At 43.6% G+C, this 72,089-nt stretch overlaps 1 protein-coding gene across 2 annotated transcripts; it reads right to left on the bottom strand.

Moving 5' to 3' along the window:
* Positions 1-12,918: 12,918 nt before the first annotated feature.
* LOC138638703 (aminopeptidase NAALADL1-like) lies at positions 12,919-69,445 on the bottom strand. 2 transcript variants are annotated; one of them, XR_011312534.1, is made up of 20 exons: positions 69,177-69,426; positions 59,538-59,710; positions 58,868-58,989; positions 58,569-58,688; positions 57,981-58,170; positions 56,552-56,645; positions 53,931-54,029; positions 52,492-52,577; positions 51,430-51,549; positions 51,260-51,345; positions 47,131-47,194; positions 43,557-43,624; positions 40,562-40,650; positions 40,206-40,296; positions 30,750-30,831; positions 29,753-29,923; positions 20,145-20,232; positions 19,715-19,807; positions 13,643-14,258; positions 13,319-13,423 (listed from the first exon to the last, which is right to left on the bottom strand). XR_011312534.1 is itself a non-coding variant. In XM_069728215.1 (19 exons), the coding sequence occupies exons 1-19, from the start codon at positions 69,371-69,373 to the stop codon at positions 14,075-14,077; spliced, it is 2,217 nt and encodes a 738-aa protein (XP_069584316.1). In that variant the 5' UTR covers positions 69,374-69,445; the 3' UTR covers positions 12,919-14,074. The 2 variants fall into 2 exon arrangements, 1 of the variants encoding a protein (XP_069584316.1); XM_069728215.1 differs by having other exon boundaries at positions 12,919-14,258; positions 69,177-69,445.
* Positions 69,446-72,089: the final 2,644 nt, after the last annotated feature.

The following is a 72,089-nucleotide window of genomic DNA, read 5'->3' as shown; positions in this document are numbered from 1 at the left end:
AAGTGTAATCCTATAGCTTCTGATATGTACACAGCGACTTGTAGAAGGGGATTACTGTTATCCAGAAACTGTGCCCCCAAAATATTGTCTAATGACGTGAATAATCCAAGTGTTATTATGAATGAATATAGTATATATGGAATGTAATATGTAGGGGATATAACCTGATCAGAACCCAACTCCACAGTATTCTCCTCCCCCATCTGTAGAGCAGCACAATGCTGTTAGGGGGTACTTTCTCCTGGAATCACCAAACCCAGACTCCTCCATCAGAGGCAGATAGAGAAGTGCAATCTATCACTGCACAGAACACGTCTCTTCCAGAGTCCAGTGGTGGCGGCTTTACACCACTGCATCCGACGCTCAGCATTGTACTTGGTGATGTACGGCTGCCTGCAGCTGCTCAGCCATGAAGCTCCTGTAAAGCTGCAGTAGCATCGTTCGCAGTGAAGAAGCAGTGACCCACAAATTCAAACACAAAAGTCTCTTTTAATGTGTTTCTTCACAGCATTAAAGTCCACTTCACATAAATGCATATAACTTCAGTGATCAGTTTACACCAGTTCAAAGTAATGCATATCACATGGCTTTAGATTTGCGGTCCCTAAACAGGCCAGACTTCCCTTGTCCAGTTTCCCTGGGCGACCGCGCGCCATCTCACAGTCTCTATACGTCTCCGTACACACAGCCTCATATGTTGCAGACACTACTCACGCCAGCCCTCCTCTGACTAGTTCTCGTGGGTGTCCTGCATCGCTGTATCACAGTCTCTAACAGACTCATTACTCACACAGTCGTACACAGTTCAGGATATCCTCCGGATAGCAGCCGGGCACCATATCCACCTGTTTGCAATCGTTGCACATGCTAGTCGTCTTTTGGGCACAGGACATCCACCTCCGGGCACAGGACATCCACCTCCGGGCACAGGACTATCCACATCCGACTCCTACGGGCACAGGACATCCACCTCCGGGCACAGGACTGTCCACATCCGAGACCAGTACCATGGACGACTTGCATCTCTGTGTACGCTGCGGGTGCCAGGCTATCAGCTGCCCTGGGAGCTGGCTCTGCTGGCCTCCATGCACTCTGCAGACCAGCACACACCAGACTGACACTGATGTGCACCTCACACATGTGGCCTCTCCTGGCCAGGCACCCGACACACCCATACCCCTTACTGCAGGGCTTTTAAACACACACAAACCTGTGGCCTTCAGCCACCTGGAAAACCCAGACCGGAAATCCGTGACACTCATGCACACCTATGGACTTCATCCGTCTACATGCACATTCTGGGGAGAACAAACAGCGCCCCCTAGCTGTATCAGAGGCCACAACCTCACACTCCCTACAGGGGAGCAGTGTTTGTGCTCATGTTACTATTAGAGGAGGGTTAGAGTTCTTGCGGTTCCTTACACTTACCAGTAATACCACTGGAATATTTCAATGATTCAGAGGAGTGTCTCAATATATCCCAAGGTGTCGGCATGCAGTGTCTTGAAAAAGTATTCATACCTCGTGAACTTTTCCACATTTTTTCACATTGCACGCACAAACCTAAATGTATTTTACTGAACTTATGTTACATACCAAATTAAGTAGCAAGTATTTGTGAAGTTTAAAGGAAATTATACATGGCTTTCTAAATATTTAAAATATATAAATCTGAAAATTGTGAGGTGCATTTTTAATCAACCTGCCTTAAGTAAATACTTTGTCGGACCACCTTTCGCTGCAATTACTGCGGACAGTCTTTTGGAGTCTGTCTCTACCAGCTTTGCACATCTAGAGGTGACATTTTTGCCCCTTTTTCTTTGCACACTAGCTCAGTGAGATTGGATGGATACGTCTGTGAATAGCAATTTTCACATCTTGTCACAGATGATCGATGGGATTTCGGTCTGGACTGTGTGAGGCAGTGACCAGTGTCACAGGTAGGGGTCGCTATTAGTGATGAGCGAGTATACTCGTTGCTCGGGTTTTCACGAGCACACTCGTGTGTCCTCCGAGTATTTATGACTGCTTGGAGATTTAGTTTTCATCAAGGAAGCTGAATGATTTACAGCTACTAGCCAGGCTGAGTACATGTGGGGGTTGCCTGGTTGCTAGGGAATCCAGACATGTAATCAAGCAGGCTAGTAGCTGTAAATCATTCAGCTGCTGTGATGAATACGAAATCTCCGAACAGTCGTAAATACTCAGAGGTCACCCGAGCGTGCTAGGGAAAACCCGAGCAACAAGTACAGTTAGGTCCATATATATTTGGACAGAGACAACATTTTTCTAATTTTGGTTATAGACATTACCACATTGAATTTTAAACAAAACAATTCAGATGCAGTTGAAGTTCAGACTTTCAGCTTTCATTTGAGGGTCTCCACATTAAAATTGGATGAAGGGTTTAGGAGTTTCAGCTCCTTAACATGTGCAACCCTGTTGGTAAAGGGACCAAAAGTAATTGGACAGATTAAATAATTTTAAATAAAATGTTCATTTCTAGTACCTGGTTGAAAACCCTTTGTTGGTAATGACTGCCTGAAGTCTTGAACTCATGGACATCACCAGACGCTGTGTTTCCTCCTTTTTGATGCTCTGCCAGGCCTACACTGCGGTGGTTTTCAGTTGCTGTTTGTTTTTGGGCCTTTCTGTCTGAAGTTTAGTCTTTAACAAGTGAAATGCTGCTCAATTGGGTTGAGATCAGGTGACTGACTTGGCCATTCAAGAATATTCCACTTCTTTGCTTTAATAAACTCCTGGGTTGCTTTGGCTTCATGTTTTTGGTCATTGTCCATCTGTAGTATGAAACGACGACCAATCAGTTTGCTACATTTGGCTGGATCTGAGCACACAGTATGGCGGCTCTGAAGACCTCAGAATTCATTCGGCTGCTTCTGTCCTGTGTCACATCATCAATAAACACTAGTGACCCAGTGCCACTGGCAGCCATGCATGCCCGCGCCATCACACTGCCTCCGCCGTGTTTTACAGATGATGTGGTATGCTTTGGATCATGAGCTGTACCACGCCTTCGCCATTCTTTTCTCTTTCCATCATTCTGGTAGAGGTTGATCTTGGTTTCATCTGTCCAAAGAATGTTCTTCCAGAACTGTGCGGCTTTTTTAGATGTTTTTTAGCAAAGTCCAGTCTAGTCTTTTTATTCTTGGAGCTTATGAGTGGCTTGCACCGTGCAGTGAACCCTCTGTAGTTACTTTCATGCAGTCTTCTCTATATGGTAGATTTGGATATTGATACAGTTAGGGCCAGAAATATTTGGACAGTGACACAATTTTCGCGAGTTGGGCTCTGCATGCCACCACATTGGATTTGAAATGAAACCTCTACAACAGAATTCAAGTGCAGATTGTAACGTTTAATTTGAAGGGTTGAACAAAAATATCTGATAGAAAATGTAGGAATTGTACACATTTCTTTACAAACACTCCACATTTTAGGAGGTCAAAAGTAATTGGACAAATAAACATAACCCAAACAAAATATTTTTATTTTCAATATTTTGTTGCAAATCCTTTGGAGGCAATCACTGCCTTAAGTCTGGAACCCATGGACATCACCAAACGCTTGGTTTCCTCCTTCTTAATGCTTTGCCAGGCCTTTACAGCCGCAGCCTTCAGGTCTTGCTTGTTTGTGGGTCTTTCCGTCTTAAGTCTGGATTTGAGCAAGTGAAATGCATGCTCAATTGGGTTTAGATCTGGAGATTGACTTGGCCATTGCAGAATGTTCCACTTTTTGGCACTCATGAACTCCTGGGTAGCTTTGGCTGTATGCTTGGGGTCATTGTCCATCTGTACTATGAAGCGCCGTCCAATCAACTTTGCAGCATTTGGCTGAATCTGGGCTGAAAGTATATCCCGGTACACTTCAGAATTCATCCGGCTACTCTTGTCTGCTCTTATGTCATCAATAAACACAAGTGACCCAGTGCCATTGAAAGCCATGCATGCCCATGCCATCACGTTGCCTCCACCATGTTTTACAGAGGATGTGGTGTGCCTTGGATCATGTGCCGTTCCATTTCTTCTCCAAACTTTTTTCTTCCCATCATTCTGGTACAGGTTGATCTTTGTCTCATCTGTCCATAGAATACTTTTCCAGAACTGAGCTGGCTTCTTGAGGTGTTTTTCTGCAAATTTAACTCTGGCCTGTCTATTTTTGGTATTGATGAATGGTTTGCATCTAGATGTGAACCCTTTGTATTTACTGTCATGGAGTCTTCTCTTTACTGTTGACTTAGAGACAGATACACCTACTTCACTGAGAGTGTTCTGGACTTCAGTTGATGTTGTGAACGGGTTCTTCTTCACCAAATTAAGTATGCGGCGATCATCCACCACTGTTGTCATCCGTGGACGCCCAGGCCTTTTTGAGTTCCCAAGCTCACCAGTCAATTCCTTTTTTCTCAGAATGTACCCAACTGTTGATTTTGCTACTCCAAGCATGTCTGCTATCTCTCTGATGGATTTTTTTCTTTTTTTTCAGCCTCAGGATGTTCTGCTTCACCTCAATTGAGAGTTCCTTTGACCGCATGTTGTCTGCTCACAGCAACAGCTTCCAAATGCAAAACCACACACCTGGAATCCACCCCTGACCTTTTAACTACTTCATTGATTACAGGTTAACGAGGGAGACGCCTTCAGAGTTAATTGCAGCCCTTAGAGTCCATTGTCCAATTACTTTTGGTCCCTTGAAAAAGAGGACGCTATGCATTACAGAGCTATGATTCCTAAACCCTTTCTCCGATTTGGATGTGGAAACTATCATATTGCAGCTGGGAGTGTGCACTTTCAGCCCATATTATATATATAATTGTATTTCTGAACATGTTTTTGTAAACAGCTAAAATAACAAAACTTGTGTCACTGTCCAAATATTTCTGGCCCTAACTGTACGTCTACCTCCTGGAGAGTGTGGTTCACTTGGTTGGCTGTTGTGAAGGGGTGATTATTCTTCACCATGGAGATTATTTTGCGATCATCCACCACTGTTGTCTTCTGTGGGCGCCCAGGTCTTTTTGCATTGATGAGTTCACCAGTGCTTTCTTTCTTTCTCAGGATGTACCAAACTGTAGATTTTGCCACTCCTAATATTGTAGCAATTTCTCAGATGGGTTTTTTCTGTTTTCGCAGCTTAAGGATGGCTTGTCTCACCTGCATGGAGAGCTCCTTTGACCGCATATTTACTTCACAGCAAAACCTTCCAAATGCAGCACCACACCTCAAATCAACTCCAGGCCTTTTATCTGCTTATTTGAGAATGACATAATGAAGGGATTGCCCACACCTGTCCATGAAATAGCGTTGGAGTCAATTGTCCAATTACTTTTGGTCCCTTTAAAAACAGGGTGGCACATGTTAAGAAGGTGAAACTCCTAAACCCTTCATCCAATTGTAATGTGGATACCCTCAAATGAAATCTGAAAGTCTGATCTTCAACTGCATCTGAATTGTTTTGTTTAAAATTCATTTTGGTAATTTCTATAACCAAAATTAGAAAAATGTTGTCTCTGTCCAAATATATATGGACCTAACTGTATATTCTCTCATCACTAATCGCTATGTGTTCTCCCCAGGATGTACACGGAGGCGTATTGAGGCCATGGGTATGCATTGCAGTCACAGGCGTAGCTGTGATTGCAATTGTGAGGCAATGACCGATGTCACAGGTGGGGGTTGCTGTGTGTTCTCCCCAGGATGTGCACGGAGGCGTATGAAGGCCATGAGAGTGCATTGCAGTCACAGGCGTAGCTTTGATTGCAATGCAGACTAAAAATAAGTGTTAGTCTTGGGCATGTTAGTGTCCAAGGCAGAGTTGGGAAAACCTGCTCTGGGTTTTTGTGTTTGGAAACAGACAGCAGGATGGTAGCCGTGCAGTTCGTTTCATTCCAGGCCCGGGATTTTCATGTGGCTGAAGGCCACAGATCCCAGTTAAAATCCCTGCAGTAAAGGGTTTGGGTGTGTCAGGGTCAGTCAGTATCAGTCTGGTGTATGCTAGAGGGCAGAGCAATCGGCTCTGCAGAGCTCCTGTGTGAGGCAACACAGGAAAGTGGAACCAAGCAGCCAGGGGAGCTGAGATGCCTGTCACCCACAGCATGCACAGCAGTGCAGTCACCCACTGTAACTGGTCAGAGGAGGACTGGCGTGTTTAATGACTGTAAACTGAAAGATAACGTGTACTGTGTAACGCTGTGAGTAAAAAGAAATTAACATGGTGGTGCAGTCAACCACAGCAACCGATCAGAGGTGATCTGGTGGGGTTATCGGAAGATATGTTCCCGGCAGTGACTTGGAGGATACCAGGTACTATGTAGTGCTGTGAGTTGGACATTAATGGTACATACTTGTATGAATTGGATATTAATGCTGTGAAGTAACTGCAAGAGACTGGGTTGGAACTTTGCTGGGTCACTGCCTCCTCACTGCATATGTGGGCTACCGCGGCACTACAACTGTGACTAGGCTGTGTTCACACACACATGAATATTCTTTGATGTAAACCATCCATTGTAGCTCTGGCAGGATGTTTAGGGTTGTTGTCCAGCTTGAAGTTGAACCTACGCCCCAGTCTCAAGTCTTTTGATCTTCCCATCAACTCTCACCAGCTTCCCTGTCCCTGCTATAGAAAAGCCTCCCCCCAGCATGATGGTGCCACCACCTTGTTTGCCGGTAGGAATGGTGTTTTCTGCCACACATAGCGTTTTGCATTTATCCCCAAAAAACGTTTAATTTGGTCTCATCTGACCAGAACACCTTCTTCCACATGCTCGCTGTATTCTCTACATAGCTTTTTGCAAAATGTAAACAGGACATTTTATGTCTTGCTGTCAAAAATGGCTTTCATCTTGCCACTCTTCCAAAAAAGTTGGTGTAAAGTAGTGTAACCTCCAAGCTCTGTGTCATTGTAATGTAGTCTAACTACCAGCTTAGAGACTGAATTTGTGTAATCGACATGATCAGTGCCTCATATTAAATAACATGTAACCTTTATGTTTGTACTCTACACTCCCCTCGTTTTGAGTAAACATTTTAAAAGTTAACCCTACTGTATCTGTGGTCCTTCATTACACCTTCCTCGAGCTGGGAGACGTATCTGGGGTTAAAGAGCCACATATACGTTTTGCTCTTCTTACACTTACAACAGATGATTATGGAGATGAGATTAATGTTCTCTTCATCATTCAGGCATAAAAGAGAAAGCTGGAGTCTGAAGAGGTAAATAGGCCATCAATGAAGAATATTAACCCCTTTATGACTGGCTGTGACATACACTTTCATCACAGGTCATGTGTGAGCTATATAGTGCAGGCTTAGGAGCTGAGCCCGCTCCACACTGGGCAGACACTGGCTATGTTTCACAACTGTCATCCCCCTCTCACCAATCAATTACTGTAGCTGCTTCGATCACTGCTGTTTAACCATTTAAAATGCTACTGTTACTGCTACTAATTAAAACAACCTTTGAAGCAGAGATGTGGACAGGTGATGCATATCTTCTGGGGAAAAGAAAGTAAGCTGTGAGATCAGTGGAGAAGTACAGAGGCTGCATTTGTTCCAAAGAAGAAGCATCCTGGGTTCAAAGAATTTGGCTTAGAATGTTCCAGCCTTTGTGTCCCCATTGTCCAGATATGAACATTGAGGATTTATTTGAATCCAATATTTATGGGATGTAGATTTTTGGCATCATAGCGAAGGGATGGACGTGATGCATTCATTCACATCACCGTGGGTCCACTAGAACCCCTCCAATTTAATAATGGTCCAATAAATGGTGTAAACAAGGCCATGTTGATCTCTATGTAACTATAAAATTATGATAAGAAATATGATGTCAATATCTACCACCTAGAACCTTCTGGGGTGAAGATATTCTGTAAGTTGGGGATCTCATAAAATTCGAACAGACCCAGCACATCCCACAATCCGCCTCCACATGAGCTCATCAAGGGGCGGAGTGTGGGCATAACTCTGAGCTAATAAAAAGCAGTATTTGGGTCTGAGTTATTTGTCGAACCTTGGAAGACATAGTTCACTGTGGTTCTGTCCATTCTCCCAATCGGAGTGCTTCCCTCTGCTAAGCTCTGAGCCGTGACCATGTTTAGTAATTCTCTTTCGTCATTCCTTTTTATTTTATGCAATTGAATATATAGTATTGTTTTTTTTCCAGTTTATAGCATCTCGTATATTTTTCCTAAACACTGTCTATCTTTCTGGATTAGATATATAAATTTAATAACTCTGTTCCTCTTGTTCTGTAAACCGCACCCTTGAAGCCATACGTCACCTATAAGGGGTGTCTAATTGGCTTGTACAGTATAAACAATTGGTGATGGCAGTTAATATTTCTTTTGTTATTGAGGAGCTGGCAGTGATCAAACTGGGGGTATATATATATACAGTACAGACCAAAAGTTTGGACACACCTTCTCATTTAAAGATTTTTCTGTATTTTCATGACTATGAAAATTGTACATTCACACTGAAGGCTTCAAAACTATGAATTAACACATGTGGAATTATATACTTAACAAAAAAGTGTGAAACAACTGAAATTATGTCTTATATTCTAGGATATTCAAAGTAGCCACCTTTTGCTTTGATGACTGCTTTGCACACTCTTGGCATTCTCTTGATAAGCTTCAAGAGGTAGTCACCGGGAATGGTCTTCCAACAATCTTGAAGGAGTTCCCAGAGATACTTAGCACTTGTTGGCCCTTCTGCCTTCACTCTGCGGTCCAGCTCACCCCAAACCATCTCGATTGGGTTCAGGTCTGGTGACTGTGGAGGCCAGGTCATCTGGCGTAGCACCCCATCACTCTCCTTCTTGGTCAAATAGCCCTTACACAGCCTGGTGGTGTGTTTGGGGTCACTGTCCTGTTGAAAAATAAATGATGGTCCAACTAAACGCAAACCGGATGGAATAGCATGCCGCTGCTAGATGATGTGGTAGCCATGCTGGTTCAGTATGCCTTCAATTTTGAATAAATCCTCAACAGTGTCACCAGCAAAGCACCCCCACACCATCACACCTCTTCCTCTATGCTTCACGGTGGGAACCAGGCATGTAGAATCCATCCGTTCACCTTTTCTGCATCACACAAAGACACGGTGGTTGGAACCAAAGATCTCAAATTTGGACTCATCAGACCAAAGCACAGATTTCCACTGGTCACTGGTCTAATGTCCATTCCTTGTGTTCTTTAGCCCAAACAAGTCTCTTCTGCTTGTTGCCTGTCCTTAGCAGTGGATTCCTAGCAGCTATTTTACCATGAAGTCCTGCTGCACAAAGTCTCCTCTTAACAATTGTTGTAGAGATGTGTCTGCTGCTAGAACTCTGTGTGGCATTGACCTGGTCTCTAATCTGAGCTGCTGTTAACCTGCGATTTCTGAGGCTGGTGACTCGGATAAACTTATCCTCAGAAGCAGAGGTGACTCTTGGTCTTCCTTTATGGGGCGGTCCTCATGTGAGTCAGTTTCTTTGTAGCGCTCGATGGTTTTTGCCACTGCACTTGGGGACACTTTCAAAGTTTTCCCAATTTTTCGGACTGACTGACCTTCATTTCTTAAAGTAATGATGGCCACTCCTTTTTCCTTACTTAGCTGCTTTTGTCTTGCCATAATACAAATTCTAACAGTCTATTCAGTAGGACTATCAGCTGTGTATCCACCAGACTTCTGCTCAACACAACTGATGGTCCCAACCCTATTTATAAGGCAACTAGATGGTAGCCCGATTCTAACGCATCGGGTATTCTAGAATATGTATGTAGTTTATTTATGAAGATTTTAGAATAATATATTGAATACACAGGATTTGCGGACTGCGCATGTTGCTGATTGTTCGCGGCCGGCCACGTAGTATATAGCACAGCCACGTAGTATATAACAGCCCACGTAGTAAACAGCACAGCTACATAGTAAATAGCACAGCCACGTAGTATATAACACAGCCCACGGAGTATATAGCACAGCCACGCAGTATACAGCACAGCCCACGGAGTGTATAACAACCCACATAGCATATAACACAGCCACGTAGTTTATAACAGCCCACGTAGCATATAACACAGCTCACGTAGTATATAACAGCCCATGCACGTAGTGTATAACACAGGCCACGTAGTGTATAACACAGGCCACGTAGTGTATAACACAGCCCACAAAGTATATAGCACAGCCACGTAGTACATTGCACAGCCCACGTAGTATATAGCACAGCCCACGCAGTACATTGCACAGCCCATGCAGTACATTGCACAGCCCACGCAGTACGTTGCGCAGCCCACGCAGTATATAGCACAGCCCACGCAGTATATAGCACAGCCCACGCAGTATATAGCAGTATATAGCACAGCCCACACAGTATATTGTACAGCCCACATAGTATATTGCACAGCCCACGTAGTACATAGCAATGTGGGCATCATATCCCTGTTAAAAAATATAATTAAAATAAAAAATAGTTTAATACTCACCTTCCGTCGGCCCCCGGATCCAAGCAAAGCGTTTACCGATGCTCCTTACGCGCTCCGGTCTCAAGAGTGCATTGTGGTCTCGCGAGATGATGACGTGGCGGTCTCACGAGATGATGACGTAGCTACATCATCATCTCGCGAGACCGCAATGCATGGACCGGCCACCGGAGCGTCGCGAGGAGCGGGAAAGGCCTGGGCTGGATCCGGAAGGTGAGTATATAATAATTTTTTATTATTTGTAACATTAAATGCCGCCCAATGTCGCTGATTGGTCGCGCCGGCTGGGCGTGAGCAATCAGCGAAGCAGGATTTAAATCCCGCGCCAATGTCGTTGATTGGTCGCACCGGCTGGGCGTGACCAATCAGCGAAGCGGAATTTAAATCCTGCACCAATGGCGCTGATTGGTCATGCGGGATTTAAATCCCGCGCCAATGTCTGGGGGGGTAGTATAGAGGGGGCACAGGGCACAGGGTAGTAGGGAGTGGCCGGACTGTGCCCGTCGCTCCCAAGAGTGCATTGCGGTCTCGCTAAGTCATCATCTCGCAAGACCGCAATGCATGGGCCGGTCACCGGAGCGTCGCGAGGAGCGGGAAAGGCCTGGGCTGGATCCGGAAGGTGAGTATATAATGATTTTTTATTTTTTTTTATTATTTTTAACATTAGATCTTTTTACTATTGATGCTGCATAGGCCGCATCAATAGTAAAAAGTTGGTCACACAGGGTTAATAGCAGCGTTAAAGAAGTGTATTACACCGCAGCATAACACGGTCCGATAACGCTGCCATTAACCCTGTGTGAGCGCTGACTGGAGGGGAGTATGGAGCGGGCACTGACTGTGGGGAGGAAGGAGTGGACATTTTTCCGCAGGACTGTGCCCGTCGCTGATTGGTCGTGGCTGTTTTGCTGCGACCAATCAGCGACTTGGGATTTCTGTTACAGACAGACAGAAAGACGGACAGACAGACAGAAAGACGGAAGTGACCCTTAGACAATTATATAGTAGATGTGGTTATTATTTTTTTTACATATTTAAATTGTTTGCATACATAATGCACTTTTTTTTGCAATTTTATCGCAAATAACATTATTGTTATTAACGTTATTGCAATAACGCATCGGGTATTCTAGAATATGCATGTCCCCGTAGTATATGGACAAGACAATGATGATTCCAGAATTCGCGGCAGACTGTGCCCGTCGCTGATTGGTCGAGGCAACCTTTATGACATCATTGTCGCCATGCTGTGCCCGTCGCTGATTGGTCAAGGCCCGGCGGCCTCGACCAATCAGAGACGCGGGATTTCCAGGACAGACAGACAGACGGAAAAACCCTTAGACAATTATATATATATAGATAAATCCCACCTATTAAACCTGACAGGGCACACCTGTGAAGTGAAAACCATTCCCGGTGACTACCTCTTGAAGCTTATCAAGAGAATGCCAAGAGTGTGCAAAGCAGTCATCAAAGCAAAAGGTGGCTAGTTTGAGGAACCTAGAATATAAGACATAATTTCAGTTGTTTCACCCTTTTTTGTTAAGTATATAATTCCACATGTGTTAATTCATAGTTTTGATACCTTCAGTGTGAATGTACAATTTTCATAGCCACGAAAATACAGAAAAATCTTTAAATGAGAAGGTGTGTCCAAACTGTTGGTCTGTACTGTATATATATTTATGTATATATATATATATATATATGTATATATATATATATATTATATATATATATATATATATATATATATATATATATATATATATATATACAGTGTATATATATACCATGCTTTGGAATCAGAGGTGTATACCCCACACGCTCACTATGAGTTCCCCAATAACTGGCCAAGGAGTGGAAGCAGTCTCGTCCATCACTCATTTGACCTCCTTCTTTTTTGATTCATTATCACGTCCTGGACTGGGACGGCTCTGTGCGGCTTCATCTGATACAGCAAGGTGCTCCTGGACTTGGGGAGCTGACTTCCCTTTTTCCCTTCCCCTCTCTTTTTTTTTGTAAGTGGTGAAAAAAATCCAAAGTTTGTTTTAAAAAAAAATAAAAAATTGCGCCATTTTCTGTAGCGTCTCCATCTTTTGTGATCTCGGATTGGGTGAGGGCTTATTTTTTGCTTGCTGAGCTGACGTTTTTATTGATACCATTTTGATGCAGATACGTTCTTTTGATCGCTCGTTATTGCATTTTAATGCAAAGTTGCAGCAACCAAAAAAACGTAAACGTAACGTTTTGACTTCTCACTACGCCGGTTACCGATTGGATTAATTTTTTTTATATATTGATAGATCGGGCGATTCTGAAAGCAGCGATACCAAATATGTGTGTTTTTAATTTTCTTTTTATTATTTTATTTTGAATGGAGGGTGATTTAAACTTTTATATTTTTTGTATTTTTTTTATATATTTTTAAAAACATTTTTTATTTACTTTTCACTTGCTTCAATAGTTTCCATGAGAGATTAGAAGCTGCGATCATGCAATCGCTTGTGCTACGTGTTGCAGAAATGCTCACTTGCTATGAGCGCCAACCGCTGGGCTGCTGAATGTCACAGACAGAGATGAATAATAAATATAAATATATTAGTATAACATAGAAGGTTATGCAAACAATCAGCTTAATGATGTAGAAAAACATTGGAAATCCATCATCATGTTCTGAAAAGTTCAACTGAAAATTCAGATTATGTTAGTGCGTCATCTAGTGGCTAAAAGAATGTAATGCAAAATCCACAGAAAATACTAACATCAACGTACAGAATAAAAACATCAGAAAATTCCACAATTTTGGATCCTTTTTTTTTATTTTTTGGGCAAGCACAAAAAATTCCTTTGAGATAAAGTGAATTGACTTTGACTATTTGTACAATTGTATTATTTCTAGTGGTGAGCGAACTTTCTGGGATAAGGTGTTATCTGAGCATGCTCAGGTGCTAACCAAGGACTTCGGCGTGATCGAAAAATATATTCGAGTCCCCGCAGCTGCATGTGTCAAGGTTATTCGACAGCCACAACACATGTAGGGATTGCCTGCTTGATGGACATGGGATGAGACATGGAGCCGCAGGGACCCGAACATAATATTTGAGCACGCCAAAGTCACTCGGTTAGCACTGGAGCATGCCTAGATAACACCTTATCTGAGCACAGTCACTCATCACTAACAAATATGCCTCTATTATGGTCTATTGGGTTATCACATGTCCGTGGTTATAGCAGGACCCAAAGATCCGCACCACAACATGGAGACATGTCTGGTTTTGATTGGTTTGGCCCTTTGAAGAGCATCGACCAGCACTTAGACGCCATCAATGTGTTGGGCGATTTTCATGTTTGTTTACTAAAAGTTTGAGAAAAATCACCGACGTTTAATGGGGTCTCCTGACCCCAGAGTTTTATAAACAAAGGATTCAGACCAGTCGAAAAGGTCAGAGCCGGGAATAGGGGAGTAGTCACTTTTAATAGTTTGTAACCTCCTTCCAGGCCATTTTGGTGAATTTTGGTGATGTCTTCCCCTTAACAATCACAGCGGGGGGTCTCCGGTTGTTTAGTAATTGAGCTTCTCCCTTATATTTTGGTGACCGTCTCTAATGTGGATGCCGCATTGTCCACAGCCTGGATGGCGATGGTGAGCTGGTGGTGCACAAGATCCCACTCATGTTCGACGTCACTTTCAATGGCCGTCTGATAGGCATCTGCCAGGCCTGGGAAGGTGGCCACGGTGGAACTACGGGTGGCCCAGAGAACATGGCTACAGAGGAAAGGAAAGAATAGATACTCTATAACTATCAGGGAAAGTGAGGATTTGTGGTGATAGTGACACATAGACCGTATCAAAGGTCATCAACAACATGTGTCATCTGTCCACAGGATCGGTGATAAACGTATGATCCTTGGGGCCCCAACTGCTAGGACCCTCACCAATTCCAAGACAGACGGCACCATGTACCCCTTTCTGAATCGAGCAGTAATGCACATATGCCATTCACTGTCTATGGGCGCAGCGGTTACATATGCAGAGTACCCCACCCACAGAAGTGAATGGACCGGTATGAATTTGATACGAATCTCCCAAAACAATTTCAGCTGAATTCTTTATAGGGCTGGGAAGGGGTTAAAAAAAAGAATAAAATATACTCACCTGCTTCAAGTCTGCCCACCACCTGTCGCAGTTCACTATGGATCGGCCTTCACTCTTTGGGTCAGTCTAAGGTCCACATTTTACGTTGCTTACTAGGCCCCACGTGGTCACATGGGGTTCAATGAATATCAAGCAAATGCGATTTCCCATGCTGTTACGTGGGACGTGATAGACATCATGTGAGACCTAATCAGTGCTGCAAGATCCAAGCCAATGACTAAGAGTGAAGAATGGTCCAAGACCAATCTGAAACAGCAGAGAACTGGGTGAAGAACTGCTGCAGCAGGACAGGTGAGGGGTGGGCCTAGGACAGGTGAGGGGTGGGCCTAGGACCGGTGAGGGGTGGGCCTAGGAGAGGTGAGGGGTGGGTCTAGGAGAGGTGAGGGGTGGGCCTAGGACAGGTGAGGGGTGGGCCTAGGACCGGTGAGGGGTGGGCCTAGGAGAGGTGAGGGGTGGGTCTAGGAGAGGTGAGGGGTGGGCCTAGGACAGGTGAGGGGTGGGCCTAGGACAGGTGAGGGGTGGGCCTAGGACCGGTGAGGGGTGGGCCTAGGAGAGGTGAGGGGTGGGCCTAGCACCGGTGGGGGTGGGCCTAGGATCGGTGGGGGTGGGCCTAGGACAGGTGAGGGGTGGACCTAGGACAGGTGAGGGGTGGGCCTAGGACAGGTGAGGGGTGGACCTAGGACCGGTGGGGGTGGGCCTAGGACAGGTGAGGGGTGGGCCTAGGACAGGTGAGGGGTGGGCCTAGGACAGGTGAGGGGTGGGCCTAGGACAGGTGAGGGGTGGGCCTAGGACAGGTGAGGGGTGGGCCTAGGACAGGTGAGGGGTGGGCCTAGGACAGGTGAGGGGTGGGCCTAGGACAGGTGAGGGGTGGGCCTAGGACCGGTGGGGGTGGGCCTAGGACAGATGGGGTGTGCACCTAGGGTGGGCCTAGCACAGGTGAGGGCCTACGACTGATTAGAGGTGAGCCTAGGACAGGAGAGGGGAGGGCCTAGGAATGGTGAGGGGAGGGCCTAGGAATGGTGAGGGGAGGGCCTAGGACAGCTGAGGGGAGGACCTAGGAATGGTGAGGGGAGGGCCTAGGAATGGTGAGGAGTGGGCCTAGGACAGGTGAGGGGTGGGCCTAGGACAGGTGAGGGGTGGGCCTAGGACCGGTGGGGGTGGGCCTAGGACAGGTGAGGGGTGGGCCTAGGACAGGTGAGGGGTGGGCCTAGGACCGGTGGGGGTGGGCCTAGGACAGATGGGGTGTGCACCTAGGGTGGGCCTAGCACAGGTGAGGGCCTACGACTGGTTAGAGGTGAGCCTAGGACAGGAGAGGGGAGGGCCTAGGAATGGTGAGGGTAAGGCCTAGGACAGGTGACGGAAGGGCCTAGGAATGGTGAGGGGTGGGCCTAGGACAGGTGAGGGGTGAGCCTAGGACAAGTGAGGGGAGGGCCTAGGACAGGTGAGGGGAGGGCCCAGGACAGGTGAGGGGTGGGCCCAGGACAGGTGAGGGGTGGGCCTAGGACAGGTGAGGGGTGGGCCTAGGAATGGTGAGGGGAGGGCCTAGGAATGGTGAGGGGAGGGCCTAGGACAGCTGAGGGGAGGGCCTAGGAATGGTGAGGGGAGGGCCTAGGACAGGTGAGGGGTGAGCCTAGGAATGGTGAGGGGAGGGCCTAGGAATGGTGAGGGGAGGGCCTAGGACAGGTGAGGGGAGGGCCTAGGACAGGTGAGGGGAGGGTCCAGGACAGGTGAGGGGTGGGCCTAGGACAGGTGAGGGGAGGGCCTAGGAATGGTGAGGGGAGGGCCTAGGACAGCTGAGGGGAGGGCCTAGGAATGGTGAGGGGAGGGCCTAGGACAGGTGAGGGGTGAGCCTAGGAATGGTGAGGGGAGGGCCTAGGAATGGTGAGGGGAGGGCCTAGGACAGGTGAGGGGAGGGTCCAGGACAGGTGAGGGGTGGGCCTAGGACAGGTGAGGGGAGGGCCTAGGAATGGTGAGGGGAGGGCCTAGGAATGGTGAGGGGAGGGCCTAGGAATGGTGAGGAGTGGGCCTAGGACAGGTGAGGGGTGGGCCTAGGACAGGTGAGGGGTGGGCCTAGGACCGGTGGGGGTGGGCCTAGGACAGGTGAGGGGTGGGCCTAGGACCGGTGGGGGTGGGCCTAGGACAGATGGGGTGTGCACCTAGGGTGGGCCTAGCACAGGTGAGGGCCTACGACTGGTTAGAGGTGAGCCTAGGACAGGAGAGGGGAGGGCCTAGGAATGGTGAGGGTAAGGCCTAGGACAGGTGACGGAAGGGCCTAGGAATGGTGAGGGGTGGGCCTAGGACAGGTGAGGGGTGAGCCTAGGACAAGTGAGGGGAGGGCCTAGGACAGGTGAGGGGAGGGCCCAGGACAGGTGAGGGGTGGGCCCAGGACAGGTGAGGGGTGGGCCTAGGACAGGTGAGGGGTGGGCCTAGGAATGGTGAGGGGAGGGCCTAGGAATGGTGAGGGGAGGGCCTAGGACAGCTGAGGGGAGGGCCTAGGAATGGTGAGGGGAGGGCCTAGGACAGGTGAGGGGTGAGCCTAGGAATGGTGAGGGGAGGGCCTAGGAATGGTGAGGGGAGGGCCTAGGACAGGTGAGGGGAGGGGCTAGGACAGGTGAGGGGAGGGTCCAGGACAGGTGAGGGGTGGGCCTAGGACAGGTGAGGGGAGGGCCTAGGAATGGTGAGGGGAGGGCCTAGGACAGCTGAGGGGAGGGCCTAGGAATGGTGAGGGGAGGGCATAGGACAGGTGAGGGGTGAGCCTAGGAATGGTGAGGGGAGGGCCTAGGAATGGTGAGGGGAGGGCCTAGGACAGGTGAGGGGAGGGTCCAGGACAGGTGAGGGGAGGGTCCAGCACAGGTGAGGGCCTACGACTGGTTAGAGGTGAGCCTAGGACAGGAGAGGGGAGGGCCTAGGAATGGTGAGGGGAGGGCCTAGGACAGGTGAGGGGAGGGTCCAGGACAGGTGAGGGGAGGGTCCAGGACAGGTGAGGGGTGGGCCTAGGACAGGTGAGGGGTGGGCCTAGGAATGGTGAGGGGAGGGCCTAGGAATGGTGAGGGGAGGGCCTAGGACAGGTGAGGGGAGGGCCTAGGACAGCTGAGGGGAGGGCCTAGGAATGGTGAGGGGAGGGCCTAGGAATGGTGAGGGGAGGGCCTAGGACAGGAGACGGAAGGGCCTAGGAATGGTGAGGGGTGGGCCTAGGACAGGTGAAGGGTGAGCCTAGGAATGGTGAGGGGAGGGCCTAGGAATGGTGAGGGGAGGGCCTAGGACAGGTGAGGGGTGGGCCTAGGACAGGTGGGGGCGGGCCTAGGACAGGTGAGGGGAGGGCCTAGGACAGGTGAGGGGTGGGCCTAGGACAGGTGAGGTGAGGGGAGGGCCTAGGACAGGTGAGGGGTGGGCCTAGGACCGGTGGGGGTGGGCCTAGGACAGGTGAGGGGTGGGCCTAGGACAGATGGGGTGTGCACCTAGGGTGGGCCTAGCACAGGTGAGGGCCTACGACTGGTTAGAGGTGAGCCTAGGACAGGAGAGGGGAGGGCCTAGGAATGGTGAGGGGAGGGCCTAGGACAGGAGACAGAAGGGCCTAGGAATGGTGAGGGGTGGGCCTAGGACAGGTGAAGGGTGAGCCTAGGAATGGTGAGGGGAGGGCCTAGGACAGGTGAGGGGAGGGCCTAGGACAGGTGAGGGGAGGGCCTAGGACAGGTGAGGGGAGGGCCTAGGAATGGTGAGGGGTGGGCCTAGGACAGGTGAAGGGTGAGCCTAGGAATGGTGAGGGGAGGGCCTAGGACAGGTGAGGGGAGGGCCTAGGACAGGTGAGGGGAGGGCCTAGGACAGGTGAGGGGTGAGCCTAGGAATGGTGAGGGGAGGGGCCTAGGAATGGTGAGGGGAGGGCCTAGGAATGGTGAGGGGAGGGCCTAGGACAGGTGAGGGGAGGGCTTAGGACAGGTGAGGGGAGGGCCTAGGAATGGTGAGGGGAGGGCCTAGGACAGGTGAGGGGAGGGCCCAGGACAGGTGAGGGGTGGGCCTAGGACAGGTGAAGGGAGGGCCTAGGAATGGTGAGGGGAGGGCCTAGGAATGGTGAGGGGAGGGCCTAGGACAGGTGAGGGGCGGGCCTAGGACAGCTGAGGGGAGGGCCTAGGAATGGTGAGGGGAGGGCCTAGGAATGGTGAGGGGAGGGCCTAGGAATGGTGAGGGGAGGGCCTAGGACAGGAGACGGAAAGGCCTAGGAATGGTGAGGGGTGGGCCTAGGACAGGTGAAGGGTGAGCCTAGGAATGGTGAGGGGAGGGCCTAGGAATGGTGAGGGGAGGGCCTAGGACAGGTGAGGGGTGGGCCTAGGACAGGTGGGGGCGGGCCTAGGACAGGTGAGGGGAGGGCCTAGGACAGGTGAGGGGTGGGCCTAGGACAGGTGAGGTGAGGGGAGGGCCTAGGACAGGTGAGGGGTGGGCCTAGGACAGGTGAGGGGAGGGACTAGGAATGGTGAGGGGAGGGTCTAGGAATGGTGAGGGGAGGGCCTAGGACAGGTGAGGGGAGGGCTTAGGACAGGTGAGGGGAGGGCCTAGGAATGGTGAGGGGAGGGTCTAGGACAGGTGAGGGGAGGGCCTAGGACAGGTTAATTTAATTCTGTTTCTTTTATTTTGAACCCCCCATTTGTTATGCTTCGACTCAAAGTCTGTCATGACCCCAAAACATAATTAACGCCTTTTTGAGGCAGATTGAATCTAAACTAAAATTATTCGACCCAAATCAAATCTGCCTGAAACAAATTTTGGGAGAGTAATTCATCTCTAGTGATCACACATGTGCAATATTCACTCGTCATGGGTAGGAACTGGTGGTCACAGGCGATCTTTGTTTCCTATGCTGCAGCGATCACAAGCAGCACAGCCACGTGACCCAACCAATCACTGACCTCAGCAGCTGTGCCTTCATGTAAGGCCATTGATTGGCTGCAGCGGCCATGTGGCTGTGCAGCTTGTGATCGCTGCAGCATAATAACAGAGAGCACAGAAGATCATTGGGGCGCCGCTGATTTAACAGTATGGTTTTTACTTAATCCCTTGAAATCCATTTGTACCTCAAATACAGTTTGTCTGGAAAAGCAAAATTGTTAATGAAGGATCTATCCAAGAGCATCAGCTGGTCGTTTATCATCCGTATCTTCAAAGGTCTGGAAATACAGAGACAGAAAGCAATGAGCTGGACCAAAGGTATAAAAATGTTCATCAACATTCCAGTCCAATAGTCATCCTTAAAGGGCATGGACAGACTATCGGTGTCTGACCCCCGGGACCCCGGCCTAACAGCTGGCAGCTTCCGCATGGTCTCAGCAGCTCATCCACACCCGCAGCTGTGCCCGGTACCGCAGACAATTCAAGGAGATGTGACTGATCTGCAGTACCCGACACAGCCACAGTGTATATAGAGCGCTGCTGCTAAGGTTGGAGGAATCTGAGCTTTTAGTAAGCGGCCTCTTAAGTAGAGAATTTGGTTCACACAACACTTACGTCTTCTCTGAGTCCGATAGCGTCTTAATGACTTCTTCCAAAGAGTCAGCTGCTGCCTTGTATCGATTAATTGCCCATTTTAATGGCTCTGTAAAGACAGACACTTAAGCTCAGTAATATACACAGCCATTCAGAATCCTTCAAGGAGCCATTTGGTTCATGTGAAACAAATAGTGGTGGCCATAACGGAAACGTAATTGGTCATTTTTGACCCACTGTTTAGCCAATCAATGCAGACTCATAGTATAGACGGAACGCTCATCAATAAGACATTCATCACTGATTTATGTACCCCATTACAAATCATTTACCCCTTGAAGATGCAGTGAGGCCATGTGCATACGTTCAGTATTTTTCGCGTTTTTTTCGCTTTTTTTCGCTATAAAAACGTGATAAAAACGGAAAAAAAAACGCTTACATATGCCTCCTATTAATTACAGTGTATTCCGCATTTCTAGTGCAAATGTTGCTTTTTTTCCGCGAAAAAAATCGCATTGCGGAAAAAAAGCAACATGTTCATTAAAAATGCGGAATTGCGGGGATTCTGAACACCTAGGAATGCATTGATCTGCTTACTTTCCGCATGGGGCTGTGCACACCATGCGGGAAGTAAGCAGATTATGTGCGGTTGGTACCCGGGGTGGAGGACAGGAGACTTTCCTCCACGGACTGGGCACCAAATAATTGGTAAAAAAAAAAGAATTAAAATAAAAAATAGTGATATACTCACCCTCGATGTCTTCCCGCCTCTCAGCGGTGCATGCTGCCGCTTCTGTTCCTATAGATGGTCTGTGTGAAGGACCTGCGATGACGTCGCGGTCCTGTGATTGGTCGCGTGACCGCGACATCATCGAAGGTCCTGCACACACACACCATCTATAGGAATGGACGCCGCTGAGATCGGCTGTCTGCAGGGTGAGTATAACCATTTTTTTTATTTTTTTTATTATTTTTAAACATTCTATCTTTTACTATAGATGCGGCATAGGCTGCATCTATAGTAAAAAGTTGGTCACACTTGTCAAACACTATGTTTGACAAGTGTGACCAACCTGTCAGTCAGTTTTCCAAGCGATGCTACAGATCGCTTGGAAAACTTTAGCATTCTGCAAGCTAATTACGCTTGCAAAATGCTAAAAAAAAAAAACGCAAAAAAAAAAACAAAAAAAAAAATTCTGCAAGAAATCCTGACGTGTGCACATACCCTGAACGTTACCAGGTGTATATATACACTGCTCAAAAAATAAAGGAAGCACTAAAATCCCACATCCTAGATATCATTGAATGAAATATTCCTGTTGTAAAGCTTTATTCATTATGTAGTGGAATGTGTTGAGAACAATAAAACCTAGAAATGATCCAACTTCAGTGGAAATGCCTCAAGACAAGGAAATGATGCTCAGTAGTGTGTGTGGCCTCCATGTGCCTGTATGATCTCCCTACAACACCTGGGCATGCTCCTAATGAGGCGGAGGATGGTCTCCTGAGGGATCTCCTCCCAGACCTGGACTAAAACATCTGCCAACTCCTGGACAGTTTGTGGTGCAACGTGCCTTTGGTGGATGGTGCGAGACATGATGCCCCAGATATGTTCAATCGGATTTAGGTCTGGGGAACGGGCGGGCCAGTCCATTGTTTCAATGCCTTCATCTTGCAGGAACTGCTGACACACTCCAGTCATGAGGTCTGGCATTGTCCTGCATTAGGAGGAACCCAAGGCCAACCGCACCAGTATATGTTCTCACAAGGGGTCTGAGGATCTCATCTCGGTACCTAATGACAGTCAGGCTACCTCTGGTGAGCACATGGAGGGCTGTGCGGCCCTCCAAAGAAATACCACCCACACCATTACTGACTCACTGCCAAACCGGTCATGCTGAAGGATGTTGCAGGCAGCAGATTGCTCTCCACGGTGTCTCCAGACTCTGTCACGTCTGTCACATGTGCTCAGTGTGAACCTGCTGTCATCTGTAAAGAGCACAGGGTGGAATCGGTTTCTAACCGTTTGTGCAGACACATGCACATTTGTAGCCTGCTGGAGGCCATTTTGCAGGGCTCTGGCAGTGCTCCTTCTGTTCCTCCTTGCACAAAGGCTGAGGTAGTGGTCCTGCTGCTGGGTTGTTGCCCTCCTATGGCCCTCTCCATGTCTCCTGGTGTACTGGCCAATCTACTGGTAGCGCCTCCAGCCTCTGGACATTATGCTGACAAACACAGCAAACATTCTTGCCACAGCTCACATTGATGTGCCATCCTGGATGAGCTGCACTACCTGAGCCACTTGTGTGGGTTGCAGAGTTCGTCTCATGCTACCACGAGTGTGAAAGCACTACCAACATTCTAAAGTGACCAAAACATCAGCCAGAAAGCATTAGTACTGAGATATGGTCTGTGGCCGCTACCTACAGAACCACTCCTTTATTGAGGATGTCTTGATAATTGCCAATAATTTCCATCTGTTGTCTATTCTATTTGCACAACAGCATGTGAAATTAAATGTCAGACAGTGTTGCTTCCTAAGTGGACAGTTTTGATTTCACAGAAGTTTGATTTACTTGGAGTTGTATATTCTGTTGTTTAAGCGTTCCCTTTATTTTTTTGAGCAGTATATATATTTAGATAGAATATACAGGTATATACCTGTGTGTGTTGTAAGATAGCGCTTACTGCATGTGTTGGGGGACACTTGCTTAGCAATGGGATTAAGACACATGGGCACTTTTTTTTCACAAAACAGTCTATTTGGTTTATTTACACGTCATAAAAAACCGCATAACGTAAAGTCCAGTACATTACATCTACGGAACATCATAAGCACCAACAGTCTGTTCCAATAGCAGATACTTCATAGCATACGGCTTTAATCACTTTTCAGACACTACACCCGCCAGTTCTCCTCTGACTAGTTCCTGGGGGTGCACGTACGCCGTATCAATGTCTCTAGAGACTGCAACTGAATGTCGTGCTGTGTGAATAAACACACCTGACCTCACTTCGACCAGATACCGTGGGAGACCACACAGTTGATAGTAACTGACCCTCATCAGTGCACACAGTCCCCCATACTCTGTGTTACCTTCCAGTAGCTCCTGCTCCACACGCTGACTCCTCGTCAGTCCTCACTCCCGGGGAAACTGCCTTACTGGGATCACCGTCCCGGACCATGCCTTGCTCACCAGGCCACCCAACAGTTCCAGACCCAAGGACGGTAGCTTCCCCAACACAGAAGCAGTCACAGGCTCTGCAGGACCATGGCCTCACCATGTGCTTTTTAGGAATCTGATCCTACTCCTGGGATCTTCCAACACAGGCCACTCAGGTAGGGATCCGGTCTACACACAGGACCTCCCACTACATAGGCCTTCGGGTCCATGGCCTCTCCATGTGCTTTTCAGGAATCCAGTCCTACTCAGAGGACATTCCAACACACAGGCCATCCATTACCTTACACTCTGACTATGTGACCAGACCTCAGTCACATTATACCACACTAGCCACTCCCATAGGTGGGAGGTGTGTGTGGTTAGCCAGACCCGCCCAGCTCTCCAACTCACACTGTAAGCCTCCCTTATTATAAACTACACAAACACTTGTGGGACTACAGGTCCCTGAACAACATTACTGGTGTATAGCGCAGAGAATCTCCTGTGCGACACATACCGGCCATTCACAATGACGTCAGTCACCGTCTCATTATCACAGTTATGCCTGCGACTGCCATGCACTCCCATGGCCTCAATATGCCTCCGTGCGTATTCTGGGAAGAACATACAGAGCCCCCTAGCTGTAACAGGGGTCAATGCCTTACAGTGTTTATAGGTATACTAGATTGTGGCCCGATTCTAACGCATCGGGTATTCTAGAATATGCATGTCCCCGTAGTATATGGACAATGATGATTCCAGAATTCGCGGCAGACTGTGCCCGTCGCTGATTGGTCGAGGCAACCTTTATGACATCATCGTCGCCATGGCAACCATTATGACATCTACGTCGATACTGTGCCCGTTGCTGATTGGTTGAGGCCTGGCGGCCTCGACCAATCAGACGCGGGATGTCTACGTCCTTTATGACATCATCGTCGCTGTGCCCGTCACTGATTGGTCGAGGCCTGGCGGCCTCGACCAATCAGAGGCGCGGGATTTCCAGGACAGACAGACAGACAGACGGAAAAACCCTTAGGCAATTATATATATATAGATACATGTATATTCTATATACAGTGGGTATGGAAAGTATTCAGACCCCTTTCAATTTTTCACTCTGTTTCATTGCAGCCATTTGGTAAATTCAAAAAAGTTCATTTTTTCTCATTAATGTACACTCCTCACCCCATCTTGACTGAAAAAAAACAGAAATGTAGATTTTTTTGCAAATTTATTAAAAAAGAAAATTTGAAATATCACATGGTCATAAGTATTCCGACCCTTCACTCAGTCACTCATATTTAAGTCACATGCGGTCCATTTCCTTGTGTTCCTCCTTGAGATGGTTCTACTCCTTCATTGAAGGCCAGCTGTGTGTAATTAAACTGATAGGACGTGATTTGGAAAGGCGCACACCTGTCTATATAAGACCTCACAGCTCACAGTGCATGGCAGACCAAATAAGAATCATGAGGTCAAAGGAACTGGCCAAGGAGCTCAGAGACAATTGTGGCAAGGCTCAGATCTGGCCAAGGTTACAACAGAATTTCTGCAGTACTCAAGGTTCCTAAGAGCACAGTGGCCTCCATAATCCTTAAATGGAAGAAGTTTGGAACCACCAGAAGTCTTCCTAGACCTGGCCGTCCAGCCAAACTGAGCAATCGTGGGAGCCTTGGTGAGAGAGGTAAAGAAGAACCCCAAGATCACTGTGGCTGAGCTCCAGAGATGCAGTAGGGAGAAGGGAGAAAGTTCACAAAGTCAACTATCACTGCAGCCCTCCACCAGTCGGGCCTTTATGGCAGAGTGGCCCAACAGAAGCCTCTCCTCAGTGCAAGACATATGAAAGCCGCATAGAGTTTGCTAAAAAAACACATGAAGGCCTCTCAGACTATGAGAAATAAGATTCTCTGGTCTGATGATATGAAGATAGACCTTTTTGGTGACAATTCTAAGCAGTATGTGTGGAGAAAACCTGGCACTGCTCATCATCACCTAACAGCTACGGCGAAACAGCCTAACATATGATCACCTAGTGATCCCTTCCACTGCCAACATGGAACCAAATAGAGAATAAGGAAGGCGTAAAATATGTAAAAAAAGTATAAATTTATTAAACGCACATATATAAATGTATACAAACACTAGTAGCACAAAATGTATAGATGTGCCTACAATTATATAACAATACCCTAAAAATAGGGGGAGAGTAAGACAGGCTGTATATTAACAAAGAACCGATAGGGTCCACAATCCATACGGGGTATATACCATCATGGCTAGGAGATAGAATATGTAAATAGATCGAAGCTTTGCCCTGATGCTTTTTCAGAAATGTTAATAATAACACCAGCTACCTAGATTCAAGCAATATGCTATATGTAGTAGCACAACTATGGAATAAACCGGAAAAAGCCATCCACCATAGAATAATAGATGTAATTATATTAATGCCAGTGAGGCCAGCCATGCTGTTGATCAAATTAACAGAGCTATATAGTGCCCAACAGATAACTGTGTGCTCTAATAGTGGTACATATTATAGAGCGCTCATATTACCTGCAGCCATGATGTGCCCCCAGAGAGTGGTCCCGTAGCGCACCTCGACGCACGTTTCACTGCCCCCGCAGTTTCGTCAGGAGGTAATGGGTACCTAATAATCCACCTTTTTATATACTGCTCCTGTCCTAATGTGTCGCACCACCAGCTGTGAGCGGCGCGCCCCCGCCATGATGCGTCGCAGAGAGCGGGGCGGCGCTCAAGGAGCACGTCACACGTGCACGTGAACCGGTCACATGACCGGGTCCGTAGCCATGACGACGTGTCTCCATGTAGAGCAGCCGCCCTTCTCGCCGAGAGGCAGCGCATGCGCGGTGCGCGCACCAGCCTCTAACCTGAAACCTGACTGAAAAATGCGAGTGCCTGCAATGAACATACAGGAGCAATAATGAAACAGTAAAGTCGCATGAAGCTCACTCTTTCTATATGGGTGCCTACACAAGCGGGTCTCAAAAAGGCATTGACACCCAAATCCCCACACTAATTGCTTAATATTCATAGCCCGATCAGCAGTATAGGAAAATATATGCAGCGCCCCAGAGACCTGATCGTTGCAGTAATGTCGCTCTGCCACTAAGGGGAGTGATGGTACGTCTGATGGCACTAAAGAAATTCTCCTGACCAGGTATCACCAGCACACATTACACTTCACACTCCGGCCACAAGGGGGAGCAAAAGGTTTTATTTATTAGGCCACTCCTCACACTGATAAAACTAGGGGTTGGATAGGAAGTTAGACAGAAGCTGACTGGGTTTTGCCCAGGCAACATCCCGTGGCATTGGGTGTTGTGAGGGAGACTTCAGGGGAGTCCCTGTCAGGCGTGGGAACCTGGCAGAGACTTAGCGACAAGAACAGAACGAAACGGAACCGCGCCTGCACTACCTTGCGGCGGACACGAAGCAAAGGATATTGTGGACAGTGAGAAACGAGATCAAGCATAAAGGAGAGCCAGTAGGATTCGTGCCCGGAGAACGGCAACATCCTACTGAGGCGCGTAGCCGGTGGCCGGAACACCGAGGAAGTAACTGACTTTATGCCTTACTTCAAATACCGCAGGACAGTTAATTATAGGTTGGCTGTCTACCTTACATCACCTAAGCAGACATAGGGGGCCACCGTGGAGAGAGGCATCTCTAGGGTCTCAGAATAGCTCCGAGCCTTCCCGTCAAACGGGTGCGTCCTAGCCATAACAAACTTGGGGGACGGAGAATAGAAAGAACGAGAAAGAAATGGAACGAACGAGAACAGCAGTTGTGAGGACTATACCGAATGCTCAGCAGGGAAGCACTACAACACACAGGCGCTAGTGGTAGGCAACGATTTCCACCTGCAAAGGGAACTCTGGATGTGCCTTCGGACCGGCCGGTCTCAGATAGCCCTGTTAACAGTGCTCTGGATTGAGGATCCGTAAGCCTTCAGAAAAGAGGTAAAGAGACTGCAACCCTGTGTCCTCGTTCTTCACTGCACCTCACACCATCGCCACCTACACCACTGGGAAGCCCTGGGGACATACTTCACCTGTGGGAAGGTATACCATCTAGCTGCCATCACATCAACAATACCCAGATAGATTAGCGAAATTAGGATTATTTAGTCTAGAAAAAAGACGACTGAGGGGCGATCTAATAACCATGTATAAGTATATAATGGGACAATACAAATATCTCGCTGAGATCTGTTTATACCAAGGAAGGTGACGGGCACAAGGGGGCATTCTTTGCGTCTGGAGGAGAGAAGGTTTTTCCACCAACATAGAAGAGGATTCTTTACTGTTAGGGCGGTGAGAATCTGGAATTGCTTGCCTGAGGAGGTGGTGATGGCGAACTCAGTCGAGGGGTTCAAGAGAGGCCTGGATGTTTTCCTAGAGCAGAACAATATTGTAACATACAATTATTAGGTTCTGTAGAAGGACGTAGATCTGGGGATTTATTATGATGGAATATAGGCTGAACTGGATGGACAAATGTCTTTTTTCAGCCTTACTAACTATGTTACTATGTTACTATGTTACATCACCCCAGTGGACCCCAAGCAGCGTCGGTCACCCTGACCGAATACCAGAGGTGGCGTCACGAAGTCTTAGCTGACTGTTATCATCTCTTTTATTGGACGCCCCTTAGCAGGGTCACGGACTGGGTCCAGCCACCGTGACAACCCCAGAACTGAGCCAGAGAGGACCGGTACCGAGTAACCCGCGGCCCTGCGTCTGGGGGCGCTCCATATACATATTATCAAAAAACGGCATATTATCAAGAAAGCATATCTAATACGATTACATACATGGACATAATAAAAATATTATCAGATACAGCATTTATAAGTTACAAAATATCCACGTAGCAAGAAATTTCTGCTGGTAAATAGCCATCTTTCTTCAGGCTGCAATCTTTCAGAGGGGATATTACAGGGAATCTGTCTCCAAGTCCCATGTTTGTTCTTAAAAAATATTCCACATCAAACAACACAGTGTCATCAGGTTTTCATGATCGCAATCAAAGATGACGATTCCATTATAGCAACTGGAAAGATGGTGTCATGAGCTATAGCTGCCTTTCTGATGTCTGAAAGGCAGCTATAGCTCATGACACCACAATACTCAAAACCATTCCAAAGCATTTTAGAAGCCATCATGACAGTAACCCTAAATGGCTCAAAGTCAGAGGGATAGATAGGGTGCAGCTTGGCATACGTGGAGGGGATTATAAGAAGGAACTCCTCAAAAGAGAGACTAAGTGGATAGTCTCCCTCAACACAATCACTCCCAAAGGCCTTAATGACTCATTGAGCTTCAAATCCTTTTTGTAGTTGTGCGCGAATTTTACAATATTTTTTTATTGTATGTCTTTTAGTTGTTATCTGTGTTCTGTCTCCGCCATCTAATATTGTTACCCTGATTATCTGTTTGCGTAATTGCAGGTTTCTCAGTATGGATGTTCATATCTTTATTTGTTTTTAGTGCTTTGGCTCCCTCTAGCGGTCAGAGTTATGTTGGCAGTTCAATCTTGTTTTTGTATTATCCATGTCTGATTCTCCTCCTCCTTTGCAATGCATTATGGTAGCTCAGCCTCCATTTCCCTCCATTTTTCCTTTCACTTTCTTCGGTTTGCCTTCAAGGAAAGACGCTTCACTTCATCCCCCTTGCAATTGCATTGCCGGTATGTCTTTATGCTTCCTATAGATATTTCTGCTCTATATTAGCTTAGTTTAACCAGTTGTACTCCTAGTTTAGTCACTAGCTTTCTAAATGTTATGCATAATGTATATCATGTGTATTATGTATCTGTTCTATGCCATGCACTGATTCTATGTATATCATTGTTCACAGTTTCACCGCATCAATATACCACTACGTTTAATAAAGCACAGACTCAACCACAGTCTCCTTATTGGACCCCGGTATAGCGGTTTAGCTGACTGTATAGCTACGTATGAGCCTGCCTCAGCTAGTGAGGACAGAACAATCTGTCTCTTTTATGTAAGTCTTTGTCGTAACCACCTAGCCTCCCTGTGCCTGATGCCATGATGCTTTATATGTATAATATTGCCACTCATACTTAAATTTATATTCATTCCAGTTGCTATAATGGAATCGTCAATATTAGAGATTGTGCAAACGTTCAAATGTTCAAGCCCCTTAATGTGAACCAATAAAAAGTGAAAAAAAATGATATCATGGTAATGATAAAAAAAAAAATACAAAGTTGTAAAGCTTGGAAAAAAAGAAAAAAATTGTATGTGAAGCGGAGCCTACTGGGATCTCGTGTAAACCTGGAGCCAGAACTGGCTTTTATCAGACCAGAGAAGAAATCCAAAAATGTTTCATAGCTGGTCCTGCCTGAGTGAGTACGTCCGAGATCAGAGGCGCAGACACTTGAATGAAAACTGTAGTATTATATTTATACTGTTACCTAGAGAGATGTTATGTTTGCTGAGATTGGTCTGGAAAGTTTCTGCTTGCTTATAAAACCCATCCAACGTTTCGCCATAATCTCTGGCCCCCAGGGGCAGGATGAGACTGTCTGCTAAGCGCAGCAGTACATTTCCGGCCGTGCGTGCCACCGTCTGATGGCTGGTAAATCCTACAGGTATAACAAAAAAAACACATAGATGGCGAATGAATAAGTTATGGAGTCGTGATCGCGCGTATAGAGTAACGATCCATTCCCACGGTGACGCGGGATGAGCAGTTGGACCAATGCTGATCAAACATAGCTAAAGTCATCTTTTTATTAAAACTTTAGATTCATTCATTATTAATCTTATACTAATATCGTGCGTGGTCGGGTATATAAAAATAAATAAATATATAAATAAATAATAAAAAAATATATATATATAAAATAAAACACTGATTTAATGGACCCTTTTGCTCTCGGTCGCACGCCACTGCTCAGGTCTCTTCACCGGTCTCCGTTTTCTCTTCCGGTATGTGTTGACACTTGATAACTGCAGCCAATCAGTAGCCACTGCTTCTTCAGGGCTGCAGTCAATCAGTGGGAGATAATAAGCGATCATGTGATGTCACCGACACGAAGAGGAAGTGAGGAGAATGGCGGGAGACACGGGAAGCGATGCACAATATCCTTTTTTTTTTTCCTTTTGAAGGGGTGGAGGGAGTTCACATCACCTATACAGAGTTACTAGAAGACCACCCCTTTGAATTGATGAGAACAAACATTCGATATATGAATGGCCCTAGAAATCCATAAGAGCTATTATTTGTTAAAGGTGTTTGTAGATATCTGTGGCATATCTACAAGATGTCTCCTTTTAGCAACAAAATCCCTGGAGTGCCCCTATTGTTCTTACATCTGTGCCTGTGGGTAGGAAGTCAGAGGGCTGACCTAAAGAAGTAAGAGCCCACTACTCCAGCTATCTATACCTCCATGTATATAGCCACTTTACCTGGGTCTATATATTTAGAAGCATAATCGAAAGTGTCAAACGCTGTGTGGTAGGCAGGATATATGCGAGCCGATGTCACCCTCTGTAAGGTTCAAAAGAATAAACAAAAAATTAGAGTGCTTGCAAATTACCTCCAACAATTCACAGTATTATAGTAGTTATATTCTTGTACATAGGGGCAGTATTATAGTAGTTATATTCTTGTACATAGGAGCAGTATTATAGCAGTTATATTCTTGTACATAGGGGCAGTATTATAGTAGTTATATTCTTGTACATAGGGGCAGTATTATAGTAGTTATATTCTTGTACATAGGAGCAGTATTATAGTAGTTATATTCTTGTACATAGGAGCAGTATTATAGCAGTTATATTCTTGTACATAGGGGCAGTATTATAGTAGTTATATTCTTGTACATAGGGGCAGTATTATAGTAGTTATAGTCTTGTACATAGGAGCAGTATGATAGTAGTTATATTCTTGCACATAGGGGCAGTATTATAGCAGTTATATTCTTGTACATAGGGGCAGTATTACAGTAGTTATATTCTTGTACATAGGAGCAGTATTATAGCAGTTATATTCTTGTACATAGGGGCAGTATTATAGTAGTTATATTCTTGTACATAGGAGCAGTATTATAGCAGTTATATTCTTGTACATAGGGGCAGTATTATAGTAGTTATATTCTTGTACATAGGAGCAGTATTATAGCAGTTATATTCTTGTACATAGGGGCAGTATTACAGTAGTTATATTCTTGTACATAGGAGCAGTATTATAGCAGTTATATTCTTGTACATAGGGGCAGTATTATAGTAGTTATATTCTTGTACATAGGAGCAGTATTATAGCAGTTATATTCTTGTACATAGGGGCAGTATTATAGTAGTTATATTCTTGTACATAGGGGCAGTATTATAGTAGTTATATTCTTGTACATAGGAGCAGTATTATAGTAGTTATATTCTTGTACATAGGGGCAGTATTATAGTAGTTATATTCTTGTACATAGGGGCAGTATTATAGTAGTTATATTCTTGTACATAGGAGCAGTATTATAGCAGTTATATTCTTGTACATAGGGGCAGTATTATAGTAGTTATATTCTTGTACATAGGGGCAGTATTATAGTAGTTATATTCTTGTACATAGGAGCAGTATTATAGCAGTTATATTCTTGTACATAGGGGCAGTATTATAGTAGTTATATTCTTGTACATAGCAGTATTATAGCAGTTATATTCTTGTACATAGGGGCAGCATTATAGTAGTTATATTCTTGTACATAGGGGACAGTATTATAGTAGTTATATTCCTGTACATAGGGGACAGTATTATAGTAGTTATATTCTTGTACATAGGGGCAGTATTATAGTAGTTATATTCTTGTACATAGGGGACAGTATTATAGTAGTTATATTCTTGTGCATAGGAGCAGTATTATAGTAGTTATATTCTTGTACATAGGGGCAGTATTATAGCAGCATCAATAGTAAATACATATAATGTTAAAAACAATAATTTAAAAAAATCATTATATTCTCACCCTCCGGCGTCCGTGGCAGCCTTTCCCGCTTCTCGCGACGCTCCGGTCCCAAGAATGCATTGCGGCAACGACCCATGATGACGTAGCGGTCTTGCGAGACCGCTACATCATCACGGGTTATTGCCGCAAGGCATTACTGGGAACGGAGCGTCACGAGGAGCATCGCTAAAGGCCTCGGCTGGATCCGGGGCCACCGGAAGGTGAGTATATAACTATTTTTTATTTTAATTCTTTTTTTTAACAGGGATATGGTGCCCACATTGCTATATACTACATGGGCTGTGTTATATATTACGTGTGCTGTGTTATATACTGCGTGGGCTATGCTATATACTACGTAGCTCTGCAATATACTACGTAGCTGTGCTATATACTACGTGGCTGTGTTATATATTGCGTGGGCTGTGTTATATACTACGTGTCTGTGCTTATACTAAGTGGCTGTGCTATATACTGCGTGGTTGTGCAACATACTACGTGGCTGTGCTATATACTACGTAGCTGTGTTATATATTGTGTGGGCTGTGCTATATACTACGTGCCTGTGCTATATACTACGTGGCTGTGCTATATACTACGTGGCTGCTATATACTACTACAGTCATGGCCAAAAGTATTGACACCCCTGCAATTCTGTCAGATAATACTCAGTTTCTTCCTGAAAATGAATGCAAACACTGTTATGATCTGGTGGTTTAGGAACAACATGAGACAAGCTCTGAAGGAGGTGGTATCTGTACTGACCGCAAACCCTGAACCTAGCAGCGCAACTAAAAATAGCCGTGGGGGGTACCTGACGCCCCCTAGACCCCTCGGCACAGCCTAAGATCTAACTTCCCCTAAAGATGGTCAGGTGTGGATGATAAATCTGCTTCCCAGAGCTTCCAGGTAACAGAAATAATCCATACTGACAAGCTGGACAAATATAGAATGCACAGAACAATAAGTCCACAACATGTGGACTGAAATGAGCAAAGCCAGAACTTATCTTTGCAGAACTGGTCAGGAAACCAGGAGAATCCAAGCAGAGATGTGAATCCAGCCAGGAAACATTGACAAGTGGCTCAGGCTGAAGAAAGAGCCAGACTTAAATAGCGGAGCAGAAGAGACGATAAGTGGAGGCAGCTGATGACAGCTAACTCCAAGGAGCAGCCATACCACTAGAAACCACAAGAGGGAGCCCAAGAGCGGAATTCACAACAGTACCCCCCCCTTGAGGAGGGGTCACCGAACCCTCACCAGAGCCCCCAGGCCGATCAGGACGAGCCAAGTGAAAAGCACGAACCAAATCGGTAGCATGGACATCAGAGGCAACAACCCAAGAATTATCCTCCTGGCAATAACCCTTCCACTTGACAAGATACTGAAGCATCCGCCTTGAAAAACGAGAATCCAAAATCTTCTCAACCTCATATTCCAACTTTCCCTCAACCAACACCGGGGCAGGAGGGTCAACCGAGGGAACAACGGGCACCACATATCTCCGCAACAAAGATCTATGGAAAACATCATGAATGGCAAAAGAGGCAGGAAGAGCCAAACGAAAAGACACCGGATTAATAATTTCAGAAATTTTATAAGGACCAATAAACCGAGGCTTAAACTTAGGAGAAGAAACCTTCATAGGAACATGACGAGAAGACAACCAAACCAAATCCCCCACACGAAGCCGGGGACCAACACGCCGACGGCGGTTAGCAAACCGTTGAGCCCTTTCCTGAGACAACGTCAAATTGTCCACCACATGAGTCCAAATCTGCTGCAGCCTGTCCACCACAGAATTAACACCAGGAAAATCAGAAGGCTCAACCTGCCCAGAAGAAAAACGAGGATGAAAACCAAAATTACAAAAGAAAGGTGAAACCAAAGTAGCCGAACTAGCCCGATTATTAAGGGCAAACTCGGCCAACGGCAAGAAAGACACCCAATCATCCTGATCAGCAGACACAAAGCATCTCAAATAGGTCTCCAAGGTCTGATTAGTTCGCTCAGTTTGGCCATTAGTCTGAGGATGAAACGCCGAAGAAAAAGATAAGTCAATGCCCATCCTAGCACAAAAGGCCCGCCAAAATCTAGAGACAAACTGAGAACCTCTGTCAGACACAATATTCTCCGGAATGCCATGCAAACGAACCACATGCTGAAAAAACAATGGAACCAGATCTGAGGAGGAAGGCAACTTAGGCAAAGGTACCAGATGGACCATTTTAGAGAACCGGTCACAAACAACCCAGATAACAGACATCTTCTGGGAAACAGGAAGATCCGAAATAAAATCCTTGGAAATATGCGTCCAGGGCCTCTCAGGGACCGGCAAAGGCAAAAGCAACCCACTAGCGCGGGAACAGCAAGGCTTGGCCCGGGCGCAAGTCCCACAGGACTGCACAAAAGCACGCACATCGCGAGACAAGGAAGGCCACCAAAAGGACCTAGCAACCAAATCTCTGGTACCAAAAATCCCAGGATGACCAGCCAACACTGAACAATGAACCTCAGAAATTACCTTACTTGTCCATCTATCAGGAACAAACAGCTTCCCCACTGGACAGCGGTCAGGCCTATCAGCCTGAAATTCCTGAAGCACCCGCCGCAAATCAGGGGAGGTAGCAGAAAGAATCACCCACTCCTTAAGAATGCCAACCGGCTCCAGGACTCCTAGAGAGGGCATCAGCCTTAACATTTTTAGTACCAGGAATGTACGAGACCACAAAATTAAAGCGGGAGAAAAACAGGGACCATCGAGCCTGTCTAGGATTCAGCCGTTTGGCAGACTCGAGGTAAATCAGATTCTTATGATCGGTCAGGACCACAATACGGTGCTTGGCCCCCTCAAGCCAATGTCGCCACTCCTCAAATGCCCACTTCATAGCCAACAACTCCCGATTGCCGACATCATAATTGCGTTCCGCAGGCGAAAACTCCCGAGAAAAGAAGGCACACGGTTTCATCAAGGAACCATCAGAATTCCTCTGAGACAAAACGGCTCCTGCCCCAATCTCAGACGCGTCAACCTCAACCTGAAATGGAAGAGAAACATCCGGCTGACGCAACACAGGGGCAGAAGTAAATCGGCGTTTAAGTTCCTGAAAGGCAGAAACAGCCGCAGAGGACCAATTCGTCACATCAGCGCCTTTCTTCGTCAAATCAGTAAGGGGCTTAACCACACTGGAAAAGTTGGCAATGAAACTGTGATAGAAATTAGCAAAGCCCAAAAATTTTTGAAGACCCTTCACAGATGTGGGTTGGATCCAGTCATGAATAGCTTGGACCTTAACAGGATCCATTTCTATAGACGAGGGAGAAAAAATAAAACCCCAAAAAGAGACCTTCTGAACTCCGAATAGGCACTTAGACCCCTTCACAAATAAAGCATTATCACGAAGGATCTGGAACACCATCCTGACCTGCTTCACATGAGACTCCCAATCATTGGAAAAAATCAAAATATCATCCAAATATACGACCATGAATTTGTCAAGATAATTGCGGAAAATATCATGCATGAAAGACTGGAACACAGATGGAGCATTAGAGAGCCCAAATGGCATCACAAGGTATTCAAAATGGCCTTCGGGCGTATTAAATGCAGTTTTCCATTTGTCACCCTGTTTAATATGAACAAGATTATATGCCCCTCGGAGGTCAATCTTAGTAAACCAACTAGCCCCCTTAATCTGAGCAAACAAATCAGTAAGCAAAGGCAAGGGGTATTGGAATTTGACCGTGATCTTATTAAGAAGACGATAATCAATACAGGGTCTCAAGGAACCATCCTTCTTAGCAACAAAAAAGAAACCCGCTCCCAATGGTGACGAAGAGGGCCGAATATGCCCTTTCTCCAAAGATTCCTTAACATAGCTCTGCATGGCGGCATGCTCTGGCACAGACAGATTGAAAAGTCGGCCCTTAGGGAACGTACAACCAGGAATCAAGTTAATAGCACAATCACAGTCCCTATGTGGAGGAAGGGAACTGGACTTGGGCTCATCAAATACATCCTGGAAATCCAACAAAAACTCAGGGACCTCAGAAGAGGGGGAAGAGGAAATTGACATCAAAGGAACGTCACTATGTACTCCTCGACAACCCCAACTAGTCACAGACATAGTTTTCCAATCCAGCACCGGATTATGTTCCTGTAACCATGGAAATCCCAGTACCACAACATCATGCAGGTTATGCAACACCAGAAAACGGCAATCTTCCTGATGTGCAGGAGCCATGTACATAGTCATCTGTGTCCAGTACTGAGGTTTATCCTTGGCAAAGGGTGTAGCATCAATGCCCCTCAAAGGAATAGGGCTCTGCAAAGGCTGCAAGGAAAAACCACAGCGCCTGGCGAATTCTAAGTCCATTAAGTTCAGGGCAGCACCTGAATCCACAAATGCCATGACAGAAAAGGACGACAATGAGCAAATCAGGGTCACAGATAAGAGAAATTTATGCTGTATAGTACTAATGGTAACAGACCTAGCGACTCTCTTAGTACGCTTAGGGCAATCAGAGATAACATGAGCCGAATCACCACAGTAAAAACACAGCCTATTCTGACGTCTGAATTCCTGCCATTCTATTCTAGTCAAAATCCTATCACATTGCATAAGTTCAGGACTATGCTCAGAGGATACTGCCATATGGTGCACAGCTTTGCGCTCGCGCAGACGCCGATCAATCTGAATGGCTAGAGACATAGATTCGCTCAAACCGGCAGGAGTAGGAAAGCCCACCATAACATCTTTAAGGGTTTCAGAAAGACCTTTTCTGAAAATAGCAGCCAGAGCCTCTTCATTCCATTTAGTGAGCACAGACCATTTTCTAAATTTCTGGCAGTATAACTCTGCCTCTTCCTGACCTTGACACAAGGCCAACAGGGTTTTTTCTGCATGATCCACAGAATTAGGTTCGTCATACAATAATCCGAGCGCTTGAAAAAATGCATCTACATTAAATAATGCCGGATCCCCTGTTTCAAGAGAAAAAGCCCAGTCTTGAGGGTCACCATGCAGCAAGGATATGATGATTTTCACCCGCTGAATGGGATCACCAGAAGAACGGGGTTTCAAAGCAAAAAACAATTTGCAGTTATTTTTAAAGTTCAAAAACTTGGATCTGTCCCCAAAAAACAAATCTGGAGTAGGAATTCTGGGCTCTAAAGCCGGAGTCTGGACAACATAGTCCTGGATACTCTGTAGTTTTGCAGCAAGTTGATCCACATGAGAAAACAAACCCTGAACATCCATGCCAAAACATATATACTGAACCACCCAGATATCAAGAGGAAAAAAAAAAGACAAACCAAAGCACAGGAAAAAAATGGTTCAGAACTTTCTTTTCCTTCTTCTGAGATATATTTAATTCATTTTCGGCCACTTGTACTGTTATGATCTGGTGGTTTAGGAACAACATGAGACAAGCTCTGAAGGAGGTGGTATCTGTACTGACCGCAAACCCTGAACCTAGCAGCGCAACTAAAAATAGCCGTGGGGGGTACCTGACGCTCCCTAGACCCATCGGCACAGCCTAAGATCTAACTTCCCCTAAAGATGGAAACAGGAAACCTATCTTGCCTCAGAGAAAATCCCCAAAGGAAAGATAACCCCCCACAAATATTGACGGTGAGAGGAGGGGAAAATAACATACGCAGGAATGAAATCAGATTTTAGCATAGGAGGCCAGTCTAGCTTGATAGATAGGACAGGAAAGGATACTGTGCGGTCAGTATAAAAACTACAAAACAATCCACACAGAGTTTACAAAATCTCCACACCTGACTAAAGGTGTGGAGGGTAAATCTGCTTCCCAGAGCTTCCAGCTAACAGAAATAATCCATACTGACAAGCTGGACAAATATAGAATGCACAGAACAATAAGTCCACAACATGTGGACTGAAATGAGCAAAGCCAGAACTTATCTTTGCAGAACTGGTCAGGAAACCAGGAGAATCCAAGCAGAGATGTGAATCCAGCCAGGAAACATTGACAAGTGGCACAGGCTGAAGAAAGAGCCAGACTTAAATAGCGGAGCAGAAGAGACGATAAGTTGAGGCAGCTGATGACAGCTAACTCCAAGGAGCAGCCATACCACTAGAAACCACAAGAGGGAGCCCAAGAGCAGAACTCACAAAAGTGCCACTTACAACCACCGGAGGGAGCCCAAGAGCGGAATTCACAACAAAACACAAATTATTTGGTATTATTATCTTGATTTAATTTGTCTTAAATGAAAAAATACAAAAAGAATTGTCCTAAAGCCAAATTGGATATAATTCCACACCAAACATAAAAAAGGGGGTGGACAAAAGTATTGGCACTGTTCGAAAAATCATGTGATGGTTCTCTAATTTGTGTAATTAACAGCACCTGTAACTTACCTGTGGCACCTAACAGGTGTTGGCAATAACTAAATCACACTTGCAGCCAGTTGACATGGATTAAAGTTGACTCAACCTCTGTCCTGTGTCCTTTTGTGTACCACATTGAGCATGGAGAAAAGAAAGAAGACCAAAGAACTGTCTGAGGACTTGAGAAACCAAATTGTGAGGAAGCATGAGCAATCTCAAGGCTACAAGTCCATCTCCAAAGACCTGAATGTTCCTGTGTCTACCGTGCGCAGTGTCATGTCATCAAGAAGTTTAAAGCCCATGGCACTGTGGCTAACCTCCCTAGATGTAGACAGAAAAGAAAAATTGACAAGAGATTTCAACGCAAGATTGTGCGGATGTTGGATAAAGAACCTCGACTAACATCCAAACAAGTTCAAGCTGCCCTGCAGTCCGAGAGTACAACAGAGTCAACCCGTACTATCCTCCGGCGTCTGAATGAAAAGGGACTGTATGGTAGGAGACCCAGGAAGACCCCACTTCTTACCCCGAGACATAAAAAAGCCAGGCTGGAGTATGCCAAAACTTACCTAAAAAAGCCTAAAACGTTTTCGAAGAATGTTCTCTGGTCAGATGAGACAAAAGTAGAGCTTTTTGGGCAAAGGCATCAACATACAGTATACAGGAGAAAAAAAGAGGCATTCAAAGAAAAGAACACGGTCCCTACAGTCGAACATGGCGGAGGTTCCCTGATGTTTTGGGGTTGCTTTGCTGCCTCTGGCACTGGACTGCTTGACCGTGTGCATGGCATTATGAAGTCTGAAGACTACCAACAAATTTTGCAGCATAATTTAGGGCCCAGTGTGAGAAAGCTGGGTCTCCCTCAGAGGTCATGGGTCTTCCACCAGGACAATGACCCAAAACACACTTCAAAAAGCACTAGAAAATGGTTTGAGAGAAAGCACTGGAGACTTCTAAGGTGGCCAGCAATGAGTCCAGACCTGAATCCCATAGAACACCTGTGGAGAGATCTAAAAATGGCAGTTTGGAGAAGGCACCCTTCAAATATCAGGGACCTGGAGCAGTTTGCCAAAGAAGAATGGTCTAAAATTCCAGCAGAGCATTGTAAGAAACTCATTGATGGTTACCGGAAGCGGTTGGTCGCAGTTATTTTGGCTAAAGGTTGTGCAACCAAGTATTAGGCTGAGGGTGCCAATACTTTTGTCTGGCCCATTTTTGGAGTTTTGTGTGAAATGATCAATGTTTTGCTTTTTGCTTCATTCTCGTTTGTGTTTTTTCAGTTAAGACAAATAAAATGAAGATAATAATACCAAATAATTTGTGTTTGCAATCATTTTCAGGAAGAAACTGAGTATTATCTGACAGAATTGCAGGGGTGTCAATACTTTTGGCCATGACTGTAAATGCTGCTGACAGGTTCTCTTTAAATACGTTCATATGAGTTGCCTCCTTCCTTCTGCCACCCCTCTTGTTAGCTCATACATCACTTAGCAGAAGACCACAGTAATCACAGAACTGTCAGTTTCTGGTTTCCACACTTGTCTTTAGTCCACATCAGTACTTACTGTATCGTAGGTGTATGCGATGTCCATGCATGTTATACCCAAGTAATGTAAAAATGGGGCGTAGTCACTGCCGATACCCAGGGTCCCAATCCTACAGGGAAAGCAATGGAAATGGAAGAAATATCACCATCACTATACACTGAAAGTGAGCAACATTATAGAACACGAGGGAAACTATCGTCACCGATGAATGCCACATTACATAGGGGATAGTAGTGTACCCAACAAACCAGGGCGATATTCTGTGGGTATTGGTGTGGATACTCAAGTATAAGGAACAATTTTCTCCAGAATCCAGATCATTGACGTCACATAATTAAATTTTCATCAGAGATATACGGAAATGCAGAACTCACTGGGGAATGACGCCATGCTGCGAGCTGGTGCGGTTGGAGTGATTTTTCCAGTTATCGTACACGGTTAGGTCATTTTTGGGGGTCTTCACCTGTAGTATGAGAATGACAAGACATTACTCTGGAATTATACATAAAAAGCTCGCTTCCTTAGCGGATTCATATACAGGAGTTCATGGTCTGTGTGCTATATGGAGGCATGGTAATCAATATGGACGCTACCAGATAGTTTATTAGCACTGCTGTATTATTAATATACAGCATTATTACTGGATAGAAACTATGCTTTCTTAAGTGATCAGCTCATCCCGATCATCCGTTCATGTAAACATGCTGCTAATCTGCTGCAAAACGTTTCGACGGGTCATTGAATCATCACTGTCGACAGGACATAGCCTCATGTAAACAGGGGATGAGCTGCTGACAATATGCTGACAATATGCACGCTATGTGGGGACAGAAGGATTGTGTTCCAGAAGGATTGTATTCCCGATCATCAATGTGAACAGATCATAAACGACTTGTATATAGTTGCCTCATGGGGCACAAAATCTGAGTATCTAAAGCATCTTAACATTGTGAAGTTTTGTGTATGACTTAATTAAAAGGAGTTAGCCAGCTAGAAAAAAAAATATTTCTAAAAATACATATACTGTATATATAAGAAAGCTATAAAATACGGTAAATAAAATACATCTAAAAACATTAAAGAAAGTCATCAGATTTAAAAAAAATCAGAAATATTAATGTTATATAGTAAAAAAAAATCTAAACATAAAATCTCAAAAGGAAACAAAAATGAAGATGTCTAAGAATCTTATAAAACAACAACATAAATAAATAAATATGAAAATTAAAAAAAAAAATGAAAATCTGACATGTACAAAAGGTATAATATAAAAGAAGAAAATACATCTGAAAACATAAAATATATATATATAATACAAATAATTCTGAAAGTATCTAAGAAAGTATTAAAATAAAATATATAAAATTACTCTGAAAAGGTCAAAAATATGTATGAAAAAAAAAATCCAAGACCGTTATAAAATACGGTAATATAATAAATCTGGAAGAATCTAAAATAAATTATCAAAATAAAAACAAGAAAAGAAACCTAGTAACAGCTAAGAAATGTATAAAAAATAAGGTGAAATCATCTAAGAAAGTTATAAAATTAAAAGTACATCTTTAAACAGGTGATAAAGTTATGAGATAAAAAAAGAAAAGAAATGTGAAAACATCTAAGTACATTATAAAATAATAAAAAAATAAATAAATAAAAAGTAATCAATCACTGGATGGCTGCAGCTGTCACTTGGTTAGATGGCACATGATCAGCTGCAGGGAAGTACAGACATCAGTTGTGGCCTAGTCAACCAGTGATTGAAGTGGTGACTTGTGTAGAAAGCTGTGGGGGTAGTACAGAGAATGGTAGGGGGACTGTTAAGGCCAGGGATTGATAAATTGATTTTTTTTCTATATTTTTTTTATTTCTATTTTTTTATTTTCTATATTTTTTGATAACTCTCTAAAGTCTTTTCAGAATTTTATTAATTGATGGACAATCCCTTTGTAATACCACTACTCCAGAGATGTATTACTAAAAGCTCTATTTTTCTCCTCACCAAGTCCAGGTTTCTAAGAGAATAGTTTGGTTGGTTCAGTTCAGAGTCAAGAGCAAGAGTAGAGAGTCATTCAGAGTCTAGAGAGTTGCAGTGAGTACCTCATTATGTACCACAGTCAAGAACAACCCATAAAGCATGGGAGAGAATCCATTACCCTGATCTACCAGGCCGTTATTGAGCAGTTAATCTGAGGACCGCGTGAGGGACCCTTCGAGACGTCTATTACTGCGATGGAGTGATGTCCTGATTCTCAATAGCACACAGGTCTATTTGCCATTCAGGGCCTGAAACGCAAGAAGAATACCCGGCCAGGAGGAGTATTTCATAGCAACTATGGGGAAAATGTTCTGCTACCGCACCTCACACGGTAAGAAGGTTAGGGAGACTGGGACCTGGAGGCCATCTAGGGATCGCAGCTCTGGCAGGGTGGAAGACATTTCCATAGCGTCAGATCTAGGCACTGGAGGGACTTGCTGTCAGGCGCTCCTTCTATGTACCCAGCTCTCTGTCTATGCTACCATCTGCTGTGAATTGAGACGTATTATCATCTGCAAGTTTTTCCATTGCACCAGCTTTGGCCGTCACCATTCTGGCTGTGTTGAAGTAAAGTTAACTTTTTCCTTGTTAACCTGACTCCTGACTATCATGTTCTCTCTGTAGCTACATCACGGGGAACTTATCACCACACTCAGAGGGGACAGTAAAACAGCGGCATTTAACCCTCATACACCCATGGGCATGTGACTCCATTTCCAGTGTCTCCGATACTCCAGGCACCGGGCACGACCACCACCGACCATTTAACAGAACAAGAGGATCTGACCCATGCCCGATGTACTGGAGGGCTCAGCCGTGCGGTCTGGTGTGTTACTCCATGATAACTATGAAACATATGCTTTCCTGCAGACCAATGTTTCCCAAACTACAGCTGGACAGTCCTCATGACCCCCCACAGTTCATGTTTTCAGGATTTCCATAGCATTACACAGATGAGAGAATTCCTGATGCCTTGAGGATACTTCCAACACCTGGGCAATACTAAGGAAATCCTGAAAACGTGACATGTTGGAGCCCGTGAGGACTTTGGGAAACACTGCTATAGACCTAATATAGATATTGATAGATTCTGTTGGGCCCATCAGGATTTTTTTTTACCGGAACACTAATGACTGAGCTAAATGTCAGAAGTCTTGATGGACACTCAGACAGTGCAAGTATGACCCGAGTCCATGTCAGCAGAATTCAGAACCGAGGTTTAGATGGAGTGATGGAGTCTTTTTAGCGTTTAAATTGTGCTTTTTTCGGGAATATTTCAGGCAGCTGTAAGTGGTTGATATCTCTTACTTTCTCACATCAGACAATGGAGTTACCTGTTTAGATGCAGCAAAGACCACACCTTGTGCTGGAGGAGTCCCCTGAACCCTCAATGTTGCGTTCGCTGAAAGAGGAAAGTTATTTGTCATATTGCCGTGTAATAAAATCACATCGTCTGTAACAAGCTTGTGAGGAATGATAAAAGCTTTAGATTTCTATCTGATATATAGATACTGTATATATTGTAGGGATGCGCTCAGGTAGTCTGTAGGCAGCATTCACACAGGAATGCTGCTACGGCCTCTGCTCCCTCCAGGAAAAGGAACGGTATCAGTGACATTTGTTTCAGGGGATGGCCTAGTCCCTGCCCTGCTGATAATGTGTTGGGTTATAAATTCTTACATATGCTCAGTGTGAGCTCCCTGTGCTATATTCCTATAAATGTGTAGTGACAGTGCGCTCACTAGCCGGCTATAAAGAGAAGTGATGAGCCAGAAAGAGAGTGCACTGTCATTATAAATTGTAAGGAGACAATGCGGCAAGCAGGGACTAGCCCAGCCCTTGAAACAGAGGTCACTGATGACTCTTTGTTTAAAAGTGGGGAAAGCAGCTATGGCAGTGACCGCAGCCTCTGCCCCCTGATGACGTCCTGTGTAAGTATCCCAAAATGCACTAGAATTCTCACAACACAACATCATTGGAATGTAAAAGAAAAAGCAGATAGGATGTTAGATTAGAGAAGAAATGTTAGGGAATTTTTAATTTAAGTTTATTAGAAAACCGATTAGATTATTGAATTAAATAGTCATTTAGTATGAAATTCATCTTAAATTTTTGACCACCCTTTAATTCTTCACAAAACTAATTTTATCACTATATAAAAAGCAGTTGATTATATGGTTAAGTTTACATGAGCGTATAAAAAAAAAATCATATGATTTCCATCCAAAAAACATTATTTTTTTTCATCTGTATTGTCATCCATATGGCATCCATTTCTATATATCAGAAGTAAATAAAATTTACAAGAACAAATGCAGTTTCCTATGTCGGTAATGGAAATGTATTTGTAAAAATCGAATGCTACTGTATATGGATGATTCATATGGGATGGGTTTTTTTTGCACACCCATAAACTTCACTATGCAAGTCTAATTCGACATACAGAAGAGACCGATGCGCGCTGTGATCTTTTTTCACAGGTCAGGGTTATTTTCTTTCAAGGACAGCACTTGGACCAGCAATACAGTGGGTGTGAACGTAGCGTGATACTTGTTGCAATACATTTTACCGTAACGAGTATTATCATTTGATAAAGCAATAAATAAATTGGGAGCATTGGAAAAAAAATCGTTTGCCCTCCCGTCTGCCTCCTGTAGGCGTACACTCCCAGAAAAAGCGCACACGTTCGCACTGCCGTCCACCATTACAGTCTCAGCCTGAGTTGCAAGGAGAAAACTCAGGGAGACGTGAGGGGGGGTGAGGCTACAATTCCTGACAAATTCGCAGTTTGCCTAGATCTAGACTGGAGGATGGGAATGACAGGTCCTGCCCATCACTTACCAGTCATACCTGACACATTAACCCTTTGCTGATCCGCTAAGTAAAACCTCTCATCACTCTATCCGTACTGGAGCCTTTTGCAGGTGTCATATCACCGAGGCCAGGTACCTCGGTGACACATCATTTCAAACTTGTCATCAGAAGACGCCATCTTGCTGCCTGTCTATAATTCATATATGTACAGTGAGTACATGTGACTTAAATATAAGTGTCTGAGCAACGAGTCTGAATACTTATGACCATGTGATATTTCAGTTTTTCTTTTTTTGATAAATTTGCAAACATTTCTACATTTCCGTTTTTTTCTGTCAAGATGGGGTGCAGAGTGTACATTAATGAGAAAAAAAATGAAATTTTTTGAATTTACCAAATAGCTGCAAAGGGGTCTGAATACTCTCCGTTCCGTATATATATATATATATATATATATAATATATTTATATTTATGATATATTTAACTATAAGCCAGATTGCACACAATGTCTTCTTTAGGTGGCTTCTGCTCTGAAAACTGCCTGAAAAAGCGCTACCTAAACGTCCAAAAGAATCATCGTATGCAATTTTACATATAAACAACACGCTGCTCACATGTTCAGTTTTTTTAGCGTCTTTTAACCGCTTCAGGTTTCCAAAGACGCTAAGCTGTTAAAAGACGCTAAAGACGATTTATACTTCCAACACAAGTCAATAGGAAGGCTCAAAACTCAAATAATGCCAAGGTGTCTTTTTGAACAATTTGCCAGCGTTCTGGCTTCAAAATCCGCCAGCAGTTTCTTCATTGGTCAATAGAGTTAAACAAAAAAAAAATCCGGAATCCAGATGCTAGTAAAAACATACCCCGTAACACTTGAAGGAAAAACCCTAGGGGTCAACACCTCCTCATATTGCTAAAATGGAGGAAGCCGGACACAGGTCTCCTCTGAAGACGGGGTCATAAATGTTCTATTAAGTCCATCTTCAGTCTCAGAGGAGAGCGCAGAGTCTTTAGCGGAGCGCTTCCACCTTTCCATTTTATAGATTGGTAGGGATCTCAACGTCTGGACCCATAACATTAAAAACCTTTGACATGTTTTTACAGTACCTTACAGAGTGCAGTAACGCATTAAACGAGTTTTCCAAAAATCGACAATAAGAATCTGATCACTTGGGGTTCAACCGAACGGACCCCCATCAATCACAAAGGTATCAAAGTCCCCTGTGTGGATGAGGCAGTATTTCGTAAGTGAGAACACCACTCCATTCACTGCCTAAAGGAGTGGTCGTCACACATGCTCCCTACTGCTCCAGTCACACGGTGGATCAGATAGTAAAAGAGAAAGGGTCTACTGAAGATCTTGATTCATACAGCTATTGTTTTCATGTTATCCGCAAGGATATGGTTTTGACCAAATTTCACTGTGACACTCCTGGTGTCATAATAGAGCAATAGTTTTTAGGGCTCCACCAGCTGGGAAGCACATGCAAGAAGTCTGAGGTCTTTGCCTTAAAGAGGTTGCCGATTACTCGGACCCCTTCTGAATCCCTAGGTCCTCCTTAGTAAAATAATAACATCTATACTCACCTATGGCACCATTCCAGTGGTGTCGGCACTGGCTCTCCCGAGGCTTGCGTGACATTGTTATGTTAAGCTATCCCTGAGGACAATCAGCGCCGGCGTCACTCTCCTCTGCTTTAGACAAATCAAGACATGCTCATGAACAGGGCAGCCGCAGCTCTCACTTCTTCCGGATGTCAATTACGTCCATACGAGAGCTCCGGGAGAACCAGGGCCGACACTGCTGGAGTGGCGCCAGAGGTGAGTATATATATTATTATTTTACTAAGGGAAACATAGGCATACGGAAGAGTTTGGAAAACCAGTTTCAGGATCATTCCAAGATTTATTAGTAAACACTATATTCTATAATATATGGGACAGCTCTATATGTTGTATTTTACATACAGGGGACACTTTTTTCACCACCCTACAGGGGAGACTTCAACATTGTGCCTTATGCCTGTACTGCCCTGGAGTGCGCTAGAGAAGAAGAGGTTGTATATAGTTAATATATTGAATTTGAAACTCACCAAAGACAGAGATGTCTACATTGATGTAAGCCACAGTTCTGTCCCTTAATTTACTATAGTAATCCTAAAATGTAGAAAAAACCGTCATAACTACAGGATATGAAAAAATATGTAGAAAATGTGCAATTTACATAAAAAAGAGTAATAATGACACAGTAACTCACTGACAACATGCAGAGACTTTGAAATGTGAGCGTTCAAAGGCAAGTGTAGAACTTTTTGGGACTGCAATGATTAACCCCTCGTCACCATGTGCTGTACTGGAAGCCGCTCTCAATGACAAGTGGCATAATTAATGATGACATAGCCAAAAAAGACCTGTGCCTGTGGCACCGACCTAGGAGGAAGACCGTGATCGATAGCTAGTCTCCTACTACCAAGAATGGGAGTAACTTCATTTTCGCAAATTCAACTCCTACTGTATATCTTAATTCACTGTTCCACAAAACATTTGAATGTATAAGTCATTCTACTGAGGGAACAACCTACATCACAGAAAGCTCCAATTCTGGCTGTTTTACCGCTTAGATGATTCGGTCAATAGTTACCACGACATCTACGAAGTTTTATAGAGGAAACTAATGGAACCCTTCATCGTGATTATCACAGGCATGGTCTAATAGATTGTCTGCCACCGATGCCAGTGCAAACTTCAACTGGATGTGCGTCATCAGACACACATTCAGCTGAAGTGTATTGGGGCACCGAGACCTACTGGGTCCATGCGCTGCAATATACGCTGCCGGACAATCAGGTACCAGCAGCTGACGTCGGCCTGCACGTGACTGGGGGCGCATGGCAGTGACATCATGCGGTCCCATCACTTGCACTCTGAAGTCAGCTGTCAGCTTCAGAAGAGGATGCTGCACAGCTGGGGCGCTGAGGGAAGGTGAATATAATTGTTTATTTTTTTCTATGATTAAAGAACAGCAGTAGAATGGGGGATATATACCAGGATCAGGGATATTTATTCCATGACAAGATGGTGGCCCGATTCTAACGCATCGGGTATTCTAGAATATGTATGCATGTATATAGCAGCCAAATAGTATATAGCACAGTCCACGTGGTATATAGGAGTACTACGTGGCCTGTGGTATATACCATGTGGCTGCTATATACATACATACATATTCTAGAATACCCGATGCGTTAATATAGGCCACACAGTAAATAACACAGCCCACGCAGTAAATAACACAGCCCATGTAGTATATAACACAGCCCACACAGTATATAGCAGCCACGCAGTATATAGCAGCCCACGCAGTATATAACACAGCCCACGTAGTATGTAACACTGGCCACGTAATATATAGCACAGCCCACATAGTATCTAACAGTGGCCACGTAGTATATAGCACGCAGTATAGAACACAGCCACGTAGTATATAACACTGCCCACGTAGTATATAGCAGCCATGTAGTATATAACGCAGCCCACGCAGTATAGAACACAGCCCACATAGTATCTAACACTGGCCAGGTAGTATATAGCACACAGTATAGAACACAGCCACGCAGTATATAACACTGCCCACGTAGTATATAGCAGCCATGTAGTATATAACGCAGCCCACGCAGTATAGAACACAGCCCACATAGTATCTAACACTGGCCAGGTAGTATATAGCACACAGTATAGAACACAGCCACGCAGTATATAACACTGCCCACGTAGTATATAGCAGCCATGTAGTATATAACGCAGCCCACGCAGTATAGAACACAGCCCACATAGTATCTAACACTGGCCAGGTAGTATATAGCACACAGTATAGAACACAGCCATGTAGTATATAACAGTGCCCACGTAGTATATAGCAGCCATGTAGTATATAACGCAGCCCACGCAGTACACAGCCCACATAGTATCTAACACTGGCCAGGTAGTATATAGCACACAGTATAGAACACAGCCACGCAGTATATAACACTGCCCACGTAGTATATAGCAGCCATGTAGTATATAACGCAGCCCACGCAGTATAGAACACAGCCCACATAGTATCTAACACTGGCCAGGTAGTATATAGCACACAGTATAGAACACAGCCACGTAGTATCTAACACTGGCCACATAGTATATAGCAGCCATGTGGTATATAACGCAGCACAAGCAGTATAGAACACAGCCCACATAGTATCTAACACTTGCCAGGTAGTATATAGCAGCCACGCGGTATCTAACACAGCCCACGTAGTATTTAGCAGTGTGGGCACCATATCCCTGTTAAAAAAAAAAAATTAAAATAAAAAATAGTTATATACTCACCCGGCGGCGGGATCCAGTGTAGATCCAGTGAACCTCTGACGATGCGCGCGCGGCTGCCGCCATCTTTCGTTCCCAGGATGCATTGCTAAATTACCCAGATCACTTAGCGGTCTCGCGAGACCGCTAAGTCTTCTGGGTAATTTCGCAATGCATCTCTGGGACCCGATGCTGGCGGCAGGCGCAAGCGCATCGTCTGACTACGGAAGGTGAGAATAGCAGGTTTTTTGTCTTTTTTTATTATTTTTAACATTAGATCTTTTTACTATTGATGCTGCTTAAGCAGCATCAATAGTAAAAACTTGGTCACACAGGGTTAATAGCAGCGGTAACGGAGTGAGTTACCCACGGCATAACGCGGTCCGTTACCGCTGGCATTAACCCTGTGTGAGCGGTGACTGGAGGGGAGTATGGAGCGGGCGCTGACTCCGGGGAGTATGGAGCGGGCGCCGGGCACTGACTGCGGGGGAGTAGGGAGCTGCCTGCCAGCTGCCTGTCATGGCTGCCGCGACCAATCAGCGACTTGCATTTCCATGACAGACAGAGGTCGTGACCAATGAATATCTGTGACAGAAAGAAAGACGGAAGTGACCCTTAGACAATTATATAGTAGATAAGAGACATATACTGTATACCAGGATGGGGCCTAGGAGAAGAGACATATATACCAGGATGGGGATATACTATATATACCAGGATGGGGCCTAGGAGAAGAGACATACAGTATATACCAGGATGGGGATATACTATATATACCAGGATGGGGCCCAGGATAAAGGACATATAAACCAGGATGGGGCCTAGGAGAAAGGACATATAAACCAGGATGGGGATATACTGTATATATCAGGATGGGGCCCAGGATAAGGGACATATATACCAAGATGGGGAATATACAGTTGTGCTCAAAAATTTCTTTGTTCAGAGAATATGAATGATAACACCAAAAATTTTCTCCACTCCTGGTTAGTGGTTGGGTGAAGCCATTTATTGTCAAACTACTGTGTTTTCCTTTTTAAATCATAATGACAACCCAAAACATCCAAATGACCCTAGTCAAAAGTTCACAATGGTGTTATCATTCATATTCTGTGAAAAAATGGCCAAGAAAGCAAAAATACTGCCGGGGTATGTAAACTTTTGAGCACAACTGTATATACCAGAATGGGAAAAATATACATGAGGATATGGAACATATATATCAGAATGGGACCAGGATTGGGAACACATATATATATATATATATATATATATATATATATATATATATATACTAGATGTTGGCCCGATTCAAACGCATCGGGTATTCTAGAATATGTATGTATGTATGTATGTTGTGCTGTCAGTGGTGTTTAAATCCCGCACTAATATCGCTGATTGGCTGATATCCGAGACAGACGGACAATTAGACCCTTAGACAACACAATGGCGGCACTTGACAGCAGTGGAGGACAATGATGATTCCAGCGGCCTCGACCAATCAGCGACGCGGGATTTCCAGGACAGACAGACAATTAAACCCTTAGACAATTATATATATATATATATATATATATATATATATATACCAAGATGAGAGGTATATATACCAGGAAGAAGCCCAAGATGGGGGACATTATTACATAATGTGGGAGGGGGTGCAACTTGTATTTCCCTATTGGATTTGTATAGCATCTGACCAACATGCGGGAAAGGGGGATGTCCAGGTTCAAATTTTGCACCGGGCGGGGCCTGTCGGATTGTAGTTTAATGAGCAGCTTTGTGGTCAGCCTTTATGCCACTATACTCGATAGATACAAATGACACAATCCTACCAATAGTTAGAAATGACTGTGAAGACCACTTTCTATGTTTTACCTCTGCAAACTCTGTTGAGCCGATAAGACCAAACTCTTCTGCTCCCCAACTGCCAAAAATGATGGTTCTGCGAGGACGCCATTTACCTGAAATATGTCACAGATTAACAGGGCCCCATAAGTGAAAAATTACAAGAAAGAGACCCTGAGCTAGAATTGGAGGAAACGTACCACTTTTCAGCTTGGTGCCCAAAATTCTGGTTAGCTCCAACATCACTGCAGTCCCACTGCTTGGATCGATGGCTCCATGCACCCAGCTATCCCTGTGGTTGCCATAAATAACGTACCTGTCTGGACATGGAGAAGTTGCCGTAATAGCAGAGATAGGAATAACCAATATGTCATTGACATAACATTACTGCACCCAGCGCTTCATACATTAGCCCGAACCCTGTGTAATTTACAGGCCAATCTTACTATTGGCTGATTGTAAGTACATACAGCAGTGTCTAAAAGCTTCCGAACCTTTAAAATTTTTCATACTTCTGCATAATTTTAATGTTCTTGATTTTTTTTAAAGTTTTTGGTGTTAACCAATTGGGTTAATTATTTTTAGATTTTGACAGATCGAACTTTTCTGAACGTGGCGATACCACATGTGTATATTTCTTTTTTTTATCTTTATTTTTAATGAGGGAAAAGGGGTGGTGATTTGAACTTGTAGGCAACATCACTCCCGGTAGCAACGCAAGCACAGATCAATAGCCCAGCGCTCTCAACATCATCAGAAACTTTCAGCGCATGTGCCGCCCCCGGGAATGATGGCGCCTGTGCGAGATCTCAACCAGGGTAGCAGGTGAGTAGAGTGACCTGTCAGTCACTGACAGGAGGCCGGCAGTGGGAGGAGAAAGAGGGACGGAGGCCGGAGAACTGTAAGTGCTGGCCAATCCCCCTGCACTTGTGAGCTCATATGCCAATGGATTTCTAGAAAACGGAGAAATTAACTTTATAATACAAAGGTCTGGACATAATCAACGTTTCAGATGCTTTACCTACAGTAGATGATGATGGTTTAGGGTCTAAAAATCTGCTGATAGATCCCTGTTCTTACAAAGTCTCATATTTTGGAGTCGTTTAGTTTGATTCTTTGTCTACATTTAGATCTTGTGGGAAAATCTGATGTCATTTTAAGTCAAAATTAATTTAGAAATGTGGAGAATTCACAAGGGTTCACAAACTTTCAAGCACTGATGTAGAATGCATTCTCGTTGATCCACATTGCGATGATCTCACCCGGCTCTACGGCTCCTCTGATGAGCCCCATCACATTCGCTGAAGATCGTATCGTCCGCTTGTTGTAAACATTAACTTGGACTTCACTGAAATACAAATTAAACTTATTGTGATGGTAGAATAATTCTGATATTATAATATGTTTTTACCTAACTGGATGTACGTAACAGAGGTCACCCTCCATTTACCCTGCCTGGGAGTGTAGGGATTTTTATTTTTGGAGCTAGTGCTGTAACTTAAAAAAAAAATCAAAACAATTCATGTGTTTCGTTCTTCTTCCTCTTTACCAATTAGGATAATTAATTTTAGATTTTGACATATCAGACTGTTATGGATTCCTCAACACAAAATATGTATATTTTCCTTTTTTTTATTTTTAACTAGAAAAAAATGGGGGGGGGGGGGGGTGATTCAATTTTTTATGTTTTTCAATTTGTCTTTATTATTTTTAATAACTTTTTTTTTTAAACTTTTCATTTATCTTTTTTAATTCCCTTTAGGAGACTTGAGCCTGTGATAAATTGAATTATATAAAGCCAAAATATAGTGCTTCTAATGACGCCCCCCTAGCTAACAGATAACATTCCCCTTGTCACTTTGGGCGCCATCTTAAAAGAAGATAAACACTTTGAGAAAAGTTAAAACTTGGCCCGTGCTAAAGTTTATTCACTTTTCTGTCTGATCATCCTGTGATAGTCTCGGCTGCCTACATACCTCCCCCCTTAAAAAAATTCACATTACTCATAGACCCGCATGTAAAGAACCTACTGAATGTTCCGTTTTTTTCTCCATAGTTCAAGCCCTTTATTCGGCAGACTTCCCCCTTTCAAATTCAGTGTGATTGTTGTCTACCATGTCCCCCGATAAAGCGGAGCGACAGAGTCAAGTCCTCATCACTGCTTCTAAAAGCCAGCTAGTTTACATCATACTTCATACAATGCTTGCTTGAATCCGTGCCCATGCTGCTGTGATCACAGGACTTTACAATCACACTTTGAATAAGGCATTGTAGATATTTGACCTGGACCAGTTGCTCTCTTATCATCTCATTAAAGCAAAACAGGATATCTCTTCCTTCAAAGCCCAACATCGAAATTAATCATTAATTGAGTGTGCAACATGCACATAGCCGCAGCTATAATACTATATTGAGCACCCATTTTTTTAACTCAGGATTTGAGGCTTGAATTTACACATTGATGTTGATAACTGGAGTTAGGAGGAAATAAAATGAGAATTCCCTCTTAAAACCTAATTTAATTTAAACGATAGTATAAGTTAGAGGGGTTATCCTAACCCAGCTACTCGTGGGGTCACATATCAAGGTACTGTACTCTCTGTTACCAGGCATGGTTGAAAATTTGTGTTTTTGCACACCTTAATTCATCATTGAGGAAATGTATTTAGCGCAGGCGAGAAAAGCCAAAAATGTGAAATACCTGTTATTGAAATTACCTGGCCGGAAGCCAGGTCCTATGTTATAGTTACATCCGAGAGCTCCTTGCCAGGATTCTGGTGCAAGAGGTCCACCCAGTTCACTGTGGACAGTATAGTAAGAACACAATCAATCACAGACCAGTGGGAGGCCCGGCAAGGGAAGTGCTACGTAAGGTGAGTATAATGGTTTGGTTTGGGGTTTTTAACATGCTTTGCAGCAGTAAGATCCAAAGCACTATTTAATGCGTATTTGCAACAGAATTTTATTGCAGCAAATACACTGCAGACATAAAACAATACAAAAAATATGGTTGTACTAACCATCAAATAAACGTCAATGGAAGGCATTTATTACCTGACGGACTCCCACCCCTAACACTAGTTCATGGAAATATCATGTTCTGACAATGGCCAGCACACAGTACATCCCCATCTCATAGCATTGCTGGATCACTTTCTATCTCGCTGATGTCTTCTGTACGCTCCCAAAATAACGTGATCCCTGTTGCCACACAGTATAAGCACCATACTTGGCGTGAAAAGCATATAGACCCCATCTTGCCTGAAAAAAAAACAGAAACGTAGTAATTTTTGCAAATTTATTAAAAAAAGAAAAACTGAAATATCACACAGTCATAAGTCTTCAGACCCTTTGCTCAGTATTGAGTAGAAGCAACTTCTGAGCTCGTACAGCCATGAGCCTTTTTGGGAATGATGCAACAAGTTTTTCACCCCTGGATTTGGGGATCCTCTGCCATTCTTCCTTGCAGATCCTCTCCAGTTCCGTGAGGTTGGATGGTGAACGTTGGTGGACGCCATTTTCAGGTCTCTCCAGAGATGCTCAATTGGGTTTAGGTCAGAGCTCTGGCTGGGCCAGTCAATAATGGTTACAGCGTTGTTCTGAAGCCCCTCCCTTGTTATTTTAGCTGTGTGCTTAGGGTCATTGTCTTGTTGAAAGGTGAACCTTCGGCCAAGTCTGAGGTCCAGAGCACTGTGGTAGAGGTCTTCATCAAGGATATCTCTGTACTTGGCCGCATTTATGTTTCCTTCAATGGCAACCAGTCATCCTGTCCCTGCAGCTGAAAAACACCCCGATAGCATGATGCTGCCACCACCATGTATCACTGTTGGGATTGTATTGGGCAGGTGATGAGCATTGCCTGGTTTTCTCCACACACACCGCTTAGAATTATCACCAAAAAGGTCTATCTTCATCTCATCAGACCAGGGAATCTTCTTTCTCAGTCTGGGAGTCCTTCGTGTGTTTTTTAGCAAACTCTATGCGGGCTTTCATATGTCTTGCACTGAGGAGAGGCTTCCGTCGGGCCACTCTGCCATAAAGGCCTGACTGGTGGAGGGCTTCAATTATAGTTGACTTTGTGCAACTTTCTCCCATCTCCCTACTGCATCTCTGGAGCTCAGCCACAGTGATCTTGGGGTTCTTCTTTACCTCTCTCACCAAGGCTCTTCTCCCACGGTTGCTCAGTTTGGCTGGACGGCCCAGTCTAGGAAGACTTCTGGTGGTCCCAAACTTCTTCCATTTAAGGATTATGGAGGCCACTGTGCTCTTAGGAACCTTGAGTACTGCAGAAATTCTGTTGTAACCTTGTCCAGATCTGTGCCTTGCCACAATTCTGTCTCTGAGCTCCTTGGCCAGTTCCTTTGACCTCATGATTCTCATCAGGTCTGACATGCACTGTGAGCTGTGAGGTCTTAGGCCGGGGTCACACTAGCTTATTGCATCTGATGCGAGAGTATCGGATGCGATATGCTAATGACCCTCGGCTCCTGCTCTGCTGCGAGCAGAAGCCGAATGTCATGCATCTGTGCTCCTAGCCTCTCGCAGAGAGTGGATTGGAGCACAGCTGTGGAGGAGGCGGAGAAACTAATTTCTCTATCTCCTCCATTGCCTGGGTCACCATTTAACGCACATCACTCGGATGATATCTGAGTGATATGTGTTGTCTCACTCGCACACATAGGCTCATATGGGTGCCAGTGAGCCGACAGTCGGCCGAGTGTCTGTGACAATCGCAGCGTGCTGCGATTGTCTTGGACCGAGGAAAACGGCCGACAAAAAATCGGCTGCTGGGAGCTGCCCCATAGTTTAACATTGGTCCGAGTGCAATGCGACTTTTTTTATCGCATTGCACTCATCTGTTTTAGTCGCCAGTGTGACCCTGGTCTTATATAGATAGGTGTGCGCCTTACTAAATCAAGTCCTATCAGTTTAATTAAACACAGCTGGACTCCAATGAAGGAGTAGAACCATCTCAAGGAGGTTCACAAGGAAATGGACAGCATGTGACTTTCAGTTTTTCTTTTTAATTAAATTTGCAAAAATTACTACATTTCTGTTTTTTTTTCAGTCAAGATGGGGTGCAGAGTATACATTAAAAAATGAACTTTTTTGAATTTACCAAATGGCTGTAATGAAACAAAGAGTGAAAAATGTAAAGGGGACTGAATACTTTCCATACCCACTGTATATATACACAATTGTTATATATTACCGTATATATAATTTTTACATATATCTCGTCTGGTTGGTTCTGGTTTTTATGTAATGTACCATACATAGCTACACAATAAAGTCTTATGATGTCATATTTTATGGTATTACCATATCAGGGTCCGGGCATTGTCAAAACCAATTGGCTGTGCCGGTATATGGGAAATGCCTCTTATCTCAGACTCTGGAATCCTATAAGTAAATTCTGAGAAATACATATAAAGAAGAAGATAGGCATTATGGAGAAAAAAATTTATTCATACAATAAATATATTTGGGTGCTTAAAAGAAGAGCTGTCACCAGTAGTGATGAGCGAATATACTCATTACTCGAGATTTCTCGAGCACGCTCGGGGGTCCTCCGAGTATTTTTTAGTACTCGGAGATTTAGTTTTGCCGCAGCTGAATGATTTACATCTGTTAGCCATCATAAGTACATGTGGGGATTCTCTAGCAACCAGGCAACCCCCACATGTACTTATGCTGGCTAACATATGCAAATCTTTCAGCTGCGGCAATAAAAACTAAATCTCCGAGTACTAAAAAATACTCGGAGAACCCCGGAGCGTGCTCGGGAAATCTCGAGTAATGAGTATATTCATTCATCACTAGTCACCAGGTGACAAGTGTCCAGTTTGTGCTCTTATTTTTATTCCAGCTGCTTCCCTGATAATGGCCGATTTTGGATCTTTTCAATGCCGCCATACGCTTCCAGAGATATGGACCTTAGCATTTCTTTGGGATCTTTAAAAGGGAGTGATGCACTCAGAGTAATAAGGCAGAGCAGCCTAAAGACCCACCCATGAGGAGAATCCTGTATGTACCGCCCCTTGTAAAGACTGTAAGATGAAATAAAAATATTGGGATCTTTACAAGGGGAGTGATGCACTCAGAGTAATAAGGCGGAGCAGCCTAAATACCCACCCATGAGGAGAATCCTGTATGTACCGCCCCTTGTAAAGACTGTAAGATGAAATAAAAATATTGGGATCTTTACAAGGGGAGTGATGCACTCAGAGTAATAAGGCAGAGCAGCCTAAAGACCCACCCATGAGGAGAATCCTGTATGTACCGCCCCTTGTAAAGACTGTAAGATGAAATAAAAATATTGGGATCTTTACAAGGGGAGTGATGCACTCAGAGTAATAAGGCAGAGCAGCCTAAAGACCCACCCATGAGGAGAATCCTGTATGTACCGCCCCTTGTAAAGACTGTAAGATAAAATAAAAATATTGGGATCTTTACAAGGGGAGTGATGCACTCAGAGTAATAAGGCGGAGCAGCCTAAATACCCACCCATGAGGAGAATCCTGTATGTACCGCCCCTTGTAAAGACCTTAAGAATTAGCACTAAAAAAAGGTCCATGTCCGTAAAATAAAATAAAAAACAAAATATTCAGGGAGGGGAGACAGTATACTGTAAACTAAATAAGAGTAAAAACTGGAGCCTTTTTACTTGGCGACAGGTCTTCTTTAAGAAGAAAATACTGTCATGGGTGTCCTTGGGAAGGGCACAACCTCACCGCCTCGCCACCGATACCTTTAGCTGGATAGTAGGGAGTGAGTTGGTCTCCAAAATTTTCCTTGAACGAACCCCGTTCTACACCAGATGGAGGCATATACCAGGAGTGGGGATAGGTTTCACTAGGATTGGACTTTCCATCATTTATATCTTTGGGATCAGTGTAAATGATTACTCCAACAACTCCATATTTGGCAGCATTTATTGCCTGAAAATCCATTAATAAAATAATCACTTAAAATTTATAGAATATGATTCACGTTTCCAACCCCATCCATATTAGCAAAAGAGAGCCTAGAGACTGTTTCCTATCGCCTCATTCATTTCCGTGTGGAAGGAATACTGACTGAGACAAAAATTCTGCTCGAACAGACTCTGATGCTGCTGTAATCACAGGACTTTATCATCTATAATTCCCATAGAGACAGCTAGTCCTTCAATATTGTCGTTATGTTATCTCTCCCAATCTTTTTTTTCATTTTTCTCAGCTTGCCTCTTACTATGTCCTATACGGGTAATAATGGAGTATATAAATGTCGAGAGAATGAAACTAATAAACACAACACAGTCATCTTTGTTTATTCCTGGATTAAAGATATAGCTCACCTTATTAACTCTGCCTGTTCCTCCGTATCGTACAATCGCAATGGTGCCGTTCAGATTTATTATATTAGCGAGGTATTGAAAATCACTTATTCTGCCAAAATTTGCAAATACGAGGTTTCCCTAAAGAACAAAATTTAAGACATAACTCAATCAAAAATGAAGAAATATTGTACAGCTCTGTATCTCCATGGTTACAGACTACAAATAAACCTTGCGTAGTCTGATCCTTCAGTCATTATTCTACCCCCTTTTTACTGCCTGTAAGAAGCCCAATAGGTGAATTCTAATCTCAGGCATACCTTAACGGTACCATTAGGTGCGTAGGCAAGAAATGGCTGTAGGATGTTTGGGTCTTTTTGGTCTTCTGTAAGTTGGGCCTCCGTTTTGTTTGACTCAAACTTGACGTCGCCTTCCGGACTCACTGTAAAAAAAAAAAATAAAGGTAAAAGATACACAACAAACCTAACGTATACTTACCTAACCCATATGATAACATTTTTCATTAGGCTACCTCCATGTAATGTATCCAAAGAACTACCGAAAAAAAAAAAAACCTAACACAAAAACCAAGCCGCCAATCTAACAATTATCCCCTATCCAGCTGATATAAAGCAAATGCTTAAAATTATGCACAGAAACGTAGTATTATAGACCCTGAAATAGTAATAAATACAAAAATACATATATGTAAAAATTAATACATATATATTAAATCTAAATAAAAATATATAAATATTTCTTAAATAAAAAATATATAAAATTATAAGAGTAAATATATATATAAAATAAAAATAAAATAAATGAAAAAAAGATCTATAAATAGTTACGACCCTCGTTATGTGAAAAAAAAAAAAACAGAAAAAAATGCTGTGTCCTGATGGCCAAAATTAACCACGTTCTTAAGAGATAATATGTATTGCAATCTTGAGTCTCCATTTATGCGTAATGCATGTAACCGGTGTCACTTACACACTCTGACGTTGTTTGGATTATTTTCATCTGGAAATGATAGGAAGACATTATATCGCTCATCCTTGGCTTCATCCAGACCAATCGTTGGGTCCTTCCAGCGAGATAGCAGAAGCTGCACCAACTCTTCATCTGCCTCACTCGTGGCCACGTGGGGCTTCTTAGACAGGGTTCTGCAGAATAAGAGATAACTGTGATTGTAAGGGGAAATATAATGTTAGGATAAGTCTGATATTCATATGATAAAACACAAACAAGCAAAGGAGCCAGCTCACCGAAGAATATAAGAAGCCCGGAACTCCGTCCTGATGTGACGTAGTGAAATTCCAAAAAAAAGAAGAAAATGTTCCAGCTTCTAAGTAAAATATACAAATTTTAATCCAACGTATTAAAAATAGGAGACAGCTCCTGGGACGGCATCATACACATGATGAAGTAAGCGACGCGTTTCGACCAAGCGGTCTTTATCACAGCTGATCTACTAATGACATGTCCGGTATAAAAAGAAACCACCACCAATCAAATGGTGGCAAAATGTCATGTGACACACAGGTCCTATACAATACAATATATAAAAATATATATATATTCACCAAATAATCACACATGAATATACAAAAATTACAAAGAAAATAAATAAAAACAAATTTGAACATTGCTAATAATGAAACATCAATTCATTTTGTTTGTTTAATCCATTTGGAAATCTCGTGCCGAGATTAAAAATCCAGAATGCTTCTCTGGTAAGTAAAGCTCTGTGGATATCACCATCTCGCGGGGGTTTCTTAATTTTCTCAATACCCATTACTCTCAAGGAATCAGTGTTACGGGAATGGAAATCAATAAAATGTCTGGCTACAGAGGAAATGGTGCGACTATTGTTTGTAGTACATTTTATATCGTAAAGATGTTCTGATATGCACGAGGTTTCCAAATGGATTAAACAAACGAAATTAATTGATGTTTCATTATTAGCAATGTTTAAATTTGTTTTTATTTATTTTCTTTGTAATTTTTGTATATTCATGTGTGATTATTTGGTGAATATATATATATTTTTATATATTGTATTGTATAGGACCTGTGTGTCACATGACATTTTGCCACCATTTGATTGGTGGTGGTTTCTTTTTATACCGGACATGTCATTAGTAGATCAGCTGTGATAAAGACCGCTTGGTCGAAACGCGTCGCTTACTTCATCATGTGTATGATGCCGTCCCAGGAGCTGTCTCCTATTTTTAATACGTTGGATTAAAATTTGTATATTTTACTTAGAAGCTGGAACATTTTCTTATTTTTTTTGGAAATTCATATGATAAACTCTGGACAAAGGACCTGAGATCTATGAACTCTTATTTCAGGTCAGGAGGCTAAGAGAAACTAAAAACCAAGGGCAATATCGCTGGGACTACCACAATGGTCATTCCTGATACCTCGGCCCGGTGAGCCTGGGCTTCAGAGGATGGGCAGAGGGTCCAATGAAGCCAGGCTCATTTACTATAGGAAGGGGGAGGATGGAAGAAAATGAGCTATTCAATATTCAATGTGCTCGCCTCCTTATTGGCCCATGATCCGGTTACAGACCTGCATTTTCCTATTAAAATTTAACACCTCCCTGGAAACTTGGGGGTCAGCCAAGCCGAGTGTGAGCCATAAACCTTCCCTACGCCCAAGGCAACAAAAGACCAGCTTTAGATAGAATCGTTTAGATTTTTGCGTTATTTCTCATATTTTATAACTGTTTAGTGTTTATACATTTATGTCGCCTTATTTTTCGCGGTTTAGTCATTTTTAGCACTGTACTTTTATATTAAGTCCTAATTCGGGGTGTGTGGACGGTGTCATGGTGTGATTTATACTCACTTTCCAGCCTAGAACAGAGGTTGAGGGCATGATTGAAAGGAGATAAATTAACCCTTAATTGTGTCACGTTAAAATTTCAAAAAGCCTTTCACCATAACTGCCCAGACAGTACAATCAGGAAGGTAAAAAGGTATATTATTTAGATACACTTATTTTGGGTGTAACAATAGGATCGATCAACTACTATACAACTGCCCATGTGTACAATAATATGACTACTATAATACTGCCCCTGTTATTATTATTATACATTTTTATAGCGCCATCTATTCCATGGTGCTTTACATGTGAATACGGGGCAAATATAGATAAATACATTAAACATGAGCAAAAAAACAAGGCACACAGGTACATAAGGAGGGAGGACCCTGCCCACGAGGGCTCACAGTCTACAGGGGATGGGTGAGGATACACTAGGAGACGGTAATGCTGGTTGTGCGGCGGTTCAGTAGGTTGAGGATCACTGCAGGTTGTAAGCTTGTCGGAAGAGGTGGGTCTTCAGGTTCTTTTTGAAGGTTTCTATGGTAGGCGAGAGTCTGATGTGTTGGGGTAGAGAGTTCCAGAATATGGGGGAGGCACGGGAGAAGTCTTTGATGCGGTTGTGGGAAGAATAGATGAGAGGGGAGTAAAGAAGGAGGTCTAGAGATGATCGGAGGTTGCGTGTAGGTAGGTACCGGGAGACCATGTCACAGATGTATGGAGGAGATACAGTAGGTTGTGGATGGCTTTGTATGTCATTGTGAGGGTTTTGAACTGGAGTCTCTGGGCGATAGGAAGCCAGTGAAGGGCTTGGCATAGGGGAGAGGCTAGGGAATAGTGGGGAGACAGGTAGATTAGTCGGGCAGCAGAGTGTAGGATGGATTGGAGTGGTGCCAGAGTGCTAGAGGGGAGTCCAGAGAGTAGGAGGTTGCAGTTGTTAAGGCGGGAGATGATAAGGGCATGCACTAGTGTTTTTGTGGTGTCGCGGTCTAGGAATGTGCGGATCCGGGAAATATTTTTGAGTTTGAGACGGCAGGAGGAGGCAAGGGCTTGGATATGTGGCTTGAAAGAGAGGGCAGAGTCGAGGATCACCCCGAGGCACCGGGCGTGTGGGACTGGGGAAAGTGAGCAGCCATTGACATTGATGGATAGGTCTGGTGGAGGGGTAGAGTGAGATGGGGGAAAGATGATGAATTCTGTTTTGTCCATGTTCAGTTTTAGAAAATGCGCAGAAAAGAAGGCTGAAATAGCAGACAGACAGTGCGGGATTTTGGTAAGTAAGGAGGTGAGGTCAGGTCCGGATAGGTAGATCTGCGTGTCATCAGCGTAGAGATGGTACTGCATACCGTGGGATTCTATGAGCTGTCCAAGGCCGAAGGTGTAGATGGAGAAGAGTAGGGGTCCTAGAACAGAGCCTTGAGGAACACCGACTGACAAAGGGCGAAGTGAGGAGGTGGTGTGGGGGAGGGAGACACTGAATGTTCGGTCTGTCAGATATGATCCAGGATAGGGCTAAGTATGTGATGCCAAGAGATGAAAGGATCTGTAGCAGAAGGGAGTGGTCCACAGTGTCGAAGGCAGAAGACAGGTCCAGGAGAAAGAGGACAGAGTAGTGTCGCTTGCTCTTGGCAGTTAGAAGGTCGTTGGTGACTTTAGTTAGGGCACTTTCAGTTGAGTGTTGGGGTCGGAAGCCAGATTGTAACCGATCAAAGAAGGAGCATGAGGAGAGGTGGGAGGACAGTTCAAGATGGACATGTTGCTCCAGTAATTTGGAGGTATAAGGGAGAAGAGATATCGGGCAATAGCTAGACAGAGGATGGGTCGAGGGAGGGCTTTTTGAGGATGGGTGTGATCTTGGCATGCTTGAAGGATGAGGGGAAGACACCTGTTGTGAGTGAGAGGTCGAAGAGATGTGTTAGGGTTGGGATGAAGACCGTGGAAAGGCTAGGGATGAGGTGGGACGGGAGCGGGTCGAGAGTGCAGGTGGTGAGGTGTGATCTTGACAGGAGGGTGGAGAGCTGATCTTCTGTCATGGTGGAGAAGCTGGTTTTGGAGGAGCATGGTTGAGCAGCTAAGAGGGGCATTGGTCGCTGTAGGCCAAAGCTTTCTCTGATAGTATATGTACAAGAATATAACGACTATAATACTGCCCCTATGTACAAGAATATAACTACTATAATACTGCCCCTATGTACAAGAATATAACTACTATAATACTGCTCCTATGTACAAGAATATAACTACTATAATACTGCTCCTATGTACAAAAATATAACTACTATAATACTGCTCCTTTGTACAAGAATATAACTACTATAATACTGCCCCTATGTACAAGAATATAACTAATATAATGCTGCCCCCTATGTACAAGAATATAACTACTATAATGCTGCCCCTATGTACAAGAATATAACTACTATAATGCTGCCCCCTATATACAAGAATATAACTTCTATAATACTGCTTCTAGATACAATAATATAACTACTATAATACTGCTCCTATGTACAAGAATATAACTACTATAATACTCTCCCTATGTACAAGAATATAACTACTATAATACTGCCCCTATGCACAAGAATATAACTACTATAATACTCTCCCTATGTACAAGAATATAACTACTATAATACTGCTCGTATGTACAAGAATATACCTACTATAATGCTGCCCCTATATGCAAGAATATAACTACTATAATACTGCCCCTATGTACAAGAATATAACTACTATAATACTCTCCCTATGTACAAGAATATAACTACTATAATACTGCCCCTATGTACAAGAATATAACTACTATAATACTCTCCCTATGTACAAGAATATAACTACTATAATACTGCTCGTATGTACAAGAATATACCTACTATAATGCTGCCCCTATATGCAAGAATATAAATAGTATAATGCTGCCCCCTATATACAAGAATATAACTTCTATAATACTGCTCCTATGTACAAGAATATAACTACTATAGTACTCTCCCTATGTACAAGAATATAACTACTATAATGCTGCCCCTATGTACAAGAATATAACTACTATAATGCTGCCCCCTATATACAAGAATATAACTTCTATAATACTGCTCCTATGTACAATAATATAACTACTATAAAACTGCTCCTATGTACAATAATATAACTACTATAATACTGCCCCTATGTACAAGAATATAACTACTATAATGCTGCCCCTATATGCAAGAATATAACTAGTATAATATTGCTCCTATGTACAAGAATATAACTACTATAATACTCTCCCTATATACAAGAATATAACTACTATAATGCTGCCCCTATGTACAAGAATATAACTACTATAATGCTGCCCCCTATATACAAGAATATAACTTCTATAATACTGCTCCTATGTACAAGAATATAACTACTATAATACTGCCCCTATGTACAAGAATATAACTACTATAATACTGCCCCTATGTACAAGAATATAACTACTATAATACTGCTCCTATGTACAAGAATATAACTACTATAATGCTGCCCCTATATGCAAGAATATAACTAGTATAATATTGCTCCTTTATACAAGAATATAACTACTATAATACTGTCCCTATGTACAAGAATATTACTACTATAATACTGCTCCTATGTACAATAATATAACTACTATAATACTGCCCCTATGTACAAGAATATAACTACTATAATACTGCTCCTATGTACAAGAATATAACTACTATAATGCTGCCCCCTATATACAAGAATATAACTACTATAATACTGCTCCTATGTACAATAATATAACTACTATAATACTGCCCCTATGTACAAGAATATAACTACTATAATGCTGCCCCTATATGCAAGAATATAACTAGTATAATATTGCTCCTATGTACAAGAATATAACTACTATAATACTCTCCCTATATACAAGAATATAACTACTATAATGCTGCCCCTATGTACAAGAATATAACTACTATAATGCTGCCCCCTATATACAAGAATATAACTTCTATAATACTGCTCCTATGTACAAGAATATAACTACTATAATACTGCCCCTATGTACAAGAATATAACTACTATAATACTGCCCCTATGTACAAGAATATAACTACTATAATACTGCTCCTATGTACAAGAATATAACTACTATAATGCTGCCCCTATATGCAAGAATATAACTAGTATAATATTGCTCCTTTATACAAGAATATAACTACTATAATACTGTCCCTATGTACAAGAATATTACTACTATAATACTGCTCCTATGTACAATAATATAACTACTATAATACTGCCCCTATGTACAAGAATATAACTACTATAATACTGCTCCTATGTACAAGAATATAACTACTATAATGCTGCCCCCTATATACAAGAATATAACTACTATAATACTGCTCCTATGTACAATAATATAACTACTATAATACTGCCCCTATGTACAAGAATATAACTACTATAATGCTGCCCCTATATGCAAGAATATAACTAGTATAATATTGCTCCTTTATACAAGAATATAACTACTATAATACTGCCCCTATGTACAAGAATATTACTACTATAATACTGCTCCTATGTACAATAATATAACTACTATAATACTGCCCCTATGTACAAGAATATAACTACTATAATACTACCCCTATATGCAAGAATATAACTAGTATAATATTGCTCCTTTATACAAGAATATAACTACTATAATACTGCCCCTATGTACAAGAATATAACTACTATAATACTGCCCCTATGTACAAGAATATTACTACTATAATACTGCCCCTATGTACAAGAATATAACTACTATAATACTGCTCCTATGTACAAGAATATTACTACTATAATACTGCTCCTATGTACAAGAATATTACTACTATAATACTGCCCCTATGTACAAGAATATAACTACTATAATACTGCTCCTATGTACAAGAATATAACTACTATAATACTGCTCCTATGTACAAGAATATAACTACTATAATACTGCTCCTATGTACAAGAATATTACTACTATAATACTGCTCCTATGTACAAGAATATTACTACTATAATACTGCCTCCTATGTACAAGAATATAACTACTATAATACTGCCCCTATGAACAAGAATATAACTACTATAATATTGCTCATATTTACAATAATATAACTACTATAATACTGCTCCTATGTACAAGAATATTACTACTATAATACTGCCCCTATGTACAAGAATATAACTACTATAATACTGCTCCTATGTACAAGAATATAACTACTATAATACTGCTCCTATGTACAAGAATATAACTACTATAATACTGCTCCTATGTACAAGAATATTACTACTATAATACTGCCCCTATGTACAAGAATATAACTACTATAATACTGCTCCTATGTACAAGAATATAACTACTATAATACTGCTCCTATGTACAAGAATATAACTACTATAATACTGCTCCTATGTACAAGAATATTACTACTATAATACTGCTCCTATGTACAAGAATATTACTACAATACATTCTGCTGCAAGTTCCATAGAACTTTATGAGCACCAACTGCCATCTATCTCAATAATGGGAGAATCTCACTGAAAAGAGATTTTGTCCATGAATTAAGAATATTGAGAATGAATGATCAGTCCAGGAGGAGAAAGAAGCAGATTTTGCTGATAAGAAATATTAGTTTCTTATTGTTATGTGTACTATTGATTTATGTTATGAAAAAAAAAAAATTAAAACAACAGTTAATTGTGAAAGCTGATTTTCAACATCTGTAGAATTAATTGCTCTACATAAGCTAAAACATTTGACAAATATGGTCCGAATACAGACTGCAATGTCTGAACCGGTCGTAGGTCTACTGACCTGAACTCAAGAGTCTCATATGAGGCCAAATTTGAGTCAGGAGACCCATATCCAGTTAGCACATCGCAGTTCGTACTTGGGCCATGAATGTTGGACTTGTGAAGTCAGCCTTAAGCTATGTGTTCACAGTCATTTTCAGAGCAGAAATTCAACATTTTTGAGGAGATTTGGAGAGTTTCCGCTCCAAAATCTTTTAGGTGGAGGTAGCACAGGTTCAAAATACAGATAATACAACCACTCGCACCCCGACCACTCATCAGTATTTTACACCTTGGCTACCTCCGCCTTTTTCATGTTTTCATGGGGGCCGGCCACATTTTGCTATGCCTTGGAAAATTAATATAATGTAATTAAATTATATTTTTGGCTGATCAGAATACAGAAGTCACCATGTTTCGGTAGTCAACAGAGGCCATTTGGCTTTGACATTGTGGTCTTTGTTGGCCAAATCACATCCAACTCAAGGCCAAAGATCCAGGAGGTTCCAACATCCGGCAACAGTTCCTTTGCGGTTGCAATTCAGGCATTACGTTGCCATGTAGAGATGTATATTTTTCTGCCATTCTTTTCAGCTTGAGTTATCCGCAGATCAGTATCAGAAGATGACCGGCTTTGAAAGGAAATTTTTTTGCCTAACTGCTCGTGACACTCATTTCTTGATATCTCAAACTAAGAGTAGAGGTAATGAAGGAGACATCAGTTGGCAGTATGCAACAGCAATCTTCGTTTCACGATCAAAGTCACCTTAGAAACAAATACTGATTGTACAGGAATAGAAAAATATGGCTGATGTCTGCAAGATACAGTGCCACCCTATAGTAAATGTATCACGCTTGTCAGTGGCACATGTGGTTCGTGGACCCACTGCGCCAGGCCTGCCTAGGAAGGGGCATATCAAAGCGACTTCCAGGTGTTCACTGGAGCTCTTGGTGGTTAAAACAGACTGGGCTACTGGTAGCTGCCTGGTACCACTCCCAGGAAGACCTACAGCTGCCGATCCCAAGTGGTCAGGTTCGCTGTGCAGGAGTCACACCGGAGCAGGATTCGGAGACAGACAGACTATACAGAGAACTTGGATCTTGAAGACAGGTTCTTGTTCACACACTCCGTTTTCAGGACTAGTTCGGGAGCTGGCCTCACTAGGGCAAGGGGTTCGGGTACAGGTACCACCAACGCGGGTTCAGGATTATGATACGGATACCGCCAAAGCGGCCACAAGATAAAGAACGCACTATACTTTACTAATGGAACGACACAGGAAAGGGAATAATTACAACAAACCAAGGACAGGGAACCTGGCAACATACAACTGCACACACCAACACCACTAAGCCTAAACTATAGGGGTTGTTCATGCACCTTCCTATTGAGGAGAGTGACTTTCAATACAACATGACTCACAGCTATCGGCTGGGAGTCATCTTGCAGACGTATACTTTACCAACAGTCTCCCAGCTGCTGGCTGGGGGCATTTTACTATGTGCGTGCGCTCCCCTGCATAGGAGAAGGAGGAGCATCGTGAGAACATGACAGAGGCCCAAGTGAAGAGTATGGCGGTGTCTCCTCAAGGCCAAGGACGTTACAAAATAGAATGGAGTTGCAATGCAAAACACAATCTATGGAGAGGAGTGGCGCTGTTTCTACAAGTAGTTAAGTTTTTCAAATCCTGGGCTATCCATTTAAGCTTAGATCCTTGTCCATTGAATGAAGTTCTCAGAATTGGAACTTCACCCAATGTGAACCATACAAGACCAAGCATATACATTGTGACTTGGCTAAAAATTACTGCTCAGGGTTTACTAAAAAAAACAAAAAAACAGACAAAACTCTACTTACTTGCTTATCTGACGGAGCAAACAATATATAAAGGGGAGGTTGGGGAAAGTAAAAACTAGAGATTTCTGTCTATACCAAGTGATGGTGTTGGGTCTCACCTCAGGTTCTCCTTGATCTTCTCGGTATCCACCTCCTTCATGAATTGTTGGATAAACTTTTCATCAAGATCTTGAGCAAGATTCTTCACCCATTCTGGATCGGCACCACCCGAAATACCAAAATGGCCAATCAGCAGTCCGATGGCCAATACAACCAAAGCCCCGAAAGAAAATCCCAACACCTTCCACCAATTCATGGTCCCTCAGCCTCCAAAATGCCTCGGAGATTGCGGTTTCACTCAATGTGGTAACCGTTACCCTTTACACTTGCACTTCACTCTTTATGGTTACTCTTTACACTTTAGATAAGAGGACACTAAGAACATGGTTAACGATTATCAGAATGAAATCGTGGGTCACAATCTAGTGGGATAATTGAAGAGATATCAAGCTAATTATTCCAAGAGTCAAGTCCATAAAATAAGACTCAAAGAAATTAGAAAATAGGAAATGTCGCTGACAGAGTACAGCACTTGGCTAGCTCTCTCCATCAGTCTAATGGACTTTGAATGGAATGCCAGCACACAGATGATAGGAGGAACCAGTTTTTGGAAGTAAATTTAGCGCCATTTAGTGAGAGTCCAAACTAAAGAGATATGTTTTTAGAGCATGTTTGAAACTGTAGAGACTGGAATGCTTTACCCCAGATAATTTGGTAAATTCCATGAGAACTGGAATGGCTCGAGAAAAATCTTGACGACTGGAGAGTGAAAATCGGCTTACAGAGGAGGTTAGTCTTAGATAATAAGGGAAACTCAGAACACAACTAGGGTGGTGGACAGAGATGAGGAAGGAGATGTAGGTGGAGCAGAATTGTGGAGAGCTTTGTGAGTAAAAGTGAAGAGATAATATTTTATTCTGTAGCGGATGGGTAACCAATGCAATGACTGGTACAGGATGGAGGCATCAGTTTAGAGGCTGGATAGAAACAGGACCCTGGCTTCTGCATTGAGAATAGATTGCAGAGGGATGAGTTTAGTAAAGAGAGAGACATTAGCAGAGAATTGCAGTAGTCCCGACAAGAACAAATCACAGCAACAGAAACAGTTTTTGCAGAGTCAAAGGTAAGAAAAGGTTGTATTCTGGAGAGATTTTTGATGTGCAGATGACATGAGCGAGTGATCGGATGCAGAGAGTGAAAGAAAGATCAGAGTCAAATATAACCCCAAGACAGTGGGTGTGCTGCTTTGGAGCTATGGCAAACCAACACATGGAAATAGCTACAATTGGGTTTAGATTGATTAGTAGGAGGAAACACAAGGAGTTCAGTATTGGAAAGATTCAGTCTGAGATACAGGGAGTACATGATGTTATAGACAGTGGACAGACAGTCACTTGAATTTTATAGTAATTTTGTAATAATGCAGGCGTGTTGAGAGTAGACAATGTGTATAATTGGTTGTTATTAGCAAAGAGATGGTACTGGAAACCAAATCTACTGTTGGTTTGTCCAAGAGGGGCAGTACATAAGAATAGGAGGGGTACTAGGACTGAACCCTGAGGAACCCCAACAGTAAGGGGAAGAGGAGAGATGGAGGAGCCAGGAAAATATACAGTGAAGGAACGGTCAGTGAGGTAGGAGAAGAACCAAGCAAGATCCTTGAGACCGATAGAGCAGAGCAAAGTGAGCAGGAGCTGGTGATCCACAATGTTGAATGCTTTAGAAAGATCTAGAATTAGCAGGAGTCATGAAGCTGCAGTGCAATACAATGCAACTAACACCAGGGGGAGTTTAATAGGGGTACGAGACTGCACACACTGAGCAGCCGAACAGATGCCACCTAGTGGCAAGAGTAGTCAGGACACAAGATAACACGTCAGTACAAAAGGATTAAACAGAAAGGATAGTCAGGACATAGCAGGAGATCAGTAAACCAGAGCGAGCAAAATACGGTTCAATAGGGACAAATCAAGACAGAGTCAATAACCAAGCCAGGAGATCAGCATCAGAGAATCAATCAGAACAAACAAACGCAGGGAAAGGGCAGACAGAGGAGGATAACAGACACAGGACAAGTCAGGGTTAACAGCAGGACAAACCAAGGGTTTCCAGAGTCAGGTTCACAAGCCGAAGACAGAACTATAACTGACACTGCCAGCAAGATTCATGGGAGCTAAATAGCAAACCCGAACCCAGAATGAGCCAGAGCAAAGTTAACCCTTGATATGATCCGTCCAAAAAAAGGGCAGACACTAATAAACCCTGGAACGGATCATGACAGCAGGGAGCAGTGACCATTAGACTTTGCGGTTAGATCATGAGAGACTTCAGTTAGGGATGTTTCTATAGAGTAACATAGTAACATAGTTAGTAAGGCCGAAAAAAGACATTTGTCCATCCAGTTCAGCCTATATTCCATCATAATAAATCCCCAGATCTACGTCCTTCTACAGAACCTAATTGTATGATACAATATTGTTCTGCTCCAGGAAGACATCCAGGCCTCTCTTGAACCCCTCGACTGAGTTCGCCATCACCACCTCCTCAGGCAAGCAATTCCAGATTCTCACTGCCCTAACAGTAAAGAATCCTCTTCTATGTTGGTGGAAAAACCTTCTCTCCTCCAGACGCAAAGAATGCCCCCTTGTGCCCGTCACCTTCCTTGGTATAAACAGATCCTCAGCAAGATATTTGTATTGTCCCCTTATATACTTATACATGGTTATTAGATCGCCCCTCAGTCGTCTTTTTTCTAAACTAAATAATCCTAATTTCGCTAATCTATCTGGGTATTGTAGTTCTCCCATCCCCTTTATTAATTTTGTTGCCCTCCTTTGTACTCTCTCTAGTTCCATTATATCCTTCCTGAGCACCGGTGCCCAAAACTGGACACAGTACTCCATGTGCGGTCTAACTAGGGATTTGTACAGAGGCAGTATAATGCTCTCATCATGTGTATCCAGACCTCTTTT

The sequence above is a fragment of the Ranitomeya imitator genome, chromosome 5 (genome assembly GCF_032444005.1).
Source record: "Ranitomeya imitator isolate aRanImi1 chromosome 5, aRanImi1.pri, whole genome shotgun sequence".
Classification (NCBI taxonomy): domain Eukaryota; kingdom Metazoa; phylum Chordata; class Amphibia; order Anura; family Dendrobatidae; genus Ranitomeya; species Ranitomeya imitator.
The sequence above is the reverse complement of the archived record's forward strand: the minus strand, read 5'-3'. Positions and strand labels throughout refer to the sequence as shown.

Excerpts from the sequence above, each read along its gene's own strand:
- LOC138638703 (XM_069728215.1), bottom strand. The coding sequence starts at position 69,373 with ATGAATTGGTGGAAGGTGTTGGGATTTTCTTTCGGGGCTTTGGTTGTA. Across the intron at positions 51,346-51,429 it reads GGGCACCAAGCTGAAAAGTG|GTAAATGGCGTCCTCGCAGA; the intron begins GTACGTTTCCTC and ends GACATATTTCAG. Across the intron at positions 29,924-30,749 it reads TTCTAAATATATAGACCCAG|GATTTACCAGCCATCAGACG; the intron begins GTAAAGTGGCTA and ends TTATACCTGTAG.